The following is a 72,089-nucleotide window of genomic DNA, read 5'->3' on the forward strand; positions in this document are numbered from 1 at the left end:
TCCGCACACACCTCACATCTCCTGGACCGCTGGCTGCAGCACCTTGGAGTCTCCGCACACACCTCACATCTCCTGGACCGCTGGCTGCAGCACCCTGGAGTCTCCGCACACACCTCATATGTCCTGGACCACGGGCTGCAGCACCCTGGAGTCTCCACACACACCTCACATCTCCTGGACCGCTGGCTGCAGCACCCTGGAGTCTCCACACACACCTCACATCTCCTGGACCGCTGGCTGCAGCACCCTGGAGTCTCCGCACACACCTCATATGTCCTGGACCACAGGCTGCAGCACCCTGGAGTATCCACACACATATGTCCTGGACCGCCGGCTGCAGCACCCTGGAGTCTCCACACACACCTCATATGTCCTGGACCACGGGCTGCAGCACCCTGGAGTCTCCACACACACCTCATATGTCTTGGATCACAGGCTGCAGCACCCTGGAGTCTCCACACACATATGTCCTGGACCGCCGGCTGTAGCACCCTGGAGTCTCCACACACACCTCATGTCTTGGATCACAGGCTGCAGCACCCTGGAGTCTCCACACACATATGTCCTGGACCGCCGGCTGTAGCACCCTGGAGTCTCCACACACCTCATATGTCCTGGACCACGGGCTGCAGCGCCCTGGAGTCTCCACACACATATGTCCTGGACTGCGGGCTGCAGCACCCTGGAGTCTCCACACACACCTCATAGGTCTTGGATCACAGGCTGCAGCACCCTGGAGTCTCCACACACATATGTCCTGGACCGCCGGCTGTAGCACCCTGGAGTCTCCACACACACCTCATAGGTCTTGGATCACAGGCTGCAGCACCCTGGAGTCTCCACACACACCTCATATGTCTTGGATCACAGGCTGCAGCACCCTGGAGTCTCCACACACATATGTCCTGGACCGCCGGCTGTAGCACCCTGGAGTCTCCACACACACCTCATATGTCCTGGACCGCTGGCTGCAGCACCCTGGAGTCTCCGCACACACCTCACATCTCCTGGACCGCTGGCTGCAGCACCTTGGAGTCTCCGCACACACCTCACATCTCCTGGACCGCTGGCTGCAGCACCCTGGAGTCTCCGCACACACCTCATATGTCCTGGACCACGGGCTGCAGCACCCTGGAGTCTCCACACACACCTCACATCTCCTGGACCGCTGGCTGCAGCACCCTGGAGTCTCCACACACACCTCACATCTCCTGGACCGCTGGCTGCAGCACCTTGGAGTCTCCGCACACACCTCACATCTCCTGGACCGCTGGCTGCAGCACCCTGGAGTCTCCGCACACACCTCATATGTCCTGGACCACGGGCTGCAGCACCCTGGAGTCTCCACACACACCTCACATCTCCTGGACCGCTGGCTGCAGCACCCTGGAGTCTCCACACACACCTCACATCTCCTGGACCGCTGGCTGCAGCACCCTGGAGTCTCCGCACACACCTCATATGTCCTGGACCACAGGCTGCAGCACCCTGGAGTATCCACACACATATGTCCTGGACCGCCGGCTGCAGCACCCTGGAGTCTCCACACACACCTCATATGTCCTGGACCACGGGCTGCAGCACCCTGGAGTCTCCACACACACCTCATATGTCTTGGATCACAGGCTGCAGCACCCTGGAGTCTCCACACACATATGTCCTGGACCGCCGGCTGTAGCACCCTGGAGTCTCCACACACACCTCATGTCTTGGATCACAGGCTGCAGCACCCTGGAGTCTCCACACACATATGTCCTGGACCGCCGGCTGTAGCACCCTGGAGTCTCCACACACCTCATATGTCCTGGACCACGGGCTGCAGCGCCCTGGAGTCTCCACACACATATGTCCTGGACTGCGGGCTGCAGCACCCTGGAGTCTCCACACACACCTCATAGGTCTTGGATCACAGGCTGCAGCACCCTGGAGTCTCCACACACATATGTCCTGGACCGCCGGCTGTAGCACCCTGGAGTCTCCACACACACCTCATAGGTCTTGGATCACAGGCTGCAGCACCCTGGAGTCTCCACACACACCTCATATGTCTTGGATCACAGGCTGCAGCACCCTGGAGTCTCCACACACATATGTCCTGGACCGCCGGCTGTAGCACCCTGGAGTCTCCACACACACCTCATATGTCCTGGACCGCGGGCTGCAGCACCCTGGAGTCTCCACACACACCTCATATGTCCTGAAACGTGGGCTGCAGCACCCTGGAGTCTCCACACACACCTCATATATCTTGGACTACCGGCTGCAGCACCTTGGAGTCTCCACACACACCTCATTTGTCCTGGACCGCCGGCTGTAGCACCCTGGAGTCTCCACACACACCTCATATGTCCTGGACCACGGGCTGCAGCACCCTGGAGTCTCCACACTCATATGTCCTGGACCGCGGGCTGCAGCACCCTGGAGTCTCCACACACACCTCATAGGTCTTGGATCACAGGCTGCAGCACCCTGGAGTCTCCACACACATATGTCCTGGACCGCCGGCTGTAGCACCCTGGAGTCTCCACACACACCTCATAGGTCTTGGATCACAGGCTGCAGCACCCTGGAGTCTCCACACACACCTCATATGTCTTGGATCACAGGCTGCAGCACCCTGGAGTCTCCACACACATATGTCCTGGACCGCCGGCTGTAGCACCCTGGAGTCTCCACACACACCTCATATGTCCTGGACCGCGGGCTGCAGCACCCTGGAGTCTCCACACACACCTCATATGTCCTGAAACGTGGGCTGCAGCACCCTGGAGTCTCCACACACACCTCATATGTCTTGGACTACCGGCTGCAGCACCTTGGAGTCTCCACACACACCTCATATGTCCTGGACCGCCGGCTGTAGCACCCTGGAGTCTCCACACACACCTCATATGTCCTGGACCACGGGCTGCAGCACCCTGGAGTCTCCACACACATATGTCCTGGACCGCGGGCTGCAGCACCCTGGAGTCTCCACACACACCTCATAGGTCTTGGATCACAGGCTGCAGCACCCTGGAGTCTCCACACACATATGTCCTGGACCGCCGGCTGTAGCACCCTGGAGTCTCCACACACACCTCATAGGTCTTGGATCACAGGCTGCAGCACCCTGGAGTCTCCACACACACCTCATATGTCTTGGATCACAGGCTGCAGCACCCTGGAGTCTCCACACACATATGTCCTGGACCGCCGGCTTTAGCACCCTGGAGTCTCCACACACACCTCATATGTCCTGGACCGCGGGCTGCAGCACCCTGGAGTCTCCACACACACCTCATATGTCCTGAAACGTGGGCTGCAGCACCCTGGAGTCTCCACACACACCTCATATGTCTTGGACTACCGGCTGCAGCACCTTGGAGTCTCCACACACACCTCATATGTCCTGGACCGCCGGCTGTAGCACCCTGGAGTCTCCACACACACCTCATATGTCCTGGACCACGGGCTGCAGCACCCTGGAGTCTCCACACACATATGTCCTGGACCGCGGGCTGCAGCACCCTGGAGTCTCCACACACACCTCATAGGTCTTGGATCACAGGCTGCAGCACCCTGGAGTCTCCACACACATATGTCCTGGACCGCCGGCTGTAGCACCCTGGAGTCTCCACACACACCTCATAGGTCTTGGATCACAGGCTGCAGCACCCTGGAGTCTCCACACACACCTAATATGTCTTGGATCACAGGCTGCAGCACCCTGGAGTCTCCACACACATATGTCCTGGACCGCCGGCTGTAGCACCCTGGAGTCTCCACACACACCTCATATGTCCTGGACCGCGGGCTGCAGCACCCTGGAGTCTCCACACACACCTCATATGTCCTGAAACGTGGGCTGCAGCACCCTGGAGTCTCCACACACACCTCATATGTCTTGGACTACCGGCTGCAGCACCTTGGAGTCTCCACACACACCTCATATGTCCTGGACCGCGGGCTGCAACACCCTGGAGTCTCCACACACACCTCATATGTCCTGGACCGCGGGCTGCAGCACCCTGGAGTCTCCACACACACCTCATATGTCCTGAAACGTGGGCTGCAGCACCCTGGAGTCTCCACACACACCTCATATGTCTTGGACTACCGGCTGCAGCACCTTGGAGTCTCCACAGTCACACACCTCATATGTCCTGGACCGCGGGCTGCAACACCCTGGAGTCTCCACACACACCTCATATGTCCTGGACCGCGGGCTGCAGCACCCTGGAGTCTCCGTGCACACACCTCATATGTCCTGGATCTCGGACTGCAGCACCCTGAAGTCTCCGCACACACCTCATAGGTCTTGGATCACAGACTGCAGCACTCTGGAGTCTCCACACACACCTCATATGTCTTGGATCACAGGCTGCAGCACCCTGGAGTCTCCACACACACCTCATAGGTCTTGGATCACAGACTGCAGCACTCTGGAGTCTCCACACACACCTCATATGTCTTGGATCATAGGCTGCAGCACCCTGGAGTCTCCACACACATATGTCCTGGACCGCCGGCTGTAGCACCCTGGAGTCTCCACACACACCTCATATGTCCTGAAACGTGGGCTGCAGCACCCTGGAGTCTCCACACACACCTCATATGTCTTGGACTACCGGCTGCAGCACCTTGGAGTCTCCACACACACCTCATATGTCCTGGACCGCGGGCTGCAGCACCCTGGAGTCTCCGTGCACACACCTCATATGTCCTGGATCTCGGACTGCAGCACCCTGAAGTCTCCGCACACACCTCATAGGTCTTGGATCACAGACTGCAGCACTCTGGAGTCTCCACACACACCTCATATGTCTTGGATCACAGGCTGCAGCACCCTGGAGTCTCCACACACACCTCATAGGTCTTGGATCACAGACTGCAGCACTCTGGAGTCTCCACACACACCTCATATGTCTTGGATCATAGGCTGCAGCACCCTGGAGTCTCCACACACATATGTCCTGGACCGCCGGCTGTAGCACCCTGGAGTCTCCACACACACCTCATATGTCCTGAAACGTGGGCTGCAGCACCCTGGAGTCTCCACACACACCTCATATGTCTTGGACTACCGGCTGCAGCACCTTGGAGTCTCCACACACACCTCATATGTCCTGGACCGCGGGCTGCAGCACCCTGGAGTCTCCACACACACCTCATATGTCCTGAAACGTGGGCTGCAGCACCCTGGAGTCTCCACACACACCTCATATGTCTTGGACTACCGGCTGCAGCACCTTGGAGTCTCCACACACACCTCATATGTCCTGGACCGCGGGCTGCAGCACCCTGGAGTCTCCGTGCACACACCTCATATGTCCTGGATCTCGGACTGCAGCACCCTGAAGTCTCCGCACACACCTCATAGGTCTTGGATCACAGACTGCAGCACTCTGGAGTCTCCACACACACCTCATATGTCCTGGATCACAGACTGCAGCACCCTGGAGTCTCCACACGCACCTCAGATGTCCTGGATCTCGGACTGCAGCACCCTGGAGTCTCCACACGCACCTCAGATGTCCTGGACCGGGGGAGGCAGCACCTACAGATAGGCCACCATGTGACTAATATGAAGCTATAGGAGAACAGTGCTCGGTCATGACGGCATTATTACAATTCCAGACCTATTATATGGCCTCGCACAGGAGCCAAAGAGGAAAGAGGCCGAACATAGAGGGCAGCAATAGTCATATGGTGGGTGAGAGGAGGAGCTAAGCCTATAAAAGTCACCTGGGCGTGGCCTCACAGCAGTTGGGCAGACTGTTATCTTTGGTTCTTTTCAGGTGAGTGGCGCAGATGCAGGAGGTCACACGACGGGTTCTGCCATGACCGCTGTCGATACTGTTGGGGTCCGACTCCGGCGTGTCGGGTTCCTGCTGCTGTCGGGGCTCCGGCATGTCTGGTTCCTGCTACTGTTGGGGGGTCCGGCGTGTCTGGTTCCCGCTGCTGTCCGGGGTCCGGCGTGTCGGGTTCCTGCTGCTGTCGGGGGGTCCGGCGTGTCAGGTTCCTGCTGCTGTCGGGGGGTCCGGCGTGTCGGGTTCCCGCTGCTGTCCGGGGTCCGGCGTGTCGGGTTCCTGCTGCTGTCGGGGGGTCCGGCGTGTCAGGTTCCTGCTGCTGTCGGGGGGTCCGGCACGTCTGGTTCCTGCTACTGTTTGGGGGTCCGGCGTGTCGGGTTCCTGCTACTGTTGGGGGGGTCCGGCGTGTCGGGTTCCTGCTACTGTCGGGGGGTCCGGCGTGTCTGGTTCCTGCTGCTGTCGGGGGGTCCGGCATGTCTGGTTCCTGCTACTGTTGGGGGGTCCGGCGTGTCGGGTTCCTGCTACTGTTGGGGGGGTCCGGCGTGTCGGGTTCCTGCTACTGTTGGGGGTCCGGCGTGTCTGGTTCCTGCTGCTGTCGGGGGTCCGGCGTGTCGGGTTCCTGCTGCTGTCCGGGGTCCGGCGTGTCGGGTTCCTGCTGCTGTCGGGGGGTCCGGCGTGTCAGGTTCCTGCTGCTGTCGGGGGGTCCGGCACGTCTGGTTCCTGCTACTGTTTGGGGGTCCGGCGTGTCGGGTTCCTGCTACTGTTGGGGGGGTCCGGCGTGTCGGGTTCCTGCTACTGTTGGGGGGTCCGGCGTGTCTGGTTCCTGCTGCTGTCGGGGGGTCCGGCATGTCTGGTTCCTGCTACTGTTGGGGGGTCCGGCGTGTCGGGTTCCTGCTACTGTTGGGGGGGTCCGGCGTGTCGGGTTCCTGCTACTGTTGGGGGTCCGGCGTGTCTGGTTCCTGCTGCTGTCGGGGGGTCCGGCGTGTCGGGTTCCTGCTGCTGTCGGGGGGTCCGGCGTGTCGGGTTCCTGCTACTGTTGGGGGGTCCGGCGTGTCGGGTTCCTGCTACTGTTGGGGGGTCCGGCGTGTCGGGTTCCTGCTACTGTTGGGGGGTCCGGCGTGTCGGGTTCCTGCTACTGTTGGGGGGGTCTGGCTTGTCGGGTTCCTGCTGCTGTCGGGGGTCTGCCATGTCTGGTTCCTGCTGCTATCTGGGGTCCGCTGTGTCTGGTTCCCGCTGCTATCTGGTTCCCGCTGCTTTCTGGGGTCCGCCGTGTCTGGTTCCTGCTGCTGTCGGGGGTCCGCTGTGTGTGGTTCCCGCTGCTATCTGGGGTCCGGCGTGTCGGGTTCCCGCTGCTATCTGGGGTCCGGCGTGTCGGGTTCCCGCTGCTATCTGGGGTCCGGCGTGTCGGGTTCCCGCTGCTATCTGGGGTCCGGCGTGTCGGGTTCTCACTGCTATCTGGGGTCCGTTATGTCGGGTTCCCGCTGTTGTCGGGGGGTCCATCGTGTCGGGTTCCCGCTGCTATCTGGGGTCCGCTGTGTCTGGTTCCCGCTGCTATCTGGGGTCCGCCGTGTCGGGTTCCTGCTGCTGTCGGGGGTCCGCCGTGTGTGGTTCCCACTGCTATCTGGGGTCCGGCGTGTCGGGTTCTCGCTGCTATCTGGGGGCCGTTGTCAGGTTCCCGCTACTGTTGGGGTCCGACTCCGTCGTGTCGGGTTCCCGCTGCTATCTGGGGTCCGGCGTGTCGGGTTCCCGCTGCTATCTGGGGTCCGGCGTGTCGGTTCCCGCTGCTATCTGGGGTCCGGCGTGTCGGGTTCCCGCTGCTATCTGGGGTCCGGCGTGTCGGGTTCCCGCTGCTATCTGGGGTCCGGCGTGTCGGGTTCCCGCTGCTATCTGGGGTCCAGCGTGTCGGGTTCCTGCTGTTGTCGGGGGGTCCATCGTGTCGGGTTCCTGCTGCTATCTAGGGTCCGGCGTGTCTGGTTCCCGCTGCTATCTGGGGTCCGCTGTGTCTGGTTCCCGCTGCTATCTGGGGTCCGCCGTGTCGGGTTCCTGCTGCTGTCGGGGGTCCGCCGTGTGTGGTTCCCGCTGCTATCTGGGGTGTCCGGCGTGTCGGGTTCTCGCTGCTATTTGGGGGCTGTTGTCAGGTTCCCGCTACTGTTGGGGTCCGACTCCGTCGTGTCGGGTTCCCGCTGCTATCTGGGGTCCGGCGTGTCGGGTTCCCGCTGCTACCTGGGGTCCGGCGTGTCGGGTTCCCGCTGCTACCTGGGGTCCGGCGTGTCGGGTTCCCGCTGCTATCTGGGGTCCGTTGTTTTTTTTCAGTAAATATATTTATTGAAATTTTAAACAGGAAAAACAGTAAAAAGAATGATTACAATGTCCAGAGCTATACATTACGTCTCTGAGAACGCAGCACAAGTGTAGTTGAACAAGGACTCTGGCACATAAAGGGTACATGGTTCTCATCTTGAGAATTACTTCGGGACATAGACCTTATATACAAAATACAGAACCTGTAAGAAAAGCAATTGTAGAGATAAGAGAAAAGGAAAGAAAGAGAAAAGAAAAGGGGAGGGAGGGGGGAGGGGGGGGGGGTTAAGGGAGACCCAGCAATGTACAGGCCCACGTATTGAGAATTATAAGTATGTACGCAGCCAAGTCAGGAATCTTGTGCTCTCCTTGAAGGATTGCCAGAGGAACCAGGTGCGCCCCTGGTCATATGCAGCATCACCATCACCCGCCACCAGCGACTCCAGACGATGTAATCTATCCATTTCAGCTATCCATTCCTCCGTGGAGGGGACCTCAGTAGACCTCCAATGTCGGGGAATAACTGCCCTGGCAGCTATTAGGCAAAATCTCAGGATCCCCTTTTTAACGGAAGCTATCGAACTGGGTATCAGGGACAGTAGGGCCATTTGGGGGGAGGGCTCGTGGCGGACCCCAGTCATCAAGTGAAAGGCATCGAAGACTGAGTTCCGGAAGGGTTGCAGGGGACCACAGGACCCCCAAACATGGAGCATAGAGCCCGTGGCGGAGCCACATCTCCAGCAGGCGTCCGAGATCTCCGGGTTAATCCTGTGGAGAAAGGTGGGACACCTATACCAGCGTGTCAGTAATTTATAATTCCTCTCCTGCGCCTGACTGGACATCGTCATCTTATGTGCAAGAGTGAAGATTTTCAGACTATCCGCCTCAGAAAAGGTGATCCCCAGGTCCCTCTCCCAAGCCTCCATAAATCCAAGCGTAGTAGGGGGAAGTGAATTCAAGCCCAGGCCATAGAGCACCGAAACCACGTGAGAGGGACCCTCAGTAGGGAGCATCAGGGACTCAAATGGCGTCAGCGCCCCCATCAGCACACTGGAAAGAAAGCTCCGCAATTGCAGAAACTCTAGCCAGGACAGCGGTGTCGTAAGATCAGAACCTCGTAACCCCCGCACGCCGGATAGCCCCGCAAGCTTATCCTTCACCTGACCCAGTCCCACCCCGTCAAGTCGTGACCAACACAGATACGTAGATCTATTCATTGCTGGGGGGAAAAGCCGGGTTGTCAAAAAGGGGACTCAGTCTGCTCAATCGGGAGGTCAGGCGTAATTTCACATAGGATCTATCCCAAAACCTCAAAACAATCTGTGTGAGTGGAGCAAAGAGCAAAACTCGACACAGGTGGGCGTTCGGTATCTGGGGTCCGTTGTGTCGGGTTCCCGCTGCCGTCGGAGGGGGGGGGGGTGTCCGCCGTGTCGGGTTCCCACTGCAATCTGGGGTCCGGCGTTTCTGGTTCCCGCTGCTATCTGCGGTCCGGCGTATTGGGTTCCTGCTGCTGTCGGGGATCTGCCATGTCTGGTTCCCGCTGCTATCTGGGGTCCGGCGTGTCGGGTTCCCGCTGCTATCTGGGGTCCGGTGTGTCGGGTTCCCGCTGCTATCTGGGGTCCGGTGTGTCGGGTTCCCGCTGCTATCTGGGGTCCGGCGTGTCGGGTTCCTGCTGCTGTCGGGGGGGTCCGGCGTGTCTGGTTCCCGCTGCTATCTGGGGTACGGCGTGTCTGGTTCCCGCTGCTATCTGGGGTCCGGCGTGTCAGGTTCCCACTGCTATCTGGGGTCCGGCGTGTCGGGTTCCCGCTGCTATCTGGGGTCCGTTGTGTCGGGTTCCCGCTACTGTTGGGGTCCGACTCCGTCGTGTCGGGTTCCCACTGCTATCTGGGGTCCGGCGTGTCGGGTTCCCGCTGCTATCTGGGGTCCGGCGTGTCGGGTTCTCACTGCTATCTGGGGTCCGTTGTGTCGGGTTCCCGCTGTTGTCGGGGGGTCCGGCGTGTTGGTTCCCGCTGCTATCTGGGGTCCGGCGTGTCGGGTTCCCGCTGCTATCTGGGGTCCGGCGTGTCGGGTTCCTGCTGCTGTCGGGGGGTCCGCCGTGTCTGGTTCCCACTGCAATCTGGGGTCCGGCGTTTCTGGTTCCCGCTGCTATCTGGGGTCCGGCGTATTGGGTTCCTGCTGCTGTCAGGGATCTGCCATGTCTGGTTCCCGCTGCTATCTGGGGTCCGGCGTGTCGGGTTCCCGCTGCTATGTGGGGTCCGGCGTGTCGGGTTCCCGCTGCTATCTGGGGTCCGGTGTGTCGGGTTCCCGCTGCTATCTGGGGTCCGGCGTGTCGGGTTCCTGCTGCTGTTGGGGGGTCCGCTGTGTCTGGTTCCTACTGCTATCTGGGGTCCGGCGTGTCTGGTTCCTGCTGCTATCTGGGGTCCGGCGTGTCAGGTTCCCACTGCTATCTGGGGTCCGGCGTGTCGGGTTCCCACTGCTATCTGGGGTCCGGCGTGTCGGGTTCCCGCTGCTATCTGGGGTCCGGCATGTCGGGTTCCCGCTGTTGTCGGGGGGGGTCCGGCGTGTCGGTTCCCACTGCTATCTGGGGTCTGGCGTGTCTGGTTCCCGCTGCTATCTGGGGTCTGGCGTGTCTGGTTCCCGCTGCTATCTGGGGTCCGGCGTGTCGGGTTCTCACTGCTATCTGGGGTCCGTTGTGTCGGGTTCCCGCTGTTGTCGGGGGTTCCGGCGTGTCGGTTCCCGCTGCTATCTGGGGTCCGGCGTATTGGGTTCCTGCTGCTGTCGGGGATCTGCCATGTCTGGTTCCCGCTGCTATCTGGGGTCCGGCGTGTCGGGTTCCCGCTGCTATGTGGGGTCCGGCGTGTCGGGTTCCCGCTGCTATCTGGGGTCCGGTGTGTCGGGTTCCCGCTGCTATCTGGGGTCCGGCGTGTCGGGTTCCTGCTGCTGTTGGGGGGTCCGGCGTGTCTGGTTCCCGCTGCTATCTGGGGTCCGGCGTGTCGGGTTCCCGCTGCTATCTGGGGTCCAGCGTGTCAGGTTCCCACTGCTATCTGGGGTCCGGCGTGTCGGGTTCCCACTGCTATCTGGGGTCTGGCGTGTCAGGTTCCTGCTGCTGTTGGGGGGTCCGCCGTGTCGGGTTCCTGCTGCTATCTGGGGTCTGCCATGTTTGGTTCCTGCTGCTATCTGGGGTCCGGCGTGTCGGGTTCCCGCTGCTGTCGGGGGGGTCTGCCGTGTCGGGTTCCTGCTACTATCTGGGGTCCGGCGTGTCAGGTTTGTGCTGCTGTCGGGGGGTCTGCCGTGACGGGTTCTCGCTGCTGTCGGGGGTCTGCCGTGTCAGGTTCCTGCTGCTATCTGGGGTCTGGCGTCCATGCCTTCTCCTCTGATTAGCCAGCCTGGCCCGATGTCGCCCCAGGCCAGCTAATCGAGGGGAGGTGGGGTGCGTCAGGTAGAGGCGGCTCTCGGAGGTTCCAGAAGCCACAGATTACTCTCGTGCTCACCGGATGTAAGTCCTGCGAATTGATTGGTGCCATCTCTCGTTATTACTCATTGGTGAGTGTCTGACCACTGGGACTACCAATGATCAGCAGGATGGGGCCCTTTAATTTGCACTGGAATGGCTCAGCAGTGCGTGCTCGACCACCGCTCCACAGGACTGGCTCAGCAGTGCGTGCTCGACCACCGCTCCACAGGACTGGCTCAGCAGTGCGTGCTCGACCACAGCTCCACAGGAATGGCTCAGCAGTGCGTGCTCGACCACAGCTCCACAGGAATGGCTCAGCAGTGCGTGCTTGACCTCCGCTCCACAGGAATGGCTCAGCAGTGCATGCTAGATCACAGCTCCACAGGAATGGCTCAGCAGTGCGTGCTCGACCACCGCTCCACAGGAATGGCTCAGCAGTGTGCGTGCTCGACCACCGCTCCACAGCAATGGCTCAGCAGTGTGCGTGCTCGACCACCGCTCCACAGCAATGGCTCAGCAGTGTGCGTGCTCGACCACCGCTCCACAGCAATGCCTCAGCAGTGTGCGTGCTCGACCACCGCTCCACAGCAATGGCTCAGCAGTGTGCGTGCTCGACCACCGCTCCACAGCAATGGCTCAGCAGTGTGCGTGCTCGACCACCGCTCCACAGCAATGGCTCAGCAGTGTGCGTGCTCGACCACCGCTCCACAGCAATGGCTCAGCAGATGACACCTCACTGTTACGTCTCTTCAAAGTCAGAAGATATCCAGCAGTGGCATCAGCTCAGAACGGGCAGAAACCAGCGGGGTCGACTACACCATCTACTGTGGAAAAGTCTGACAAGAAGTCATCTTTTATAAAAGAATTACAGCCAACCCCCCTAAACTTTCTATAGGGAAATGAGAAAAGTGACTCCTCTGTGCACAAACACAGAAACTTGGATCAGGAAAATCGAAGCGGGTCTCCAGACTAATGATTAAAATGTGAAATATTTGGCTGTAACCAAAGCAGATTGTTCCCAATGGACAGGAGATCGGCACAATACTGAGGATCTGTAAGAGCAGTGAAGTACGGTGAAGGGGTTGGCAAGTTTGGGGCAGCATTTCATAGACTGGGCAGACACTTGCTCATCATATAATGCCATTACGGAGGCATCTGATTGGCTCCAAATTTATTGTGCAGGTGGACAGTGACCCACAACAACCAATGGTGTTAACCTCCAGGATCTCACATCATCCCATCTGTCTGGGATCACATGATGAGACACAAGGATCCTCAGATACCTCATACACAAAAGATCTGGGCTTAGTTCTCTAATATGTTTGGAGCAACCTCCTACAGAGTTCTTCCATCACCTGTGTACAAGTGACTGAGAAGTGATGGCATGGTCACCATATACTGGTGAGTGAGGAGACAGGTGATCACTGGATACTGATGATGGAGGCGGCAGGCGGCCACTGGATACTGATAACTGAGGAGACGGGCGGCCACTGGATACTGATGTCGGAGGCAGCGGGCGGCCACTGGATACTGATTGAATTTAAATTTCTTTCCTTCACTTTGCATTAATTGATAAATAATTGATACCTCTTAAGAGCTTCTGCAGCATTGTTTTCCACATCTGCCTAAAGCTTTTGCACAGCTTTGTTTAGTTAATTAGTATATTGTACTGTATGCACCCCCCCATCTGTAAACCTACTAAGTGGAGCGGTGTCGGTGATCTACGTCCTTACTGTTGGTTTAACGTGTCATAATTCACCTAGGGCAGTGATTAATCCATGGGTGTCTGCTGCCTCCATCTATGTCAAGAAAGCTCAAACTATGGTAAGTGCCGATGGTTCCCCACATCAGATACAACTGGGCAGGAGCTTTGAGTTTACACTCCCTATATCTATATCATGGACTGAAAATAAAAATTCAGGAAGATAAATCCGTCCTTATTCTTCTGAGTAAAGTTATGTTATCACTATTGTATATCGAAGTAGTGGAAATTCCTTTGGCCACATTCTAGGTTTACATACACGACACTGCTCCGAACACTCAATCTTTATGCTCTTGTGTTTGAACTTGATGATTCTGGACTTGAGTTGTCTTTTGCATTCTCTATAGACACGTCTCGGTTCTTTTTTGTGAATAGGGGAGAAAATGGCAACCATGGACGTGATGGAAGAAGACTCAACAGAGAGGTGATTGAATAACATGCTGTTGTGATGGAAGATGGTTGCATGACCTTGGGTGTTACTGTTGGGTTTGGTGATGTTTGTCTGGTGTTGCTCTCGTGTGTGGGATATTCTGATAATGATTTTTTTCTTCAGTTTTGTGGATCTATCGGAGTATGATGAAACCATACAAGATGAGCAGCAGCATCGTGAATGTCGAGAACTGTCTCATGTGAATTATGGCCAAAAACCTGATGCATCTCAGGGTGTCACATATGACCATGAGACACCAGTGGAAAAAGACCTGTTGTACAGAGAAGAAAAACAATCTGATGAAACTATGGAACTAGTCAAGATCACAGAACACCAGGAGACTCCAGAAGGCAACAAGGAAGAGGGACCTGAAAACTCTTTGGCAGTTGACTCCTCTAATAAATTCCTGCATACACCAAGTGACACCTTTGGTCCAGGAAGAGATGCTGCTCAAGACGTCCCAGCTGGACATGACACAGAGGTAGCTAATGAAGGCAATCCAAAAACCCAAACACATCCACAAGAAACCATAAGTGAGGGGTCCCAAGATGAAGATAAAGGAAGTCATAATAAAAAAATTGCCCCAGATAAACCAGGATTTCACAGCACGCAAGGAGACAAAGGGGCAACTAGGGTGACAGACTCTAAAGAGAAAAATGGTCAAAAAGCTATAAGCAGGGAACAAAGGAGACCTGTCAATACAGAAGAAACAATAGAAGATTCTCAGAAGTCTAGGGAAGCCAAGAAGGAAGAGCAACATGATCATGAAATGATTGGTGAAGAAGCTCAGGAAAGCAAAGATGGGACTCCGGAGGAGCAGAAGACAACACATGAGGACCAGAAACAATCAGAGGAAATCGGAGAGGACATGTCTACATGTGAGGAGCAGTCCCTGGTGATACCAAGGTTGGACAGTGCAGGTATGTGTGATGGAAAGAAGCTTGATTGAAACCTAATTAACTTTTGCCAGAACTGTACCCCATACTTGTCCTTTACTAGGCCGTGCATTGTCTGAGTCTATGTGGACCTCACGAGTTGATGGAGTTGTAACTTTGAGAATGGAGAAGTCTGGACCATCTGCTCTTTGCTCTCTCACAGCATCGCAGTTCTTCTCAGAAGCGGTAATGAGGCACGGACAGAAAGTGGCCTTGTGTGTGAAGGAAGCCGATAAGTGGAAGGGGATCACCTATTCTGAATATGGGCAGCAGAGCAGGGCGGTGGCCAAAGGTTTTCTGAAGGTGAGACCCAAACAGATGTGTTCTTCAATAGACTGACACCGAAATCTGCCATATTAAGAGATTTAGAGGGGCCTGTAAAGGAAATTGTACATGACAGCACTGAGCAGAAAGTGTCCTTGAGTCCATGTATGTACTCCAACTCCTGCAGACCGTAATCTGAAGCTCTTGGTAATTCAGTGAGTGCAGTGATTCTGAGCAATGTTGAGGGCCTTACACAAAAGCAGACTACGAATTCCTCAGATTTATAAGAGACTTCCTTTCAAACATGGGGACTTTACTGAACCTTATAAGGGTTATGTACAAATGACAGCGGGCACAGAGTCTTATGCATGCTTCCTTCACAGTAAGAAGCCTTCTTATTCCCTCTGTAGGCTTCTCAGGGCGCTGCAGCTTATCTGTTTCGTCCTACATCACCACAACCCAGCTTCTAGGCCACATGGATGCCCTGGATCTACACCCAGGACCCTAACTAGTCCCACGCTCTGTCCTGTTTAGGTCCTTTAACTTCGCCACTAGCAAGCTCTTGGGTATCCTGTAACTCTGCTTCTTGTCCACTAATGCCTTCCGGAAAGTTTCTCTCATCAGTAGCTCTTTTCATGATCTCGCTCTTCCTCGCTCCTGTCTCCTCTAGATGTAGATCACCCTTGGTAGCACTGCACACTTGTTACTGTCCAAAATCCAGCTCTACTTGCACGCACGCACAGTCAGGAAGCAGTGTCCATTCCCTGGGACTAGCTCCTCCTCTGTGGACTAGTCCCAAACATTAACTGTATCTGTCCTTGCAGATTGTTGCCAGGAAGATCTCCCTTACAAAACACCATACATCTTATAACATCATGCATTACGTCACTATATAGTACACAGGAAGACATTACATTTTACATGGCACATTATATGATGTTCACAATACACAACATTGATGCAATTGGTGTCTTCAGGGAAAGGGATGCAACAGAGCAGTTCACACCCCTTACAACATCACCCCAATATGTAGAGAAAATGGAGGTTTAGTAGCAGCTCCCTGCCTCCTCCACCAGTGGTTTCCTGTCCCTATGGGTACCTAACATGGCTCCGGTGATGGAGTATTAGCAAAAATGTGTTATACTCGGCTGGCAGCAGAGGACGGGTTCTACCTCACTCCTCATTAGGATTTTCCCATCTTCTTCAGACTAGTCATTGATCCAGCGCCGTACAGTAATGCTGAAATGGGTCCTGATCTTCTGGCTTCAGTCCTCACATGAGTTCCCAGTCAGTTTCTCCTCCTACTTGCGGTCTCCCTCCTCCTCCTCCTCCTCATAGGTGATGTTACAGCCTGGCATCCAGACTGTGCCATGAGCATTAGTCACATGTGTTGTTGTGAAGTGACTGCTTCCAGTTTGTGGTCCAGGACCTGGATTGTGGTGGGATTCACTTCTGGCTGTGGTGACATCATTGACAGCACCGAGAAGGATGGAGTATCCAGCATTTGGGCACTATTGTGACTCTGACCAGGCTCTAATATTTTTCTTCTGACTGGTTCACCTTGAGTTCTAGATTGGACAGAAGACTCACTATTTCTAATTAGATGATCGCTCTCTAGGTCCCATTGGCCGCCTATGAAGCTTCCCTTATGGAGGATCCTCTACAGGTAGATTGTTTTTTGTATATTATTATTATTATTATTATTATTTATTTATATAGCACCATTAATTCCATGGTGCTGTACATGAGAAGGGGTTACATACAGGGTTATAGATATCATTTACAGTAAACAGGTTTACAGTGACACACTGGTACAGAGGGGAGATGACCCTGTCCTTGCGGACTTACATTCTATGGGATAGTGGGGAAGAGACAGAAGGTAGGGGTGAGGCGGCTGCTCTGGCGGTGGTGAGGCGGCGGCTCGGTTATTTTAGGCTTTCCTGAAGAGATGGGTTTTCAGGTTCCGTCTGAAGGATCCGAGGGTGGTGGATAATCGGACGTGTTGAGGCATGGAATTCCAGAGGATGGGGGATATTCTGGAGAAATCTTGGAGGCGATTGTGTGAGGAACGAATAAGTGTGGAGGAGAGTAGGAGGTCTTGGGATGAACGAAGATTACGTGAGGGAAGATAGTGGGAGATTAGTTCAGAGATATAGGGAGGGGACAGGTTGTGGATGGCTTTGTAGATCAGTGTTAGTAGTTTGAACTGGATTCGATGGGGAATTGGGAGCCAGTGGAGGGATTTGCAGAGGGGAGAAGCAGGGGAGTAGCGAGGAGAGAGGTGGATTAGGCAGGCAGCAGAGTTGAGGACAGACTGGAGTGGTGCAAGAGAGTTAGCGGGGAGGCCACAGAGGAGGGTGTTGCAGTAATCGAGGCGGGAGATGATGAGAGCATGCACAAGAGTTTTGGTAGATTGTGGACTGAGGAAGGAACGGATTCTGGCAATATTTTTGAGTTGGAGGCGTCAGGAGGTGGCAAGAGCTTGGACGTGAGGTTTGAAGGACAGGGCAGAGTCAAGAGTTACCCCGAGGCAGCGGATTTCAGGAGCAGGAGAGAGCGTGATGCCGTTCACCATAATAGATAGATTGGGTAGGGGGGATACGTGAGGTGGGGGAAAGATGATGAATTCGGTTTTGTCTACATTGAGTTTTAGGAAGCGAGAGGTGAAGGAGGATATGGCTGACAGACACTTCGGGATTCTGGACAGCAGGGAGGTGACATCTGGGCCAGAGAGGTAGATCTGAGTGTCGTCTGCATACAGGTGGTACTGGAAGCCATGGTACTTTATGAGTTGTCCTAGGCCAAGGGTATAGATGGAAAAAAGTAGGGGTCCTAGGACAGAGCCTTGAGGGACTCGGACAGAGCCTTGAGGGACTCCGACAGAGAGAGGGCGGGATGAGGAGGTAGTGAGGGAGTGGGAAACGCTAAATGTGCGGTTGGATAGGTATGAGGCAATCCAGGACAGGGCGAGGTCTTTGATGCCAAGGGAAGAAAAAATCTGTAGCAGTAGGCAGTGATCGACTGTGTCAAAAGCAGAGGACAGGTCAAGAAGAAGGAGGAGGATGGAGAACTGTCTGTTAGCTTTGGCTGTGACTAGGTCATTAGTAATTTTTGTCAGGGCAGTTTCGGTGGAGTGGTGGGGGCGGAAGCCAGATTGGAGGTTGTCATGGAGAGAGTTAGATGAGAGGTGGGAGGAAAGTTGACCATGGACATGCTGCTCAAGGAGTTTTGAAGCAAACGGGAGCAGTGATATGGGGCGATAGCTGGGCATAGCAGTTGGGTCAAGGTTAGTTTTTTTGAGGATGGGTGTGATGGTGGCATGTTTGAAGTCAGAGGGGAAGGTGTTGTGAACTCTATTTTTAGGCTCCCTCTAGTGGTCACAAGCGGTACTGTGTAGTGTTGTCTTTCTGCAGGTTGGCTGCATCAGCTGGTTCGTTATCCTTGGTTGGTTTCCTATTTAACTCACCTGGATACTCAGTTCCTTGCCTGCTATCAATGTATTCAGTTCTCTTCAGATTCCTTGTGATTACCTTGCTCCCAGCCTCTCCAAGACAAGCTAAGTTTTTGTCCGTTCATTTTTTGATCATCAGCATTCATCATGTTTCTTGTCCAGCTTGCTAAGATGTGATCTCCTCGCTTGCTGGTTGCTCTAGGGGACTGAGTTTCTCCCCCCACACCGTTAGTTGGTGCGGGGGTTCTTGAAATCTGTGTGGATATTTTGTAAGGGTTTTTTACTGACCGCACAGACCCCTTTACTATTTTCTGCTATCTAGTATTAGTGGGCCTCATTTGCTGAATCTGTTTTCACCCCTGTGTATGTGCCTTCCTCTTACCTCACCGTTATTATTTGTTGGGGGCTTCTATATCTTTGGGGATTATTTCTCTGGAGGCAAGAGAGGTCTTTCTTTCTCTCTAGGGGTAGTTAGTTCCTCAGGCTGGCTCGAGACGTCTAGGATTTTTAGGCACGTTCACCGGCTACTTCTAGTGTGTTTGGATAGGTTCAGATTTGCGGTCAGTCCAGTTTGCCACCTCCCTAGAGCTTGTCCTATGTTTGTGACTTAGCTGGAGTAATTCGTGATCCTCAACCACTAAGGATCATAACAGTATAGCAGGCCAAAAAAGTGTTTAATGCATCGCAGAAGTGGGATAAAAAGAAGACCTGAGTACATTTTTTTTTTTCTCCTCCCGCTTTTCCTTTGCTGCAGTCTGTTTAGCTTCTTTCATCCCCTTGAACTCTGAGTGGTTTTGAGCTCAGCTGCAGACATGAATATTCAGACTCTGACTTCTAGTGTGGATCATCTTACTGCACGGGTGCAAAGTATTCAGGATTTTGTTATTCATAGCCCTATGTCAGAACCAAAGATACCCATTCCTGAGTTGTTTTCTGGAGATAGATCTAGTTTTCAGAATTTTAAGAATAATTGTAAGTTATTTCTGTCTCTGAGACCTCGTTCCTCTGGTGATTCCGCTCAGCAAGTTAAAATTGTTATCTCCTTGTTGCGTGGCGACCCTCAAGATTGGGCCTTCTCTCTGGCGCCAGGAGATCCTGCATTGCTTAATGTAGATGCATTTTTTCTGGCTCTTGGACTGCTTTGAGGAGCCTAATCTTGAGAATCAGGCAGAAAAAGCGTTGCTGGCTATCTCTCAGGGTCAGGATGAAGCAGAGGTGTATTGTCAAAAATTTCGGAAATGGTCGGTGCTTACTCAATGGAATGAGTGTGCCCTGGCTGCAAATTTCAGAGAAGGTCTTTCTGAGGCCGTTAAGAATGTTATGGTGGGGTTTCCCACCCCTACAAGTCTAAGTGATTCTATGGCTTTAGCCATTCAGGTTGATCGGCGATTGCGGGAGCGCAAATCTGCTCATCCTTTGGCGGTATTTTCTGAACAGAGACCTGAGTCTATGCAATGTGACCGAACTCTGACCAGAATTGAGCGACAAAGTCATAGACTTCAAAATGGGTTGTGCTTTTACTGTGGTGATTCTACTCATGTTATCTCAGCATGCTCTAAACGTTTAAAAAAAATCGCTAAACCTGTCACCATTGGTACGATACAGCCTAAATTTATTTTGTCTGTTACTTTGATTTGTTCTTTGTCGTCCTACCCGGTTATGGCTTTTGTGGATTCGGGTGCTGCCCTGAATCTGATGGATTTGTCATTTGCCAGGCGCTGTGGTTTTGTCCTGGAGCCTTTGGAATTTCCTATTCCTCTGAGGGGAATTGATGCTACGCCATTGGCTGAGAATAAGCCTCAGTATTGGACGCAAATGACCATGTGCATGACTCCCGTACATCAGGAGGTGATTCGCTTTCTTGTTCTGCATAATTTGCATGATGTTGTCGTTTTGGGTCTGCCATGGCTGCAGGCTCATAATCCAGTTTTAGATTGGAAAGCTATGTCTGAAGTTGGGGTTGTCAGGGAATTCATGGCGATACTCCGTTGGTGTCTATTGCTTCTTCCACTCCTTCTGAGGTCCCTGAGTTTTTGTCTGACTACCAGGATGTATTTGATGAGCCCAGGTCCAGTGCCCTGCCCCCTCATAGGGATTGTGACTGTGCTATAAATTTAATTCCTGGTAGTAAATTCCCTAAGGGACGACTTTTTAATTTGTCTATACCAGAGCATGCCGCGATGCGGAGTTATATAAAGGAGTCTTTGGAGAAGGGACATATTCGCCCATCCTCTTCCCCTCTTGGTGCAGGATTTTTTTTTTGTGGCCAAGAAGGACGGTTCTTTGAGACCTTGTATAGATTATCGTCTTCTGAATAAAATCACAGTCAAATTTCAGTATCCTTTACCACTATTGTCTGATTTGTTTGCTCGGATTAAGGGGGCCAGTTGGTTTACTAAGAGAGATCTCCGTGGTGCGTATAACCTTGTGCGCATTAAGCAGGGAGATGAATGGAAAACGGCATTTAATACGCCCGAAGGCCATTTTGAGTACTTAGTGATGCCTTTTGGACTCTCTAATGCTCCTTCTGTGTTTCAGTCCTTCATGCATGACATTTTCCGAGAATATCTGGATAAATTTATGATTGTTTATCTGGATGACATTTTGGTCTTTTACCCTTCGCCAGGACAGCACCCCACATGAGAGAGAGAGGGATCCGCCCATAGGAACAGGAAACCTACAGAATAAAAGGAGGCGGTCCCCCTCTCCTCCTCAGTTTAGGTTTCCTGTTTCTATGGGAACCCGAAGTACCTGCAGTTCAAGAGGATTCCTGGGCCATGCACCCGCCTGCGTCGGTCTCTGTGGGAACGCCAGGGGCTGCGGTACCAGAGGCAGCGTCGGGGGAGCCACTGTTTGCAGCCTCCCCCCTCGTCTGATCGTCGCCATGGTCCGGGTTCGGTGCCGCTGGTCTGCCCGGCTCCATGAGGACGCGCGCGCTCAGCGGCCGGCTTCTTATCCAGCAGCCGCCGCATGGTAAGGAGGAGCGGCGCGTCTAACCCGGAAGTCGCTGGAGCACTTCCGGGTTGGGTCCGGGGAGGCAGGAGATTCGGCGCCAGATTTAAAAGTACAGCACTAGCGTCGGCCGGTGTGTGTAAGTATGGCTTCACCGGCCGATGTAGCGCACTTGCCTGCAACAGAGCAGTCTCCCAGTAAGGAGACAAGCGCCAGGAGCAGCACCAAAAGTGGAGATCGATCCCAGGAAAAGCGATCTGCCACCAAACAGAAAGGTCTTTCAGCTAAGAATCCGCCTCCAGAACCGGTACCTGTCAGCTTCACTGGGTGAGTTTTAAGAGTCTCTTCCCATATGCTGATATATGTTCCTCCTATATCCCCTTCCTCTAGACTAAGAAAAGGACACATAAAACCAAACAGAGAATGTGCCTTATGTTTGCAACCCCTCCCGGACTCATATACTAAGAGATTGTGTGCAGACTGCATCATATTGACCTTACGACAAGAAAACGTAATGACTCCGTCTGACGTTAGAGCCATAATTCGCGAAGAGATGCAGGGTCTGGCGCATACAAGTAGCACCAGTACCCGTCAGCCTAGCAGGTCCCGATCTCCAGTAAGCTCGGAGTCAGAGGTAGTACAAAAATCCTCTGATGAAGAGGAGTCCCAGCCAAGTTCATCGGAATATGAAGGAGGCCTTTATCTACCAAATAGTAGTGTAGACAGTTTAATGAAAGCCGTCAGGAGCACGATGGGGTGCCCAGATGAGAAGGGAAAGAAGTCAGCGCAGGACATCATGTTTGCGGGGTTAGGACAAAGAAAACGAAGGTCCTTCCCCGCCATACCCACAATTAAGGAGCTGGTTAAAAAAGAGTGGGAGAAACAACATACAAGAGGATTCTTACCATCCTCTGCTAAAAGACGCTACCCCTTCAGTGATGAAGAACTTAATTCCTGGCAAAAGATACCAAAAGTTGATGCTGCAGTGGCTTCAACTTCTAAACAGTCGGTCTTGCCTGTGGAGGACTCAGGGACTCTAACTGATCCGTTAGACCGAAAAGCAGAAGCCTTACTTAAGAGGTCATGGGAGGCTAATACGGGGGCATTCAGACCAGCCATCTCTAGCACCTGTACTGCAAGGTCACTGCTAGTATGGACAGAGCAGCTGGAGGAACAAATTAGAAGTGGAGCTTCGAGAAATACAATTCTGTCGAAAATCCCTCTAATGAAAGATGCAGTAGCATTTCTAGCTGATGCGTCGGTGGATTCGCTACGCCTAACAGCCAGGTCAGCCGGCCTAGTAAACACAGCCCGGCGAGCACTCTGGTTGAAAAATTGGAAAGGGGACGCACAGGCCAAAGCAAAACTTTGTGCGATCCCCTGCCAGGGTGAGTTCCTATTTGGGAAAACTCTGGACGAGCTCTTAAATAAGGCAGGAGAGCGGAAGAAAGGCTTCCCTAACCAGTACCTTCCCTCTTACAGGAGAGCTTTCAGGAGATGCCCCTTTACCAGGAACAAACCTACTGAACAAAGGGAGCGCTGGGAGACAAAGGATCCAAAACAAAGAGGTGCTCTGTTTTCCGCATCCTATAACCAAAAACGTAATAAGTACCGTTAATTATGAAGTGGGCGGTAGATTGAAATATTTATTTTCTAAATGGAAGTTGATAACATCTAGTCTTTGGATTCTGGACATTATTGGAAACGGATTAAAATTAGAATTTGATAGGATCCCTTGGGATTCTTTTATTGTAACATCTCCGAGAGGTCAGCAACAACAAGAAGCTCTAGAATCAGAGATCCTGTCGCTTCTATCTAAAAAAGTATTGATAGAGGTTCCCCGAGATCAAGAAGGGAGGGGGTTCTATTCTCCTTTATTCTTAATCAATAAACCAGATGGTTCATTCAGAACCATCATAAACCTCAAAAAACTAAATTCCTTTTTACGTAACCACACTTTCAAAATGGAATCCATTAGTTCTACCATCAAGCTTTTGTTCCCTAGGTGTGTCATGGCCGGGATAGACCTAAAAGATGCTTACTATCACCTTCCCATACATGCCGAACACCAGCAGTATCTAAGAGTAGCGGTCATCCTGGAGGGACAGGTTCGTCACTTCCAATACGTAGCAATGCCATTTGGGCTTTCTATGGCCCCCCGCATTTTTACAAAAGTGATGTTAGAGGTAATGGCTCATCTACGCCAACGGGACACTTTAATAATACCCTACCTGGATGACTTTTTAGTGATAGGAAATTCTGTGGCTCAATGTAAATTGCGGTTGTCTAACACAATCTCATCCCTGCAGGACTTGGGTTGGATTATCAACTTCGAAAAGTCCAGACTGAATCCAGACACTACTCAAATGTTTCTAGGGATCCAGCTAGACTCCGTAAGTCAAAAAAGCTTCCTCCCGCATTCAAAGAAAATGACTATACAGTCAAAGGTGTCAGAAGCAATAAAAAACCCCTACATGACACTGAGAAAGGCTATGTCCTTACTAGGATCATTGTCCTCATGTATCCCGGCTGTACCGTGGGCGCAATTCCATACCCGCCAATTACAGTACGAAGTATTGTCAGCCCAGGGACGGAAAGGACACCTAGAGAGTAAACTAACTCTCTCTAGAGATGTCATAGAATCTCTATCCTGGTGGCTAGATATGGGACACCTTTCAGGAGGCGTACCTTGGATAGTAGATCCATCCAAAATAATTACTACCGACGCCAGCCCTACGGGATGGGGTGCACATATGGAGAATGATGTAGTCCAGGATACCTGGAATCAGGCAGAATCATCATGTTCTTCAAATTGGAAAGAATTAACAGCAGTAGGGAAAGCCTTAAATTATTTTCTTCCACAGATTCAAGGAGCAGATGTAAGTTTTCTCAGACAACTCCACCACAGTGGCCTATGTAAACCGTCAGGGCGGTACACGGTCAGGAAGTCTGACCATCGCAGGGGAGATCTTCCAGTTCGCAGAGACTCATCTTGCGTCCCTAACAGCCCTACACATCAGAGGAATAGAGAATACCAAAGCGGACTACCTCAGTCGAAACAGGCTGCGCCAGGGAGAATGGTCCTTAAACAGAACCGTGTTCAGACTAATAACAAGAGCATGGGGAGTGCCTCAGATAGATCTATTTGCCACAAGAGGCAACAGACAGGTAGAAAGATTCACTTCCCTGAACTCCATGGATCATCCAGACATGCTGGACTCCCTACATCATCCTTGGAACTTCAAACTGGCTTACGCCTTTCCTCCAATGTCTCTAATTCCGCTAGTGATCAGGAAGATCAGGAGGGAACGTGCAAAGGTGATCCTCATTGCACCCTTCTGGCCAAAGAGGCCGTGGTTCTCCTGCCTCCAGAGCATGTGTCTATGCGATCCATGGATTCTTCCATTGGACAGGGAACTACTGTTCCAGGGGCCGTTTTTCCACCCGCAAGTGAAAGGGCTTCACTTGACGGCGTGGAACTTGAGCGGCAGTTACTAAGCTCAAGGGGTTTTTCAGAACAGCTAGTAAAAACCCTGCTACTAAGTAGAAAAAGATCTACCACCCTGATATATAGCAGGGTATGGAAAAAATTCTTAGACTTTCATACAATACCATTCACTAAACAGGTTCCGATAACACCTATTCTAGAGTTCCTACAAAAAGGTAGAGAATTAGGATTATCAGTGAACACCTTAAGAGTCCAGATATCAGCGTTAGGAGCCCTATATGGATATAATATAGCCGCTGATAGATGGGTCTCCAGATTTATTAAGTCTTGTGAACGAAGTAACCCGGTACATATTCCCCGTCTACCTCCGTGGGATTTAAATCTAGTGCTAGAAGCCTTAACCAGCTCCCCATTTGAGCCTCTAGATTCTATACCTCTAAATGTCCTCACATATAAAGTAGCCCTCTTGGTAGCCCTGACCTCAGCCAGACGTGTTAGCGACATCCAGGCCCTATCAGTAGACCCACCATTCTTACTGATATTCCATGATCGAATAGTCCTAAAACCAGACCCCTCATACCTCCCTAAAGTAGCATCCACCTACCACAGGTCACAGGAAATATTTCTCCCTTCCTTTTTTGATTCTCCGGTAACCCCTGAACAACATAAGTTCCACACCTTAGATGTCAGAAGAGCCATCCTGACTTATATAGAAAGGTGTCAGACATGGAGGGAGAGTAGGGCTCTGTTTATCTCCTTTCAGGGCCACAAGAAAGGACATGGGGTCACGAGAGCTACCATATCTCGATGGATCAGAGATGCTATCTGCTTGGCCTATACATCGAAAGGCGAGATTCCTCCAGTGGGTATTAAAGCGCACTCAACACGAGCCATGGCTTCCTCCTGGGCGGAACAAGCGGATGTCCCGATCCATTTAATATGTAAGGCCGCAACTTGGTCTACACCTTCTACCTTTTACAACCATTATAGACTTGATCTATCTTCATCTTCTGATTTGACCTTTGGTAGAGCTGTTCTTAGTACAGTAATCCCACCCGAATAATGACTCTCTGAAAGTCTCTCATGTGGGGTGCTGTCGTGGCGAAGGGTAAAAAGCCGGATTACTCACCGGTAATGCTCTTTTAATGAGTCCACGACAGCACCCATTTGCAACCCTCCCTGATTATGCACAGCTCTTTCTTTAATTCACAAATAATGGTTGTATAGAGTTTTTAAGATATTTTGCTGAATAAGAATTAATACTAAAGCTTTTGCGGTTCCCTTTTTATACTCTGTAAACTAAACTGAGGAGGAGAGGGGACCGCCTCCTTTTATTCTGTAGGTTTCCTGTTCCTATGGGCGGATCCCTCTTTCTCATGTGGGGTGCTGTCGTGGACTCATTAAAAGAGCATTACCGGTGAGTAATCCGGCTTTTTCTGATGATTGGGAGTCCCATGTGAAGCAGGTCAGGATGGTGTTTCAGGTCCTGCGTGCTAATGCTTTATTTGTGAAGGGCTCAAAAAGCCTCTTCGGAGTACAGAAGGTCTCCTTTTTGGGTTTTATTTTTTCTCCTTCTACTGTGGAGATGGACCCAGTCAAGGTCCAGGCTATTCATGACTGGACTCAGCCTACGTCTGTTAAGAGTCTTCAGAAGTTCTTGGGTTTTGCTAATTTTTACCGTCGTTTCATCGCTAATTTTTCTAGCGTGGTTAAACCTTTGACGGATTTGACCAAGAAGGGTTCTGATGTGACTAATTGGTCTCCTGCGGCCGTGGAGGCCTTTCGGGAACTGAAGCACCGGTTTTCTTCAGCTCCAGTCTTATGTCAACCAGATGTCTCTCTCCCCTTCCAGGTCGAGGTTGATGCTTCTGAGATTGGAGCAGGGGCTGTTTTGTCGCAGAGAAGCTCTGATGGCTCTATGATGAAGCCATGTGCTTTCTTTTCAAGAAAGTTTTCGCCTGCCGAGCGGAATTATGATGTTGGTAATCGGGAGTTGTTGGCTATGAAGTGGGCATTTGAGGAGTGGCGACATTGGCTCGAAGGAGCTAAACATCGTGCGGTGGTCTTGACTGATCACAAAAACCTGATTTACCTCGAATCTGCCAAGCGCCTGAATCCTAGACAGGCTCGTTGGTCGCTGTTTTTCTCCCGTTTCAACTTCGTGGTCTCATACCTGCCTGGTTCGAAGAACGTGAAAGCTGATGCACTTTCTAGGAGTTTTGTGCCTGACTCTCCGGGAGTTTCTGAGCCGGCTGGTATTCTCAGAGAGGGAGTGATTTTGTCTGCCATTTCCCCAGATTTGCAACGAGTGCTGCAGAAATTTCAGGCGGATAGACCTGACCGTTGTCCACCAGAGAGACTGTTTGTCCCGGATAGATGGACCAGCAGAGTTATTTCTGAGGTTCATTCTTCGGTGTTGGCGGGTCATCCTGGGATTTTTGGTACCAGAGATTTGGTGGCTAGGTCCTTCTGGTGGCCTTCCTTGTCGCGGGATGTGCGTTCCTTTGTGCAGTCTTGTGGGATTTGTGCTCGGGCTAAGCCTTGCTGTTCTCGTGCCAGCGGTTTGCTTTTGCCTTTGCCTGTCCCGAAAAGGCTTTGGACGCACATTTCCATGGATTTTATTTCGGATCTTCCAGTATCTCAGAAAATGTCTGTCATCTGGGTGGTGTGTGATCGTTTTTCCAAGATGGTCCATTTGGTGCCCTTGCCTAAGTTGCCTTCCTCCTCCGATTTGGTTCCTCTATTTTTTCAGAATGTGGTTCGCTTGCACGGCATTCCTGAAAATATTGTGTCTGATAGAGGATCCCAGTTTGTGTCCAGGTTTTGGTGGACTTTTTGTGCTAAGATGGGCATTGATTTATCTTTTTCGTCGGCCTTCCATCCTCAGACTAATGGCCAAACTGAGCGAACTAATCAGACGTTGGAAACTTATTTGAGATGTTTTGTTTCTGCTGATCAGGATGATTGGGTGACTTTTTTGCCATTGGCCGAGTTTGCCCTTAATAATCGGGCTAGTTCTGTTACTTTGGTTTCGCCTTTTTTCTGCAATTCTGGTTTCCATCCTCGTTTTTCCTCGGGTCAGGTTGAGCCTTCTCACTGTCCTGGGGTGGATTCTGTGGTGGATAGGTTGCAGCAGATTTGGAACCATGTGGTGGACAATTTGAGGTTGTCACAGGAGAAGGCTCAGCGCTTTGCCAACCGCCGCCGCGGTGTGGGTCCCCGACTTCGTGTTGGGGATTTGGTGTGGCTGTCTTCTCGGTATGTTCCTATGAAGGTCTCCTCTCCTAAATTCAAGCCTCGCTTAATCGGTCCTTATAAGATCTTGGAAATCCTTAACCCGGTGTCTTTTCGTTTGGATCTCCCAGCATCGTTTGCCATTCATAATGTGTTCCATAGGTCTTTGTTGCAGAGGTATGTGGTACCTGTGGTTCCTTCTGTTGAGCCTCCTGCTCCGGTGCTGGTCGAGGGAGAATTGGAGTACGTGGTGGAGAAGATTTTGGATTCTCGTATTTCTAGACGGAGGCTTCAGTATTTGGTGAAGTGGAAGGGCTATGGTCAGGAGGATAATTTCTGGGTTGTCGCCTCTGATGTTCATGCGGCCGATTTGGTTCGTGCCTTCCACGCAGCTCATCCTGATCGCCCTGGGGGTCTTGATGAGGGTTCGGTGACCCCTCCTCAAGGGGGGGGGTACTGTTGTGAACTCTATTTTTAGGCTCCCTCTAGTGGTCACAAGCGGTACTGTGTAGTGTTGTCTTTCTGCAGGTTGGCTGCATCAGCTGGTTCGTTATCCTTGGTTGGTTTCCTATTTAACTCACCTGGATACTCAGTTCCTTGCCTGCTATCAATGTATTCAGTGCTCTTCAGATTCCTTGTGATTACCTTGCTCCCAGCCTCTCCAAGACAAGCTAAGTTTTTGTCCGTTCATTTTTTGATTATCAGCATTCATCATGTTTCTTGTCCAGCTTGCTAAGATGTGATCTCCTCGCTTGCTGGTTGCTCTAGGGGACTGAGTTTCTCCCCCCACACCGTTAGTTGGTGCAGGGGTTCTTGAAATCTCAGTGTGGATATTTTGTAAGGGTTTTTTACTGACCGCACAGACCCCTTTACTATTTTCTGCTATCTAGTATTAGTGGGCCTCATTTGCTGAATCTGCTTTCACCCCTGTGTATGTGCCTTCCTCTTACCTCACCGTTATTATTTGTTGGGGGCTTCTATATCTTTGGGGATTATTTCTCTGGAGGCAAGAGAGGTCTTTCTTTCTCTCTAGGGGTAGTTAGTTCCTCAGGCTGGCTTGAGACGTCTAGGATTTTTAGGCACGTTCACCGGCTACTTCTAGTGTGTTTAAATAGGTTCAGATTTGCGGTCAGTCCAGTTTGCCATCTCCCTAGAGCTTGTCCTATGTTTGTTACTTAGCTGGAGTAATTTGTGATCCTCAACCACTAAGGATCATAACAGGAAGGTACCAGAAGAGAGCGATAGGTTGAAGAGATGGGTTAGGGCTGGAATAAGCGTGTTAGTGAGGTTGGGGAGCAGGTGGGAAGGCATGGGGTCAAGTGCACAGGTGGTGAGGTGTGATTTGGAAAAGAGGCGAGTAAGCTCTCCTTCAGTGATGTTGGAGAGGGAGGTTATTAGGGAAGGGCAGGGGTCTGGTATATGGAGTGGTTGGGGTGGTGGACAAGTAAAGGTTTGCCTTGTTTGGTCGATCTTGTTTTTGAAGTAGGTGGCAAAGTCCTCGGAAGAGATGAAGGGAGTTGGAGGTGGCAGTGGTGGGCAGAGGAGAGAGGTAAATGTGCTGAACAGTTGTTTTGGGTTGTAGGATAGTGAAGATACAAGGTTAGTGAAATAGGTCTGTTTAGCAGAGGTGAGAGCTGATTTGAAGTCAAATGTAGCTTGTTTGAAGGCAATGAAGTCGTCTGGCAGCCGTGTTTTCTTCCAACGCCGCTCCGCAACCCTGGATGCTTGTCGAAGTTTTTTTGTGACATTGTTATGCCAAGGTTGCCTATTGGTTTGTCGGACTGTGCCATGCGTGAGAGGGGCGACTGAGTCTATGGCTGATGTGAGGGTCGAGTTATAGAAAGCGGTGGCGCTGTCCGTGTCATGCAGTGAAGATATGGAGGACAGAGGTAGGAGAGAGTCTGAGAGTCTGTGAGTGTCTAGATGTGTGAGGTTTCTGCGAGGATGTGGTACTACTTCTGTGAACCTGAGGCTACGTTGTCCCATTCTGGATCTACAGAGGTCAGTGTGAACCCTAGCCCAGTAACTAGATGGTAGGGGAATTTCACTTTCCTTTACACACCTGTCCTGGATATCCCAAGTTCTTCCTCCATCCTTTGAGTCTGCTGCCCTCTGCTTTGCTCCACATCATGTTTGGAAAGTTGCCTGGAGGGGATCTGTGATAAATCGTCTTGGGATTGAGACCTAGTCTAGATTTAGTTGTATGTTTGGTGTGCTCCACCATCTGTGCTTTTGTGTTTTAAACGTGCATTTGTTTCTGCTTGGTTCCACTTCTTTCATCCTGCTGCTTCAGCGATTCCTGTGTGTTCCAAGTCCTCGCTGCCCATGTGCCTTCCTGCTCACAGCATATGGGATCTGCGTGCCCAGGTAGACTAGGGGTTTTGGAGAATCCACCTCACCTTTGCTCCTGATAGTATCCCAGGACCATTGATGCCACAACACTGTTGCCGTTGGACAGCCTAATGCTCACCAGGGACATTCTGCCTTGTGAAGATATTTCTATTTGTCCTTTCTTGCCGTAGACATTAAAGCCTGCCGGGGCTATGTGGACCAATGCACATACATTGAGTTATGTCATCAGCAATTTTTTTGCTGACAGTTTCAAAGTGGCTCATGTTTTTTCTTGACTGAGCGCCGGCCCTAAAGTGAAAGTGAAAGCAGAGCGGTGACGTCACTGCTGTGCTGTTAGGGCCGGAGCTCAGTCAGTGTCAGGAAGCAGACGCTGGGGGACGCGCAGGTGAGTATGTACTGTTTGTTTTTTTTACTTTTACGCTGGTAACCAGGGTAAACATCGGGTTACTAAGCGCGGCCCTGCGCTTAGCAACCCGATGTTTACCCTGGTTACCCGGGGACCTCGGCATCGTTGGTCGCTGGAGAGCGGTCCGTGTGACAGCTCTCCAGCGATCAAACAGCGACGCTGCAGCGATCGGCATCTTTGTCGCTATCGCTGCAGCGTCGCTTCGTGTGAAGGTACCTTTAGTCTATAAGAATTCCCTCTATCAAGGTCCCATTTTCCATCCAGATTTAGGGACATTGTGGCAGCGTGGCTTCTGTAAGCACAATTCTAAAAGCTAGAGGTTTGTCACAGTCATTTTAACACTCCTAAAAAAAGCAGGAAGAAAGTTACCTATTCCATTTAAAATTAGCTTTGGAATATCTTTTCTAACTGGAGTGGACCTGCCCCTCCAAATCCCGTACATCTTAATATTTGAAATCCTGGCTTTTCTTCAGAATGGCCTTAAACCCCGCCTAAAGCCTTGTACGCTGGAGGCTCAGTTCGTATTGTGAATGGGATCTAGTAAATAATTGCGCAGCTAGGTTTTTTATTAACTTGTACATGTCCTGAAAAGCCAATTAAACATAGAATTAGGAAGTCTCTCCTTACTCCTCTTGGGAACCTCTCTCCTCAATCGACATTTCTGCATAATGTGTTCTCAGATTTTCCACTTCAAAGTAAATGGTCTCGCCTTCAAAGTAAAAAGTGACTTATTAAAATGCAAACCATTAATCTGAGACTTTGCCTTGATCGATGTGTGCCTCGAGCCATGTAGGTATGACTTTAGCAGGATGATCTCCAGACCCTGGGACTAATGACCTATCGCATTTCTCTTTTCCTTGCAGTTGGGCTTGCAGCGGTTTCATGCGGTTCTGATTCTTGGGTTTAATTCTCCGGAGTGGTTTATGGCAGAGATGGGAGCGATTCTGGCAGGGTATAGAGATATTGTGCTTCTCTTCCAACCATCTGGGGCACATGTTCTAATATTGTGATCTGCACTCCGACAGGGGCTTGGCCGTTGGCATTGATCCATCATCAACTGCATCCACTTGTCTTAAGTTGGCGTTAGATTCTCGGGCTCAGATTGTCCTTGTGGATGACCGCAACCAGCGGGAGAAGATCCTGCAGGTGCATTTTTTTCCCTTCTCATACAAATGTCACTGGTGCTAGGATCCATTTTTCTTTGTGCTTTGCGACATTTACCCAGGCACCTTTTGTGGTGTCTGCCCTTTACTGCAGTGGTGTCGCCATATATCGGCACAACCAGTGATAAATGATGACTGCTTTATTCCGTTCAGACTTTTAGCCAATATATAAAATTCCACACGTTGGTGATTTCTTCCACCCAGAGTTGAATGGCTGTGGCTTGGTTCTCTTTCGCAGCTGATGGTGTTGGCTAAGTCTTGCACTTTGTTTTTCACTCAGGACCATTATTTTACAGATACAAGACAAGCTGGCTAACCTAAAAGCAGTCGTACAATGGCGGGAGCCAGTGGTGGAGCCATGCTCTGGAGCGTACACGGTAAATCTGCCTCCTCCATACCTTCTCAGGTTTTCAGTCTGACTCCACTTATGTATACACAGGAATCCAGATATCATTTCATCTGTTTCAGTGGAACCAATTATTGGCTTTGGGCTCCGAATTGGAAGAATTGCATCTCTGTGACGTCACAGCAAGCCAGAAGCCGCACCAGAGCTGTGCAATAATGTATGGAATGGATGATGCTGGAGAGGCGCAAGGAGCCCTGATAAGTCATGACAATGTGAGGACGACCTTTCCGGATTCAGGTTCTCAGAGTATATTCTACATGTGTCCATGATCAGGACCGGCTGTACCTTGGCTGCTGGTCGTTATGGTGCCTTGTGTTACTGTGTCCAAATAACCGTACCAATTAGTGCCCAGATAAAGGGATACAGCAGGCGCCAAAAACGCCCGTGTTACTAGCAATGCTGCACCGAGCAGTGTACGCGGGTGGCAGCAAAAATGTGACATAAGGTACGGCTCACAATCTACATTCCCACATCAGTATGTGGAGTGTGGGAGGACGACTGAGAACCCAGAGTCGATGCCAACTATCCAGAAATTCCTGGACAGTCCATTAAAGTAAAGCACTTTTTTGCTCTGTCAGTAAAAAAAAAAGTCTGAATTTTTTGAAGCTGAAGGAACTTGTACAGATTATTAGTATTGCAGTTGTCTGCTCACCATGAATATGCTGCATATAGAATTCAGTGCGGTTTCTCACTGCTCACCCTTGTTTCTTAATAGGTGACTTGGACGTCCCGGACCATGCAGAAGATGCTGGGTTTGGGGTCAGAGGAGGTTGTGGTCAGTTACTTGACCCTTAATCGCATGTCTGTGCAGATGTTGGACCTCTGGCTTCCTCTGTCCTGTGGAGGTACTACATATTTTGCAGAATCTGATGCTTGGAAGGTGAGAACCTTAAACTCAAAGACCAGATTTACGAAGCTGAAGAATTGCGTCCTCTCAGGATGAATAGTAGCATGGCTGTATAGCACTGTCTCTCAACCAGTGTCTCGGGAGCCATGTGTGGGCCCACAAAGCGTTCATGTATCTCCACAGCTACAGATACTATGACACTAGTAAGGTTGGGCTATGACACTATTTCACAAAGACTTAGCACAAGGATAAATCCATTTTACTCGAGTCTTTTATGTAGTTGTTTCATTTTAAAAAGCACAGTGTGTAAAAAGGTGGGTCATTTGTGATAGCAGGACATACAAATGTGAGACGTGGGCAAGTGCGTACACAGATGGTACTGGGGCCCTGGAGGTAGAATACCACCGTATAGATCCCTCATATGTGCACGGTTCACAGGGCTCTCTCCTGTCTACACTGCGCGATGTTCACCCCACCCTCTTCATGGGATTCCCTGGACTCTGGAAGAAGGTGAACAAGCAGTGGATATTGAATGAGAAGGAGGCAACACCATTACAGAAGATGACCATTAGGTGGGCCAAGAAGAAAGGTCGCCTTTCCTACTTAAGGTTAGTGAATGTGACCTATTGGGTTAGGGTCGTCTCCAGCCTCCAGATAGCGGTGCCCCATCCACACACTGACCTCATTATCTGCTGGCTATGACCATGTGTGCTCATACAGTGACATGTGAAAGTTTGGGCACCGCTGGTCAAAATTACTGTTGTTAACCGTTGACCAAAATGAAAATGAAATGATCTCTAAGGCTATGTGCACACGTTGCAGATTTCCTGCGAATCCGCAGAGTTTTTTACCGTGCAGAAACGCTGCAGATCCGCAAGTGATTTACAGTACAATGTAAATCAATGAAAAAAAAAAATGCTGTGCTAATTTTGCGGAGCTGCAGATTAAAATAAGTAGCATGTCACTTCTTTTGTGCGGATCTGCAGCGTTTTTGTACCCATTCCATTATAGAAATCCGCAGGGGTAAAAAACGCAAGAAATCCGCACAAAATCGGCATAAAAAAACGCATCAAATCCGCATCTGCGTTTTCTGCCAAGAGCTGCAGAATCCGCACAAAAAAATCCAGAGGTAAATCCACAACGTGGGCACATAGCCTAAAAGGCCTAAAGTTAGAGATGACACAATTCCTTTTGTATTTTAGGCAAAAAAAATATGTACTACTAAAAGGGCTGATGCAAAAGGTTGTGTGCTCAGATAATATTGACCAAGGTTTCAGACCTTGATTAGCCTGTTAGGGTTATGGCTTGTTCACCATAATTGTTGAGAAACACCAGGTGATGTAACTTTCCCAGCTTTATAAAAACCCAGCCTCCTCTAGCCTTGTGCCAAAAAACAGCAGCCATGGGTTCTTCTAAGCAGCTGCCTAGGTCTCTGAAAATGGTGGAGGCCCACAAAGCAGAAGAAGGCTATAAGAAGACAGCAAAGTGTTTTCAGGTTGTGCTTTCCTGAGTTTGAAATGTAGTTAAGAAATGGCAGGTACCAGTAACAGTGGAGGTCAAGATAGACTGGAAGACCAAGCAAAATTTCAGGATTGCTAGAGAGGCAAATCAGAACCCCTGCTTGACTGCAAAAGACCTTCAAAAAGTTTTTCCAGACTCTGGAGTTGTGGTACATTGTTGTACTGTTTAGAGACACCTGCACAAATATGGCTTTCATGGAAGAGTCGTCAGAAGAAAACCTCTCCTGCATCTTCATCATAAAACTCCGTATCAGAAGAATGCAAAAGAAGATCTAAACAGGCCTAGTACATTGTGGAAACAAGTCCTGTGGACCGATGAGTGTAAAATAGAAATCTTTGGCCACAATGATCAGAGGTGTGTGTGTGGAGAAAAAAGGACCCAGAATTTCAGGAAAAGAACATCTCACCAACCATTAAGCATTGGGCGGATCAATCTTGATTTGGGGTTGTGTTGCAGTCAATGGCACGGGGAACATTTCCACAGGTAGAGGGAAGAATGGATTCAATGACATTTCAACAAACTCTAGATGCAAACATAACATAATCTGTGAAAAAGCTGAAGGTGAAAAGAGGAAGCAGATGGCTTCTACAAATGGATAATGATTATAAACACATGTCACAATCCACAATAGATGACCTCAAAAGGCACAAGCTGAAGGTTTTACAATGGCCCTCACAGTCCCCCAATCTGAACATCATTGAAAATCTGTGGCGAGACCTTAAAATAGCAGATGAATGCGAGACTCCCCCAGGAATCTCACAGAACTTGAAGAATTCTCCAAGGAAGCATAGAGGAAAATCCCTCAGAAGAAAGGGAAGACTCTTGTCTGGCTACAAAAAGCGTTTACAAGCTGAAATACGTGCAAAAAGAGGCGCTACTAGGTACTATCGATGAAGGGTGCACAAACCTTTGCATCAGCCCATTTTCCTTTTAGTAATTTTTAAAATGTAAGATGAATATGAATATATCAAGGATCACATGCCGATCTCATGGGTGCCTCTCTCCTCTACAGGTCTGGTTCGCTGTCCTGGGGACATAGTATTGCTGATCGTCTTGTCTTCAGGCCTGCCCGCATGGCTCTGGGGTTGGATCGGTGCACTCACTGTTTTGTGGGCACAGAGCCCATCTGCCACAATGTGCTGGAGTATTTTGGAAGCTTGGGGATTGATCTGCTGGAGTTATCTGGGAAGAACGAGACCAGTGGGCTTCAGAGCGTTATTCTGCCTTCATCGTGGAGGACAGGAAGGTAAGATTTCAGCATCATTGAGCTCAATGTATCTTGCTCTCCGAATAGAATACCAGAAATGTCTTAAACCTGCCCTGCTGGAAATCTGAGAATATCCATAATTTCTGCAGCAGCAGAAATTGGTGTTTACACCTGTTGGTATATAGGATCAGAATGTGAGATGTTTGTACAGTAACAGTACCACTGTGGTGATCACCCCCACTGACCAGTAACTGCTGCAGGGATGATGGTTGGCCTCCCCATAATGTCCGCTGCAGGGTTAATACTGGCATTCACAAAGACCAGCCAGTGGTTTCTGCCCCACAGTGTCTGCTGCAGGAATGATGGTTGGTGTGGGAAAACGGGGGTCAGCAGGCGCCCAGGATCCGCTAGCCGGGACCACATGGACCAGGTATTGACCCTCCTAACGCCCGCTCTCCTGTTAATGTATACATAACACTACTCAGACAACACAGGGTGTGGGTAAAACAGGGTGTCATTGCTTTATTGAACCACAAAACAGGCAAATAACACGTAGAACAGTCCCAGCAAAATTCCCCAAGATGGTGCACATTAGAGTCTCACCCTTCCGCTGACCTGCCGGGATAATGGCAGATGTTACATCAGAGCTCCCAGGTTTGCTACTCCACCTGTGATACACACACACACACACACACACACACACACACACACACACACACACACACACACACACACACACACACACACACGACAAGCGTAGGGAGATGACAGTCCATACAAGGTCCAAAACCAGTTGATACAAGATTCACCACCTGGCTTATCCGAACATCTCCATGGAGCCAGGCGACCAGCGGGTCCCAATCCTGGCATTCTCCAAGCATATCCATGGTTCAGCGATGGTCAATTGAGCAGATCTGTGTCCTTTCACCTGGAGCCAAAAACCTAAGTTGTTTCCTATAGAATGACAGATCCGTGTCCCTCGTGATGGTGCCATGATTAATTGGCTGCAGTCTTGTCTCTGTCTGAGTGTTTTGCAGAATGCCCGGCTGTGTTGCTCTCTGCTCATCTGAGAGATTGAACAAGTGTCCTTCAGTCCAGCATCAAGATAAGGGAAAATAAAGGTGATGAGATCAAGTAGCATTACTTGACCATTCAATCTATTTGCACAGTCTTTCTCTCTCTCTGCTTTTGAAATCAACAAACTGGCTCCATAATACAATGCACAATTAGCATATCAGCAGACATCACTAGTCATCAAAGATAAACACACACTGTGTTATATGAAATATCAGCTTACAAGGGGTACTGTCACAAGGAGTGCAATATTTGGGAAGATGCTGAGAGTACCTTGCTGACCGTACCAACGTCCTCCGTGATTCCTCTGTGCCTTTTAATTATTGGGTATCTAAGCTGGACACGTGGCATGAACTGGCTCTCTACGCCTTGGAGGTCCTGGCCTGCCCTGCTGCTAGCGTTTTGTCAGAGCGGGTTTTTAGTGCCACTGGTGGAATTATAACTGATAAGCGCATCTGCCTGTCAACTGAAAATGCTGACAGGCCGACTCTTATAAAAATGAACAAGGGCTGGATTGGGCCAGACTTCTGTACACCACCAAATGACAGTGAAACATAACCTCTAATCCAGTGTCTTTTTTTTGGGGAGGTGTATTGCCTTGCACCTCTTCACACCCACACATGGGTATACGCGATCTGATTTTGGCTATTTGGTGTTTTCCTCCTTCTCCTCATCATCCACCACCACTAGAACACCAGGGTGAGCATGTTCCGTGATGCTACAGCCACTCTAGTTTTTTGTAAGGGTGTTTATGATGCCCGTACATTTTTTTTTTTTTTAAATATGTATCCCCCAGGGGAAAATATTTGCCAGCCCATACACTTAGTGTATGGGCATTCCAAATATAGGAGACCCGCTCCTTTATAATGAGAACATTGTTTTCAGGAGGCCCACCTCTACGTCTCTTCCAAGGCTTATTGGGCCTTGCATTCAATGCATAGGCAAACAGTATGGCAGTACCAAATGAATACTAGGAACTAGGTTTTCCTGTGGCCATCCAGTACGTGGGCTCAAAGGCTTATTGGGGTGTGTGTAACTTTGGGGCAAGGCCGGCCTTACATTCAATGCATAGGCAAACACTATGGGAGACACACTTTCTTATAATGGGAACATTTTTTCAGGAAGCCTTCCTGTACATCTCGTGAAAGAGGTATTGTGGCGCGTTCTAATTGTTGGCAGCCCAGACACTCACTGCATAGGCAATAACAGCATAGGAGACCCACTGTGTAATAATGACCCTTTAAGAAGATTAATGCCGCCTGATGCACCAGTAACAATAGGCTCTGTGACTTTAAGAGTCCCTCCTTCGTACATGAAACAAGATGGGTCTGCGTATGTGTCACACACCACATGGCCAGCTAGGGGGGTTACATGTTACAATGACATTTCCCAGTGAATGCATTTCTATTGGTTGAAAGCAATGTTACAGTTGAAAAACGCATTAAAAACGCTGTGTGTGTGAACATAGCCCAAGTAGTGGAGGTACTTTTTTTTTTTTTTGTGGGGGTCTTTATTTTGCCTTACCTACAAATCATTACCCTGGAAAGAATGTTCCTTAACATATTTCCCAGGAAAATCCATTTTGGTTTTGTATTTGTAAGTTTTTTGGTGCACCTGTAAAATGGCGTGAAACTGACAACATTGCCTACAGCTGTGACCTAGGAGTCAGGAATGCTTCCAGGGGCGATCCCCATGAGGTCCCTCTGTCATTTCAGCACTGTTCCCATCATTTTCAGACGTTTTTAAACCCTAAAAGAACTCCTGGTGGGGGGATCACTGCAAAAATGCTCAGGTCTCCCATAGACTTACATTGGGCTCATTGCTGGGGTCGAGTACCAGAGCGTTCCAATTTGCTCGACCTGAGCAACGAGCACCCGAGCATTTTAGTGCTCGCCCATCACTAGAATGGGGTGTTGCTGGAGTTTTCAGGAAGCCTCCCTTATATCAAGTGACCATCACTAGATCATAGAGCGCTTCTTCTTACACTGCCATCTTCTGGCTGTGGTGTTATTGTGGGCTGTATTGGTGACTGAAGCTCTGAAGGGAATCTCCAGTGAACTGAGCCCATCCTGGCACAAGTCGGGAAAAGTTTGGGGTGATATCGGGCCGGTGTCCTCAGAGAATGTCTCTTACCTTGCAGAACTGAACATGCTGGATTTAAAAGCCGTGAGAACCAGGATGGATTCGGGCTTTGCCTGTGGGGGCGTCATGTCTTTCTGGGTTACCTGGGAATGGAGCAGGCGACGAGTGAAACCTTCACAGATGATGGCTGGCTCATCACAGGTAATGAGATAGGAAGGGTGAGATGATGGCAATGCTAGAAATGCTGAATTCTTGGAATACTACAGACGGCTGGTGAAAAATAACAATGGGGCGTCCATTGGTAATGGGTAATTCAGAATTAATTTCCTCTTCTCAGGCCATCAACAACCTTTGAAGATGAGACGAGATCTGTACATGGAGCTCTGACGAAGTGGGTGATGGCCGCCTCCTCTGTGGCCGATGCATTCTGTACTTTATAATAAACTCTTCATTGCCACTCCTGGTTTCATCTGTTCTAGCATCGTCCGTTGTTAGCGATGGTGGCGGCCACTGTGAAGTGATAGTAATAGACAAGTAACTCACGAGCTGTAGAGAATTACACCCAGATATCACTATTGACCCAGAGCTCCACGAGACTTGTCCTCAGTCACCTCCAGAGCTGCAGGCACAACTGATTCTGGACACATGGAAGCTTCCCCAGTGCGTGGCAGTATGGAGGAGCACAGCGCCGGATGTGACTGTAATGTGACACATGCTTTATATTAAGTCCATGTCATGATCCAGACTGGGTTTTGGCTCCTGTTTTCCCTTTTTCCCAGTATGGTGATGTCAAGATTCAACCTTTCTCAGCCTCTGGGTTCAGGTTTGCTATTTATCGCCTCTGCTTCTTGCATGCGATGTCCGTTCTAGTTTTTGCCTAGAGTTGCTGTAGCTGACTGATTGCTCTGATTTTGTCCTGCTGTGTTGCTGTCTGAACCTGTGTCTCTGTTTTCCCCTATTCCCGTCTTGACTCCGTGTTCCCCTTTAGGGTATGTGTCCATGTTCAGGATTGCGTCAGGATTTTACATCAGTATGTGTCAGGCCGTGTGCACACGTTAAGTATTTTTCGCGTTTTTTTCGCGTTTTTTCGCTATAAAAACGTGATAAAAACGCGAAAAAAACGCTTACATATGCCTCCCATTATTTTAAGTGTATTCCGCATTTTTTGTGCAAATGTAGCCTTTTTTTTCGCGAAAAAATCGCATCGCGGAAAAAAAAGCAACATGTTCATTAAAATGCGGAATTGCAGGGGATTCCGCACACCTAGGGGTCCATTGATCTGCTTACTTCCCGCACGGGGCTGTGCAGACCATGCGGGAAGTAAGCAGATTATGTGCGGTTGGTACCCAGGGTGGAGGAGAGGAGACTCTCCTCCACGCACTGGGCACCATATAAGTGGTCAAAAAATAAGAATTAAAATAAAAAATAGCGATATACTCACCCTCGATGTCTTCCCGCCTCCACTGCACGCTGTCGCTTCGGTTCCTGTAGCTGATGTGCGGTGAAGGACCTTGCCGATGACGTCACTGTCCTGTGATTGGTCGTGAGCGGTCATGTGACTGCTCACGTGACCGTGACGTCACGGAAGGTCCTGTGCGCACAGACCAGCTATAGGAAGACGAACGGACGCCGGTGAGGAGATGTCTGGGTGAGTATAAGCATTTTTTTATTTTTTTTAATTATTATTCTATCTTTTACTATAGATGCTGCATAAGCTGCATCTATAGTAAAAAGTTGGTCACACTTGTCAAATGCTATGTTTGACAAGTGTGACCAACTTGTCAGTCAGTTTTCCAAGCGATGCTACAGATCGCTTGGAAAACTTTAGCATTCTGCAAGCTAATTACGCTTGCAGAATGCTAAAAAAACGCAAAAAAAAAATGCGGATTTCTTGCAGAAAATTTCCGGTTTTCTTCAGGAAATTTCTGCAAGAAATCCGCAACGTGTGCACATACCCTCAGCCAAAACCAGGAGTGGGTGATAAATGCAGAAGTGGAGCATATGTTTCTATTATACTTTTCCTCTAATTGTTCCACTCCTGGTTTTGGCTACAAATACTGATGAAAAATCCTGACCAAATCCTGATGCAATCCTGAACGTGGACACAGACCTTTAGTGTGCAGACTCCCTGGTTTTGACTTGGCTTGTAATCTGACCTGCTTTTGTCTTATCCTCTCCTGACCGTTAGTGACTCCCTGGCTTGTCTCTGACCGTGAGTTTGCTTATTCCTTTGGTACTCCGCTACAGTCTAGGATTTGACGGCTTATTTGACTATTGTTGCCACCTGTGGTAGCCTCACTGCTGCAGTGCAGGGCAGCTCTGTTTAGGTGCAGTCCTGCTTCCACTCTACTGCCATATAGTGGAGCCTGCACCTACCTGCAATGCAGTAGCGTGACATTATAACTGACCAGAAACAGACTGGTTTTTTTTTTTCTCTGCTCTGCTTTTTATGGATCCGCTCCATACCTTGGCGGATCAAATGATTAGTTTGACACAAATGATGCAGGATCTGCCTGTGGAACATAGGGCCTTGGCCACGTCTCATAACCACCTGCAAAGAGAGATTTCTGACACGGAAAGATCTTTGCAGGGATCTTCTTCCCAGTCTGGCTGTAAGCACTCTGACACTGTTGATGTCTCATTGCACTCTCCTGAACCTATGGCTAGACTCCCAGATACCTTCTCTTGGGAAAAGGAGAGGTTCAGTATGTTTAAGGAGAATTGCAAGCTATTCTTTTCTCTTAGACCCTGATCTTCTGGAGATGAGTCAGCGAGTGGGGATAATCATTTCCTTACTTCGGGAGGGACCTCAATCGTGGGCTTTCTCTTTACCTGCTTCTGCTCCTGAACTTGTGCGTGTGGATAGTTTCTTTGAGGCCCTAGGACTTATTTTTGATGAGCCTGAACTGGGTCAGAGTGGCAGCGGTTCCGGGACCGGTTACCATGGGCGACTGCACCGCTGTGTACGCTGAGGGGTGCCATGCCTTTTGGCTCTGTTGCGTCACACAGGCTGAAGCTATTGCAGAGCAGATATTGCAGAGCCTTCTGCTCTGCAGGTTTGCAAAACAAGACTGACACCCCCAACCCTCTGCTGCAGGGGTTTTTACCAAAGAACCTGTGGCCATAGGCCCCATGGAAAACCCGGTCGGGAAGGAAACTGACTGCCCTACTACCATCCTGTAGATCCTGTAGTACATTTAAAAAAATAAAAGCCCATGGCAGGTTTTCCTAAATCTGCCTTGGACAAATAGCTTGCCCAAGACCAACACTTACTTTTATTTCACATTGCAATCACAGCTACAACCCCTCAACCCCCCAGAATTCTGTTTGGTTCCCCTAAAGTATTAAGAAGTAGTTCAGGCACAAAGAACAATGAGCTTCACATGTTTGGATTAATTATCTTTTTCCAGCCTTTTCTGACTATTTAAGACCCTCCCCAAACTCATACATGGTCAACATGGGAAAGACAAAGGAGCATTCCAAGGCCATCAGAGACAAGATCGTGGAGGGTCACAAGGCTGGCAAGGGGTACAAAACCCTTTCCAAGGAGTTGGGCCTACCTGTCTCCACTGTTGGGAGCATCATCCGGAAGTGGAAGGCTTATGGAACTACTGTTAGCCTTCCATGGCCTGGACAGCCTTTGAAAGTTTCCTCCCGTGCCGAGGCCAGGCTTGTCCGAAGAGTCAAGGCTAACCCAAGGACAACAAGGAAGGAGCTCCGGGAAGATCTCATGGCAGTGGGGACATTGGTTTCAGTCAATACCATAAGTAACATACTCCACCGCAATGTCCCCGTTCCAGACGAGCCCGTAAGGTACCTTTACTTTCAAAGCGTCATGTCAAGGCTCGTCTACAGTTTGCTCATGATCACTTGGAGGACTCTGAGACTGCCTGGTTCAAGGTTCTCTGGTCTGATGAGACCAAGATCGAAATCTTTGGTGCCAACCACACACGTGATGTTTGGAGACTGGATGGCACTGCATACGACCCCAAGAATACCATCCCTACAGTCAAGCATGGTGGTGGCAGCATCATGCTGTGGGGCTGTTTCTCAGCCAAGGGGCCTGGCCATCTGGTCCGCATCCATGGGAAGATGGATAGCACGGCCTACCTGGAGATTTTGGCCAAGAACCTCCGCTCCTCCATCAAGGATCTTAAGATGGGTCGTCATTTCATCTTCCAACAAGACAACGACCCAAAGCACACAGCCAAGAAAACCAAGGCCTGGTTCAAGAGGCAAAAAATCAAGGTGTTGCAGTGGCCTAGTCAGTCTCCTGACCTTAACCCAATTGAAAACTTGTGGAAGGAGCTCAAGATTAAAGTCCACATGACACCCAAAGAACCTAGATAACTTGGAGAAGATCTGCATGGAGGAGTGGGCCAAGATAACTCCAGAGACCTGTGCCGGCCTGATCAGGTCTTACAAAAGACGATTATTAGCTGTAATTGCAAACAAAGGTTATTTCACAAAATATTAAACCTAGGGGTTGAATAATAATTGACCCACACTTTTATGTTTAAAATTTATAAAAATTTAACTGAGCAACAAAACTTTTTGGTTTGTAAGATTTATGCATCTGTTAATAAATCCTGCTCTTGTTTGAAGCTTGAAGGCTCTAACTTATTTGCATCTTATTAAACCTGCTAAATCTGCAGGGGGTTGAATACTACTTGTAGGCATTGTATACCTGTGACTGCAGTGCACTCCTGCGGCCCCAATATGTTGCTGTGCGCATCCTGTGGGACACATAGAGAGTCTCACATGTATCACCGGTCAATGCCTCACAACAAGTACACAGTATAATACACACACACACACACACACACACACACACACTCTCTCTCTCTCACTCACTCACTCACTCACTCACTCACTCACTCACTCACTCACACACACACACACACACACACACACACACACACACACACACACACACACACACACACACACACACACGTTGTGGGTGTTAAAAAAAAAAAAATCACCCAGGCAGGGTCAACAATGCTGCTATTTTTATTCCATACATCCGTAGTTGTACAACAAATCCATGTAGATGGCAAACATACAATGTCCTCAGTCCACAAGTTCCCAATCTGGTAGTTCCACTGGCCCCGTACCATGCGATACCCACTGTCTCCCAACTTTTGGTTGGCCCACAGCTTTTGGTATCTCCATCCAGTATAGTGTGCAGTCACTGCCTATGTTCCTCCAGACAATTGATATCCCAACCGTAGCTCATGGATACCCCTCCAGCCAACAATAAACCTCTAAAACTCCATAGATCATCCATCCCAGCTTTGATCCTCTCCCTTCGAAGTCCCTCCACCAACTGCGTGATTCTACCCATGTGTCTTTCTCCCTCCCCCTTAAACATTTTACTTTAGCTCCCAGAACAAAGCATATTCCATCAGATGGGACTGCATGTAAGACCCCCTGTGGTGACGGCTCCCCTGGGTCTTCTATCTTTATCCACAACCAACAAGACTCAAACGAATGGATTTATATATGGAACAAATGATATACATAAATAAATGAGACTAGATGTATAGAAATTGCCTTTATTTAATAATGTTGGCAGACAGTAATACCATACCTCCCAAGTTTCGAGGAAGGGAAAGAGGGATAAAGTTAGCGGTGCGCTGCGGCAAATTTTAGGCCACACCTCTGACCACACCCATTTCACAACTAGTCACACCCCAACCACACCCATTTAGCACTTCTGATCACAATGTTTCGTAAACAATAATTTAACAAAAAATATGGCCACACAGTGCTCCATGCTGTATAATGGCCACACATGACAGTCCATGCTGTATAATGGCCACACATGACGCTCCATACTGTATAATGGCCACACATGACGCTCCATGCTGTATAATGGCCACACATGACGCTCCATGCTGTATAATGGCCACACATGACGCTCCATGCTGTATAATGGCCACACATGACGCTCCGTACTGTATAATGGCCACATGATGCTGCGTACTGTGTAATGGCCACATGATGCTGCGTACTGTATAATGGCCACACATGACAGTCCATGCTGTATAATGGCCACACATGACACTCCATGCTGTATAATGGCCACACATGACGCTCCATGCTGTATAATGGCCACACATGACGCTCCATACTGTATAATGGCCACACATGACGCTCCGTACTGTATAATGGCCACATGATGCTGCGTACTGTGTAATGGCCACATGATGCTGCGTACTGTATAATGGCCACATGATGCTCCGTACTGTATAGTGGCCACACAGTGCCCCATACTGTATAATGGCCACATGATGCTGCGTACTGTATAGTGGCCACACATGACGCTCCGTACTGTATAATGGCCACATGATGCTGCGTACTGTGTAATGGCCACATGATGCTGCGTACTGTATAATGGCCACATGATGCTCCGTACTGTATAGTGGCCACACAGTGCCCCATACTGTATAATGGCCACATGATGCTGCGTACTGTATAGTGGCCACACATGATGCTCCGTACTGTATAGTGGCCACACAGTGCCCCATACTGTATAATGGCCACACATGACGCTCCGTACTGTATAATGGCCACATGATGCTGCGTACTGTATAATGGCCACACATAATGCTCCGTACTGTATAATGGCCACATTATGCTCCATACTGTATAATGGCCCCACATGATGCTGCGTACAGTATACTTGCCCCACATGATGGTCTATACAGTATAATGGCCCCACATGATGCTTTGTACAGTATAATGGCCCCACACGATGCTGGGTACAGTATAATGGCCCCTCACCATGCTTTATACAGTATAATGGCCCCACACAATGCTGGGTGCAGTATAATGGCCACACATGGTTACCCCACCCCCATCATTGCTTTCTCCATCACTACACACACACCTTTCACCGCGCTCCCTCGCAGCAGCCGGCAGCTTCCACTCCCACGGCGCTGAATGGTGTCATCCAGCTGCGCCGCTGACTGCTCACGTCGCTGCAGCTGTGATACGCCACTGATAAAGGCCTCCGTGTCTCCTGTGCCAGTCAGTGTCAGAGCGAGGAGCAATATCTGCTCCGATCCGACACAGCCAGCGTCCGCTCCGTACACCTCGTACACATGCGACTCCGCTCCATACACCTTGTACACACACGACTCTGCTCCATACACCTTGCACATGCGGCTCCGCTCCATACACCTCGTACACACACGGCTCCGCTCCGTACACCTCATACACACACGGCTCCTCTCCATACATCTCGTACACACGGCTCTGCTCCATACACATTGCTCCGCTCCGTATACCTTGCGCACACACACGGCTCCGCTCCGTACACCTCATACACACGGCTCCTCTCCAAACATCTCGTACACACGGCTCTGCTCCATACACATTGCTCTGCTCCGTATACCTTGCGCACACACACGGCTCCGCTCCGTACACCTCATACACACGGCTCCTCTCCAAACATCTCGTACACACACGGCTCTGCTCCATACACATTGCTCAGGCTGCTCCGCTCTGTATACCTTGCACACATACGGCTCCGCTCCGTACACCTCATACACATGGCTCCGCTCCTTACATCTCGTACACACACGGCACCACTCCGTACACCTTGTACACTCACGGCTCTGATCCATACACATTGCACACGCTGCTCCGCTCCGTATACCTTGCACACACACGGCTCCGCTCTGTACACCTCATACACACAACGGCTCCTCTACATACATCTCGTACACATTCAGCTCCGCTCCATACACCTCATACACACGGCTCCGCTCCATACACCTCATACACACACGGCTCCGCTGCGTATACCTTGCACACACGGCTCTGCTCCGCACATCTCGTACACACACGGCTCCGCTCCATACACATTGCACACGCTGCTCTGCTCCGTACACCTCATACACATGGCTCCGCTCCTTACATCTCGTACACACACGGCACCACTCCGTACACCTTGTACACTCACGGCTCTGATCCATACACATTGCACACGCTGCTCCGCTCCGTATACCTTGCACACACACGGCTCCGCTCTGTACACCTCATACACACAACGGCTCCTCTACATACATCTCGTACACATTCAGCTCCGCTCCATACACCTCATACACACGGCTCCGCTCCATACACCTCATACACACACGGCTCCGCTGCGTATACCTTGCACACACGGCTCTGCTCCGCACATCTCGTACACACACGGCTCCGCTCCATACACATTGCACACGCTGCTCTGCTCCGTACACCTCATACACACACGGCTCCGCTCCGTACACCTCATACACGGCTCCTCTCCATACATCTCGTACACACACAGCTCCGCTCCATACACATTGCACACGCTGCTCCGCTCCATACACCTCATACACACACGGCTCCACTCCGTATACCTTGTACACACACGGCTCCACTCCGTATACCTTGCACACACGGCTCTGCTCCGCACACCTCGTACACACACGGCTCCGCTCCGTACACCTCATACACACCTGGCTCCGCTGCGTATACCTTGCACACACGGCTCCTCTCCATACATCTCGTACACACACGGCTCCGCTCCATACACATTGCACACGCTGCTCCGCTTCATACACACACGGCTCTGCTCCGCACACCTCGTACACACACGGCTCTGCTCCATACACATTGCACACGCTGCTCTTCTCCGTACACCTCATACACACACGGCTCCGCTCCGTACACCTCATACACACACGGCTCCTCTCCATACATCTCGTACACACACACTGCTCCGCTCCATACACATTGCACACGCTGCTCCGCTCCATACACCTCATACACACACGGCTCCACTCCGTATACCTTGTACACACACGGCTCTGCTCCACACACCTCGTACACACACGGCTCCGCTCCATACACATTGCACACGATGCTCCACTCCGTACACCTCATACACACGCGGCTGTGCTCCGTACACCTCGTACATATGGCTCCGTACACGTCTTACACACACGACTCTGCTCCATACACCTTTCACACGCTGCTCCGCTCCATACACTTCATACACACGGCTCTGCTACATCCACACTGTAAACACCTCCTGACCTCACACATACGCTTACCCTCCTCCAGCGCCATGACAACCAGCAGAGTCCTGTAGACGGAGGTCCTCCCGATCATGTGACCCCCTGACTCCTCCCATCCTGTGACTTCATCACAGGTCCTGTGCGCACAGAGCAACCAATATGTAGTGTGCCGCTCTGCGGGTGCAGGGACTCAGGGAGCTGACCGGGTCATATACACACCTCCCAACCAGTGCGGGACAACTAATGTCCCGCCCGGGATCGCGGGGCTGACTGTGAAAATGGGGACAGTCCCGCTGGATCCGGGACGGTTGGGAGGTATGAGTTAATACTAAAAAAGAGACATGCACATGTCTGAACAAATACTCCAAAAAATAAAAATATATATATGTATAAAAAAGCAAATCATGAAAAAAATAATTTAAAAATACATATAAAACCGGACCCAAGGATTTATATAGATTGTATAAATATTGTTCCTAATCAGAGTCCCACAGGGTAAAAGAAGGGAAATATATGGGAAATTTTTGTGGAAACATGAAAAAATATTATTGTGAGTTGGTGAAAAAGAAAATCAATTATAAATAAACTAATCACAAAAAAAAAAAAATTTAATAAAGTGCGACAAGAACTTATTAACTGAACACTTCATTCATTATGAGTGGCAAAAATATAAGAAAATAACGCCATTACTCTAGACCCATAATAGATCGTGACAGTGCTGAAGTGCAAATAAGGAAAGATACCACAATTTTATAAGGACAATTTAAGGAGCAATACACGTGAAGGTCCGGACTGGTGGAGACAGACACGCGCACACCCCGATGCGCGTTTCGGATTGGAATCCTTCGTCAGGGGGTGGCGTCCTGTAAAACCGGTGGGTTTATATATGGTATGACCGATAAAGCTGGCCATAGCATCAGCGGCGCATGCGTCGCTTGCGAAACCCGGAAGTCCCACAACCCGCATCATTCCGGACGCACGGGGTCCGAGTACCCAGCGTTGCCTAGGCCACATAACTCCATCCACACAATGGGTCCAGGCTGGAACAACAAGATTATTAATTTTTATAGCGCCATTTGTTCCATGGCGCTTTACATGTGAAAAAGGAACATACATAGACAAGTACAATAAACATAAGCAATACAAGGCATACAGGTACATGAGGGAGGACCCTACCCATGAGGGCTCAGTCTACAGGGGATGGGTGAAGATACACTAGGAGAGGGTAGAGCTGGTCGTGCAGCTGTTCAGTAGACTGGGGATCTCAGGTTTACATAAGATCCAGCCTGCTCGTCCTCTGCTTACTGTCAGTGAAAGGAAACATTGATTCCTGAGGATCAACTGATGAGCAAGAAAATATCTAATAAAACACAAAAATATCAACGCAACCAGTGCTCCGTGCTGGAAAAAGTCTCTAACTCTTAGGGCTGTGGACTGCGCTCTACGTCCATTTGTCCTATAGTCTTTAGTAAGCGGCCATATCCTCACACTCCTCCCCCACTTTTTTCAGTACGGACACTAATGTAAGACGTTTCACCTTCATGAGAACGAAACTTTGTATCGTCCAGTTTACTCATATTCCATGTTGTTCTTGCAAATAAACTCCACAGTCCCCATTCCATCCTGGTGTACATCGGCATAGTAGACATCTCCAGCTTCATATGATTTTTCAGATCCTGCCAACTCCCCAATGGGGGAAGCCCTGAAACGAGGACTTTGTATTTAGTTAGCTGGGACAGGGGTCTGTTTCTCCAGCGGGGTCCTCCATATCCTCCCCCTGAGCAATGGTTGGACCTGGGAAACTCCACACGTACCCAATGAAACCGAACTTGTATCCATTGCGTTCAATCCCGGAGTGCTGACCCCCAGCTATGGGGATGGTCAATTGGCCTGGTAAATAATGTTGTGGGGGAACAGTATTTGGGTTGACCAGTGTGACGGTAGACCCAGTGTCCCGAAGTCCCTGGGCCCCCTCCCTGATGGCATTTACCTTCCCCAGGTCACATTTCGTCATGGTAAGTCATTACATTTTGTGCATTATTCACCACTGGCAGGGGAGTAGTCTGCATGTTGAGATTGCTCTGTTCCCTTTCGGCTGATGCAGTGTGAACCGGTCCTTGGCTTTGGGTTACGACATTGGCCTAGTGGCACACCAACCCTGCTCCTAGGTTGTTTCCTAGCAACACATCTACTGGTAGGTGCCGCACTACTCCTACATCCACCATTCCACGACTGTGACCCCAGTCTAAATGTAGTCGAGCCCTCCGAATGTTAAGAGATTCTCCTCCAGCTACATTGACTAACATCCGGCTGCCGGGAACAATACACTAGTCCGGTACTAGATGTTCTTTGATCAATGTAACAGAGGCTCCTGAGTCACTAAGCCCCGCAGCCTCTGTGCCCTCTACCCAGACCGGCTGCAGATGCTGGTTCATGGTCGCTGAGGTGTCCCATCTTGTCCGGGAGACTTGTCCTTGTACCACATATGCCTCTTCCTCTTCTGATCGGGGTAGTGGGATCCTCTCTCCTTCAGCATTCCCGCCCCATTGTAGCACATTGTTCAATGGTTGGGGACATGGATGATGTGGGCTAGAATGTTCCCAGCATTCGCTGGCAAAGTGTCCCATACGTCCACAGTTCAGGCAGCTAAACTGTCCTCGCCCCGACGTAGGCTGCACTGGGGGGACTTGGGAAACCTCCTCCTCTTTGTGAAGTCCGACATTCCTTCTGTTCCTCCTCTTGCCAATCCATGGGTCTCACTGGCCTCCATGTAAACTCCTTTTTGTGACTCGCTGGGGCTGCACTTCCATGTAGCCCAGGTTGATTAGCAGACCAACTATCAGCCAATCTTGCAGCCTCATCCAGGCCAAGTGGTTTTCTATCCACCACCCATTCTTTTAAGTAATCTGGGAACTATGAAATAAGTTGTTCCAGCATGAAGATATCCAAGACATGTTCTTCTTCCCAAGCCCCCAGTCCTTCTATCCACCGAGTGCATGCCGTATGTAGTGTATTAGCAAATTTCCAATGTGTGTGCACATCGGGCTTGTCAGTCTCCCGGAACTTTCTGTGGTAGGTTTCAGGCATGACTGCATACCTCTCTAGTAATGAGCTGCGAAAAGTAGAGTAACCTCTCTGATCCCCAGAAGACCAGTTATTAAAAGCTTCTCTTGCATTTCCAGTCAGGCCATCGCACAAAAACTCACTGACACCTCATGCAGCAGGCAGAGGTTCTCAAAAACCGAAGATGTTCATCAATATCCTAGGTTTCCTTACTGAACTGTGGCATATCCCAGTACCTTAAAGATGGGGGCCCATGTCTCCTGTAATCCACTGTCCTCTGCACTGGGGCATGCACACCCAGATATTCGCTTAATACTGCAGCCCGCTCTATCTCCGTGGCCCGCTCTCCTAGTGCATCCAGCATCCGCCTCAACTCAGTCGATCGATCCTCCGCCATCTGGATGACAGCCCTGGGCTGTGGTCCCTCCTCATGTGGTTGTTCACGGTCCCAGTCACCCAAGCATTGTATTAGGGTTGTCCTCCGGCAACCACTCTAGCTCTCTCAGAGCAAAGGACTCTCGGCTTCTCCTTCTTGAACCTCTTGTAGATGGAGATTTAGTGAATCCTGCTTTGAGTAGGGGGTTGGACCAGATGACCCAAGAGGTCCCTTCCAACTCTACCATACTATGATTCTGAGAGTCCGCCATCTCCTCTGCCAAGTCACCACTCAGTAACTTTCCCTGGTATGCTGTCCAGAGATAGGTGATCCAACCAGCTGCCACCACTTGTGAAGATCTGAGGTTGTGGGTTATAAAAATCACCTAGGCAGGTTAACGAGGCAACTATTTTTATTTCATACATCCATGGTTGTACAACCAATCCAGGTAATGACCAACATACAATGTCCCCAGTCTACAAGTTCCCAATCTGAAATCGGTAGGTCCACTGGCCCCATACCAGGCGATACCCACTGTTTCCCAACTTTAGGTTGAACCACAACTTTTGGTATCGCCAGACGGTATAGTGTGCAGGCACAGCCTATGTTCCTCCAGACAATGGATATCATGACCATAGCTGACGGATACCCCTCCAGCCAACAATGAATCCCCATAGATCATCCATCCATCCTTCCCAGCTTGGATCCTTTCCCATGGAAGTCACTCCAATAACTGCCTGATTCAACCCATGTGTCTTTTTCTCCCTCCCCTTAAACATTTTTCTTTAGCTCCCCTGGGTCTACTATCTCAATCCACACAATGGACCTCGGCTGGTAGAACAATGGATTGAGTGGATGATTGTTTTTATATTAACTTTTAGGGTACCGTCACACAGTACCATTTTAATCGCTACGACGGCACGATCCGTGACGTCGCAGCGATCGTATGCTTATCGCTCCAGCGTCGTAGACTGCGGTCACACTTTGCAATCACGGCGCTGGAGCGATGCCGAAGTCCCCGGGTAACCAGGGTAAACATCGGGTAACTAAGCGCAGGGCCGCACTTAGTAACCCGATGTTTACCCTGGTTACCAGCGTAAACGTAAAAAAAACAAACAGTACATACTTACATACCGGTGTCTGTCCTCCGGCGTTCTGCTTCTCTCCACTGTGTAAGCACAGCGGCCGGAAAGTAGAGCGGTGACGTCAGACGTCACCGCTGCCGCTGTGCTCGCTTTCTGGCTGGCCGGTGCTCACACTGCAGAGAAGCTGAGACACCGGAGGACAGACACCGGAATGTAAGTATGTACGGTTTGTTTTTTTTACGTTTACGCTGGTAACCAGGGTAAACATCGGGTTACTAAGCGCGGCCCTGCGCTTAGTTACCCGATGTTTACCCTGGTTACAAGCGAACACATCGCTGGATCGCTGTCACACACAACGATCCAGCGATGTCAGCGGGTGATCAAGCGACGAAAGAAAGTTCCAAACGATCTGCTACGACGTACGATTCTCAGCAGGATCCCTGATCGCTGCTGCGTGTCAGACACAGCGATATCGTAACGATATCGCTAAAACGTCACGGATCGTACCGTCGTAGCGATCAAAATGGTACTGTGTGACGGTACCCTTAGCCATCTACTGTCTGGCCTTAGGTTTACATAAGATCCAGCCTGCTCGTCTTCCTCTGCTTACTGTCACTGAATGGAAACATTGATTCCTGAGGATTATTATTACTTATTATTATAGCGCCATTTATTCCATGGCGCTTTACATGTGAGGAGGGGTATACATAATAAAAACAGGTACAATAATCTTGAACAATACAAGTCACAACTGGTACAGGAGGAAAGAGGACCCTGCCCGCGAGGGCTCACAATCTACAAGGGATGGGTGAGGATACTGTAGGTGAGGGTATGTTATGACCCCAATGGCGAGGGTCTCAGAGGAACGTGGAAGTCTGCAGAATACAAAAATCCAGCTCATAGGGCAGTGGTAACTGGGTTGACCATATATCTACTCCTAACGCCAACACTAGAAGTAGCCGGGGATCATTCCTACGTTGATTCTAGATGACACGCGCCAGCCGGAGAATCTAGATACCCCTAGTAGAGGAAAACAAAGACCTTTCTTGCCTCCAGAGAAGGGGACCCCAAAGCTGGATAGAAGCCCCCCACAAATAATGACGGTGAGGTAAGCGGAAATGACAAACACAGAAATGAACCAGGTTTAGCACAGAGAGGCCCGCTTACTGATAGCAGAATAAAGAAAGGTAACTTATATGGTCAACAAAAACCCTATCAAAATCCACACTGGAAATTCAAGAACCCCCGAACCGTCTAACGGTCCGGGGGGAGAACACCAGCCCCCTAGAGCTTCCAGCAAAGGTCAGGATATAGATTTGGAACAAGCTGGACAAAAATACAAAACCAAAACAAATAGCAAAAAGCAAAAGGCAGACTTAGCTGATATAACTGGAACCAGGATCAGTAGACAAGAGCACAGCAGACTAGCTCTGATAACTACGTTGCCAGGCATAGAACTGAAGGTCCAGGGAGCTTATATAGCAACACCCCTAACTAACGACCCAGGTGCGGATAAAAGGAATGACAGAAAAACCAGAGTCAAAAAACTAGTAACCACTAGAGAGAGCAAAAAGCAAATTCACAACAGTACCCCCCCCTTAGTGAGGGGTCACCGAACCCTCACCACGACCACCAGGGCGATCAGGATGAGCGGCATGAAAGGCACGAACTAAATCGGCCGCATGAACATCAGAGGCGACCACCCAGGAATTATCCTCCTGACCATAGCCCTTCCACTTGACCAGGTACTGAAGCCTCCGCCTGGAGAGGCGAGAATCCAAGATCTTCTCCACCACGTACTCCAACTCGCCCTCAACCAACACCGGAGCAGGAGGCTCAGCAGAAGGAACTACAGGCACAATGTACCGCCGCAACAAGGACCTATGAAATACATTGTGAATAGCAAACGACACAGGAAGATCCAGACGAAAAGATACAGGATTAAGGATTTCCAATATCTTGTAAGGCCCAATAAAACGAGGTTTAAATTTGGGAGAGGAGACCTTCATAGGAACAAAGCGGGAAGAAAGCCACATCAAATCCCCAACGCGTAGTTGGGGACCCACACCGCGGCGGCGGTTGGCAAAGCGCTGAGCCTTCTCCTGTGACAACTTCAAGTTGTCCACCACATGATTCCAGATCTGCTGCAACCTATCCACCACAGAATCCACCCCAGGACAGTCAGAAGGCTCCACATGACCCGAAGAAAAGCGAGGATGGAAACCAGAGTTGCAGAAAAAAGGCGAAACCAAGGTGGCGGAACTAGCCCGATTATTAAGGGCAAACTCAGCCAACGGCAAGAATGTCACCCAATCGTCCTGATCAGCAGAGACAAAACACCTCAAATAAGCCTCCAAAGTCTGATTGGTTCGCTCCGTCTGTCCATTAGTCTGAGGATGGAAAGCAGACGAAAACGACAAATCAATGCCCATCCTACTACAAAAGGATCGCCAGAACCTGGAAACGAACTGGGATCCTCTGTCTGACACAATATTCTTCAGGGATGCCGTGCAAACGAACCACGTTCTGGAAAAACACAGGAACCAGATCGGAAGAGGAAGGCAGCTTAGGCAAAGGAACCAAATGGACCATCTTGGAGAAGCGATCACATATCACCCAGATAACGGACATGCCCTGAGATAGCGGAAGATCAGAAATGAAATCCATGGAGATATGTGTCCAAGGTCTCTTCGGGACAGGCAAGGGCAAGAGCAAACCGCTGGCACGAGAACAGCAAGGCTTAGCTCGAGCACAAGTCCCACAGGACTGCACAAATGACCGCACATCCCTTGACAAGGAAGGCCACCAAAAGGACCTGGCCACCAGATCTCTGGTGCCAAAAATTCCCGGGTGACCTGCCAACACCGAGGAATGAACCTCGGAAATGACTCTGCTGGTCCACTTATCCGGGACAAACAGTCTGTCAGGTGGACAAGACTCAGGCCTATCAGCCTGAAATCTCTGCAACACACGTCGCAGATCCGGAGAAATAGCTGACAAGATAACTCCATCTTTAAGAAAACCAACAGGATCAGCGACTCCAGGAGCATCAGGCACAAAGCTCCTAGAAAGAGCATCGGCCTTCACATTCTTTGAACCTGGTAAATACGAGACAACAAAATCAAAGCGGGAGAAAAACAATGACCAGCGGGCCTGTCTCGGATTAAGGCGTTTAGCAGACTCGAGATACATCAGATTTTTGTGATCAGTCAAGACCACCACACGATGCTTAGCACCCTCGAGCCAATGACGCCACTCCTCAAATGCCCATTTCATGGCCAACAACTCCCGATTGCCCACATCATAATTTCGCTCGGCAGGCGAAAACTTCCTAGAGAAAAAGGCACAAGGTTTCATAACAGAGCAACCAGGGCCTCTCTGCGACAAAACGGCCCCTGCCCCAATCTCCGAAGCATCCACCTCAACCTGAAAGGGAAGTGAGACGTCAGGCTGGCACAAAACAGGCGCCGAAGTAAACCGGCGTTTCAACTCCTGGAAAGCCTCCACGGCAGCAGGAGCCCAGTTAGCTACATCGGAGCCCTTCTTGGTCATATCCGTCAAAGGTTTCACAATGCTAGAAAAATTAGCGATAAAACGACGGTAGAAGTTAGCGAAGCCCAAGAACTTCTGAAGACTCTTAACTGACGAGGGCTGAGTCCAATCAAGAATAGCTCGGACCTTGACTGGGTCCATCTCCACAGCAGAAGGGGAAAAAATGAACCCCAAAAAGGGAACCTTCTGTACACCAAAGAGACACTTTGAGCCCTTGACAAACAAAGAATTTTCACGCAAAATTTTAAAGACCAACCTGACCTGCTCCACATGCGAATCCCAATTATCAGAAAAAACCAAAATATCATCCAGATAAACAATCAAAAATTTATCCAGATACTTCCGGAAAATGTCATGCATAAAGGACTGAAAAACTGAAGGCGCATTGGAGAGCCCAAAAGGCATCACCAAGTACTCAAAATGACCTTCGGGCGTATTGAATGCGGTTTTCCATTCATCACCTTGCTTAATGCGCACAAGGTTGTACGCACCACGAAGGTCTATCTTGGTGAACCACTTGGCACCCTTAATCCGGGCAAACAAGTCAGACAACAGCGGTAAAGGATACTGAAATTTGACAGTGATCTTATTTAAAAGCCGATAATCAATACAAGGTCTCAAAGATCCGTCCTTTTTTGCCACAAAAAAGAATCCCGCACCAAGAGGGGAAGAAGACGGACGAATATGTCCTTTTTCCAGAGACTCCTTGATATATGAACGCATAGCGGTATGTTCAGGTACCGACAGATTAAACAGTCTTCCCTTAGGAAATTTACTGCCTGGGATCAAATCTATAGCACAGTCACAGTCCCTATGAGGAGGCAGTGCACTGGACTCAGACTCACTGAAGACATCCTGATAATCAGACAAATACTCCGGAACTTCCGAAGGCGTAGAAGAAGCAATAGACACAGGCAGGGAATCCTCATGAATACCACGACAGCCCCAACTTGAGACTGACATAGCCTTCCAGTCCAGGACTGGATTATGGGTCTGTAACCATGGCAGCCCTAAAACGACCAAATCATGCATTTTATGTAAAACCAGGAAACGTATCACCTCGCGGTGTTCAGGAGTCATGCACATGGTAACCTGAGTCCAATACTGCGGTTTATTTGCTGCCAATGGTGTAGCATCAATACCCCTAAGAGGAATAGGATTTTCTAATGGTTCAAGAGTAAAACCACAGCGCTTAGCAAATGAGAGATCCATGAGACTCAGGGCAGCACCTGAATCTACAAACGCCATGACAGGATAAGATGACAGTGAGCAAATCAAAGTTACAGACAGAATAAATTTAGGTTGCAAATTACCAACGGTGACAGGACTAACAACCTTAGCTATACGTTTAGAGCATGCTGAGATAACGTGTAGAATCACCACAGTAGTAGCACAAGCCATTCCGGCGTCTATGAATTTTCCGCTCATTTCTAGTCAGGATTCTATCACATTGCATTAAATCAGGTGTCTGTTCAGACAACACCATGAGGGAATTTGCGGTTTTTCTATCACATTGCACCGAATTAGGTGTCTGTTCAGACAACACCATGAGGGAATTTGCGGTTTTGCGCTCCCGCAACCGCCGGTCAATTTGAATAGCCAGTGCCATAGTATCATTCAGACCTGTGGGAATGGGAAAACCCACCATAACATTCTTAATGGCTTCAGAAAGGCCATTTCTAAAATTAGCGGCCAGTGCACACTCGTTCCAATGTGTCAGCACGGACCATTTCCGAAATTTTTGGCAATACACTTCAGCCTCGTCCTGCCCCTGAGACATAGACAGCAAGGCCTTTTCTGCCTGAATCTCAAGATTGGGTTCCTCATAAAGTAAACCGAGCGCCAGAAAAAACGCATCAAGATCAGCCAATGCCGGATCTCCTGGCGCCAGCGAAAAAGCCCAATCCTGAGGGTCGCCCCGTAAGAACGAAATAACAATTTTTACTTGCTGAGCAGAATCTCCTGATGAACAGGGTCTCAGGGACAAAAACAATTTACAATTATTCACGAAATTCCTAAACTTAAACCTGTCTCCGGAAAACAGTTCAGGAATCGGTATTTTAGGTTCTGACCTAGGATTTCTGATAACATAGTCTTGTATGCCCTGCACACGAGTAGCCAGCTGGTCCACACTTGTAATCAAGGTCTGGACATTCATGTCTGCAGCAAGCATAGCCACTCTGAGGTAAAGGGGAAGAAGAAAAAAAAAAAAACTCAGAATCTTCTTTCTTATAATCCCTCTTCTGCAATGCATTAAACATTTAATACTGGCCTGGCAAACTGTTATGACCCCAATGGCGAGGGTCTCAGAGGAACGTGGAAGTCTGCAGAATACAAAAATCCAGCTCATAGGGCAGTGGTAACTGGGTTGACCATATATCTACTCCTAACGCCAACACTAGAAGTAGCCGGGGATCATTCCTACGTTGATTCTAGATGACACGCGCCAGCCGGAGAATCTAGCTACCCCTAGTAGAGGAAAACAAAGACCTTTCTTGCCTCCAGAGAAGGGGACCCCAAAGCTGGATAGAAGCCCCCCACAAATAATGACGGTGAGGTAAGAGGAAATGACAAACACAGAAATGAACCAGGTTTAGCACAGAGAGGCCCGCTTACTGATAGCAGAATAAAGAAAGGTAACTTATATGGTCAACAAAAACCCTATCAAAATCCACACTGGAAATTCAAGAACCCCCGAACCGTCTAACGGTCCGGGGGGAGAACACCAGCCCCCTAGAGCTTCCAGCAAAGGTCAGGATATAGATTTGGAACAAGCTGGACAAAAATACAAAACCAAAACAAATAGCAAAAAGCAAAAGGCAGACTTAGCTGATATAACTGGAACCAGGATCAGTAGACAAGAGCACAGCAGACTAGCTCTGATAACTACGTTGCCAGGCATAGAACTGAAGGTCCAGGGAGCTTATATAGCAACACCCCTAACTAACGACCCAGGTGCGGATAAAAGGAATGACAGAAAAACCAGAGTCAAAAAACTAGTAACCACTAGAGGGAGCAAAAAGCAAATTCACAACAGGGTAGAACTGGTCGTGCAGTGGTTTGGTGGATCGGTGGTTACTGCAGGTTGTAGGCTTGTCGGAAGAGGTGGGTCTTCAGGTTCTTTTTGAAGGTTTTGATGGTAGGTGAGAGTCTAATATGTTGTGGTAGAGAGTTCCAGAGTAGGGGTGATGAGCGAGAGAAATCTTGTATACGATTGTGGGAAGAGGAGATAAGAGGGGAGTAGAGAAGGAGATCTTGTGAGGATCGGAGGCTGCATGCAGGAAAGTACCGGGAGACTAGGTCACAGATGTATGGAGGAGACAGGTTGTGGATAGCTTTGTATGTCATGGTTAGGCTTTTGTCCTGGAATCTGTGGGTAATGGGGAGCCAGTGAAGGGATTGACAGAGGGGAGAGGCCGGGGAATAGTGGGGGGACAGGTGGATTAGTCGGGCCGCTGAGTTTAGAATAGATTGGAGGGGTGCGAGAGTGTTAGAGGGGAGGCCACAGAGCAGGAGGTTACAGTAGTCAAGGCGGGAGATGATGAGGGCATGGACTAGGGTTTTTGCAGATTCTTGGTTTAGGAATGTATGGATCCGTGAAATATTTTTGAGTTGAAGGCGTCAGGAAGTGGAAAGGGCTTGGATATGCGGTTTGAAGGAGAGATCAGTGTTGAGGATTACCCCGAGATAGCGAGCTTGTGGGACTGGGGAGAGTGGGCAGTCGTTTACTGTAATGGATAGGTTCGTTGGGGGGTCGCATGAGATGGGGGAAAGATAATGAATTCTGTTTTGTCCATGTTAAGTTTTAGAAATCTAGTGGAGAAGAAGGATGAAATAGCAGATAGACATTGAGGGATTCTGGTTAGTAGGGTGGTGATATCTGGTCCAGAGATGTAGATCTGTGTATCAGCATAGAATTCCATGGTTTTCAGTATCATCTCTATGAGCTGTCGTAGGCCAAAAGTGTAAATGGAGAAGAGCAGGGGCCCTAGAACTGAACCTTGCGGGACTCTGACAGATAGGGGACGAGGTGGTGTGTGAATGGGAGACGCCGAATGTTCGGTCAGTTAGGTACGACGAGATCCAGGATAGGGCCAAGTCTGTGATGCCAAGGGATGAGAGGGTCCGCAGCAACAGGGAATGGTCCACTGTGTCAAAGGCAGAGGACAGATCCAGGAAGAGGAGGATAGAGTAGTGCCGCTTGCCCTTGGCGGTTAATAGGTCATTGGTGACCTTAGTTAGGGCAGATTCAGTGGAGTGGTGTGACCGGAAGCCTGATTGTAAGCGGTCGAAGAGGGAGCAGGAAGATAGATGGGAGGACAGTTCAAGATGGACGTGTTGTTCCAGTAGTTTTGAGGCATAGGGAAGAAGTGATGTAGGGTGATAGCTAGATACAGAGGATGGGTCAAAAGAGGGCTTTTTGAGGATAGGTGTGATTGAGGCATGTTTAAAGCTTGAGGGGAAAACATAAGTTAGTGATAGGTTGAAGAGATGGGTTGGGATGAAGATTGTGGTGAGGTTTGGGATGAGGTGGGAAGGGATTGGGTCAATTGCACAGGTGGTGAGATGCGATCTTGAGAGTATAGTGGAGAGTCGATCTTCTGTAATGGTGAAGAAGTTGGTTTTGGAGGTGGAGGGCTGGGTAGTTGGGAGGAAGGGCTCTGGAGGTTGCCGACTAAACCTGTCTCTAATGTTCTTAATCTTCTGCTTGAAAAATGAGGCAAAGTCTTCAGCTGAGATGAGTGGGGAGGGAGGACGTGCTGGGGGACGGAGGAGAGAGTTGAAGGTGTTGAATAACGGTTTAGGGTTGTGAGACAGGGAGGATATGAGAGATGAGAAGTAGGTTTGTTTAGCTCTGGCGAGTGTGGTCTTGAAAGTAGTGAGGGACTGTTTGAATGCGATGAAGTGCTCGTTGGAGTGGGATCTTTTCCATCTCCCCTCTGCAGCCCTGGAAGCTCGCCTCAGTTCTTTGGTCAGGCTGGTGTTCCAGGGCTGTCTGTTGATTTTGTGAGCTTTGGTATGTGTGAGAGGGGCAAGAGATTCCAAAGCTGCAGCTATTGTTGTGTTCTATAGAGCGGCAGCGTCATCCGCATTGTGTAGGGAACTTATGTCTGTGAGAGGGAGGAGGGATTCAAAGAGTGAATGTAGATCAAGGTGTTTAAGATTTCTGCGAGGGTGTGCAAGTTTGTGGGGTGGGGATTGTAGACAAGGAGTGGAGAGGGAAGAGAATGTGAGTAGATTGTGGTCAGGAAGAGGTGAGTTAGGTTGTTGAGGGAGGATCTAAATTGATCCTTCACGGTTAACTCAGTGATTTCCAAATTAATCTACAGGGCGTTGCCGGCAACTGAAAATGACCAGACGGAGACGTATGTCTCTGTTTGGGGGGATCGAGCAGATCTCTGGCCCCCGTTATATTGTGTATCGCTTTTCATAATCAAAGAAATTATACTTCAACCAATCAGCATAATAACACGCTCACAGTTCTTAACCTATAAGAATACAGGAAAAACTTAACCCATGAGGATACAGAGAAACCGGAAACTACATATATGGTCGTGTCTTTTTGGTATAAAAAAGACATACTAACAGGTGCCTCAGTCTTATGTAGCGATACACCCCCGAATCTATTATCTGGCTCGAGTTAGAACACTCAAGGTCTTTATACCAATTATGAACCATAGCCTAGTTGAATAACAGGTTTGTGAACAACAAGATAGTTACTTCACGGCAACCTATAACCTTTTACCTAAATAAATAACAAAATTTATCTTTAAGCAACAATAAAATGGAGTCGAAAAGCACAAAATGGAGAATCTTTCTTAATTTCTTCCTTCAGAAGGTTAGATAGGGAGCAGAGGTGGGTGAAGATGAGGTCCAATGTGTGACCATCTTTGTGAGTGGCTGCAGAAGACCATTGAGTGAGGCCGAAGGAGGAAGTGAGAGATAGAAGTTTAGTGGCAGCTGAGAGGGAAGTGTGTTATGATCTGGTGGCCAAGGAGCAGCATGGACGAGCTCTGGAGAAGGTGGCCTCTATAATGACCGCAGACCCTGAACTTAACACCGCAACTAGAAGTAGCCGTGGGATGTTCCTGTCACTCCCTAGACACCTCATCACAGCCGGAGGACTAATTACCCCTAAAGAAAGAAACAGGAAAACTATCTTGCCTCAGAGAAAATCCCCAAAGGAAAGACAGCCCCCCACAAATATTGACTGTGAGAGGAGAGGGAAATTACACACGCAGACTCAAAACAGAATTTAGCAAAGGAGGCCGCTCTAGCTAGAAAGAAAAGACAGGACAGAGTACTATGTGGTCAGTATTAAAATACTACAAAAATCCACCACAGAGAATACAAAAATCTCCACACCTAACTAAAGGCATGGAGGGTAACTCTGCAACTCCAGAGCTTCCAGCTTGGCTGAATAAATCCTTACACAGACAAAGCTGGACAAGAAAAGACATAGCAATGCACTGAGCTATAAAGTCCACAGCATGTGGAATGCAAAAACAAAGCCAGGACTTATCTTTGATGATTTGGACAATCCAACAGGAGAAACCAAGCAGAGATGTGAATCCTCCAGAAAACAATGGACAACTGGCACTGACTAAAGGATCTAGCCAGAATAAGTAGCCCAGTCAAAATTGGTAGTAAGTGAAAGCACCTGATGACTGCTAAGATCAGCAGCAGTACCACTTACAACCACCGGAGGGAGCCCAAGAGCAGAATTCACAACAGAAGTGTCAATGGGGATGTTGAAGTCGCCCATGATGATAGTGGGGATGTCTGCAGAAAGGAAATGAAGTAGCCAGGTGGTGAAGTGGTCAAAGAAGGTGGTGGCTGGCCCTGGTGGGAGGTAAATGACAGCCAGTTGGAGGTTGGTGGGGGCATAGATGCGCACAGAGTGCACCTCAAAGGAAGGAAGGGTAACAGAGGTTGGCAGTGGGATTGGGGTGAAGGAGCAGTTATCTGACAGGAGAAAACCAACTCCTCCGCCATGCTTCCTGTTGGGGCGGGGTGTGTAAGAAAGGTGGAAGCCGCCATATGAAAGTGCAGTAGGAGAGGCTGTGTCAGAAGGGGTGAGCCAGGTTTCGGTAGTAAACGGAAAGTTTGGTAGTAACAAAAAGATCGTGGATGTAGGAAAGCTTGTTGCATACAGAGCGAGCGTTTCACAGAGCTCCTGTTAGTGAGACTGGGGAAGTGGGGGCTGGGCAAATGGATATAAGGTTAGAGAGGTTACGGAAGTTTGTGATGGAGCGTGGATGGGAGGTAGAAATGACTGGGAATGTGGTGAGGAGGACCAGGATTTGGAGAGATATCACCAGCAGTGAGAAGGAGCAGAGAAAGTGTTAGCAGGTGGGAGCAGGAGACGGCATGAGTGACTGTCTGTGCTTGGAGACAGAGGATTGTATGTTGAGGAAGAGATCTGAGGAGGAGGTGAGATGGATGGGGAGGATTGAGGAAAAGAGATGACCAGTTCCTTACTAGGCGTAAGGATTAGGGGAGTTTGCAGAAAGTGAAGGATTCTAGGGGTGAGAGTGAAAACAAACAAACATTGATTTACAGTTCCCTTCAGGTTCAATTCAGGTTTTAATTCTACTGTAATCTTCACACTTCTAGGACACACTTATAGGGATCACACTGCAGACTGAAGTCATTGCAGACTTGTGCTATGCAATATAAGTACAACTAAGTGCAGTCAGGTGTGAAGCAGAGAGGAGTGGTCTGTGCTCATCATGGTCAGAGAATTAAGAGTGGACCAGATGCATACAATCAAGGCAGAGTGAACAAGGTCATAAATAACACTGGGGTAAGCTGGGGTTAGCTGAGAGGCATACCATGTGAATGCTAGGAGCAGAGGAAAGTCTGTGTGGAAAGTTGGGTGATGTATTATGTGCACTTCATAGACAGACAAGGCAGGAGAGCTGGGTGCATGAACATACCATGTGAATGCTAGGTGCAGAGGATGAACTGATGAGCAAGAAAACCACTAATAAAACTCAGCAAGAAAATATGTAATAAAATGACAATATCGACGCAACCGGCGCTCCGTGATGGAAAAAGTCTCTATCTCATACAGCTTTGGACTCCGCTCTACGTCCATTCGTCCTATAGTCTTTAGTAAGTGGCCATATCTTCACACCGTATAATGAGACTTATAGCTGTCTACAAATATCTGAAGGGCTGTCACATTGTAGAAGGATCATCTTTATTCACATTTGCACAAGGAAAGACTAGAAGCAATGGGATGAAACTTAATGGGAGGAGGCACAGATTAGATATTCGAAACCGCTTTGACAGGGTGATCGATGAGTGGAACAGGCGGCCACGAGAGGTGGTGAGTTATCCTTCAATGGAAGACTTCAAACAGTCTGGACAGACATCTGTCTGGGATGATTTAGTGAATCCTGCTTTGAGCAGAGGGTTGGACCAGATGACCCAGGAGGTCCCTTCCAAGTCTACCATTCTATGATTCTAATGCATACACACACAGTATAATGCATACACACAGTAATGCATATGTATACACAGTATAATGCATACGCATACACATACACACAGTATAATGCATACACATACATACAGTATAATGCATACACACAGTATAATGCATACACACAGTATAATGCATACTCATACACAGTATAATGCATACACCGTATAATGCATACACACAGTATAATGCATGTACACACAGTAATACATACGCACAGTATAATGCAACCACATACACGCACAGTATAATGCATACACATACACACAGTAATGCATATGTACACACAGTATAATGCATATACACACAGTAATGCATACGCACAGTATAATGCATACACATACATACAGTATAATGCATATAAACAGTATAATGCATACTCATACACAGTATAATGCATACACACAGTATAATGCATGTACACACAGTAATACATACGCACAGTATAATGCAACCACATACACGCACAGTATAATGCAACCACATGCACACACAGTATAATGCATACACACGCACACACAGTATAATGCATACACACGCGCACACACGGTATAATGCATACATATACACACAGTATATTGCATACACTGTATAATGCTTTCACACAGTATAATGCATTTACACACAGTAATGCGCACACACACAGTATAATGAAAAGATTCTCACACACACACACAGTATAATGCATGCATACACACACACAGTATAATGGATACATATACACACAGTATATTGCATACACTGTATAATGCTTTCACACAGTATAATGCATTTACACACAGTAATGCACACACACAGTATAATGAAAAGATTCTCACACACACACAGTATAATGCATACACATTAGGGTGTTTCATTTTTACGAAGTTATGATTTTCATATGACTTTGCTTGAATCCTTGGTCTAAGTCAACTAAAAGATCCATGTAAAAAAATTTAGCGAAATCGATTAATATTTAGAGGTTGCACACTTTGATCACTTTTATCTCAAAGTACTGAAATTCATGAAAATGTATCATCGACATCACACTAATGTGTATGTTGTGTTTCTATTACGGTATACTTTACAGGTAGTTTAACTGAAAAAGAGTACTAGAAAGGGAATTTAGTTACTTGAACAGGTGCCTGGTGGTGAATTTTTGGGATCTTGACTCCCTTCCAAGGAACAAGTGCTTTTAGTTTTTATTTACCATCACAAGGAAATGAAAGAAACACTCTCGTGTGCTGCTAAATCCACAAGTATTAAACTACAGGACGTGTGGAAGAAAGTAAGTATCGCTGTTATGACAGAGGAGAATATCCGAACTCGTATACAGAAGTTATACAAGGAATATCATCATCTGGGTAAAGAGAAATCAAGAAACCCTGACAAAGCAAATATGAAGCGGCAGATTTGGAAAGGTGATCTTGTTGAGCTATTTGATATTGCCAGGCAAAATGTGATGTCCATGAATAGCGTACTAGAAGACGATAAAGCATTCCTTATGTCACAAAGAGAGGATCGTAGGAGTTCATCAATGAGTGGTGTAGATAAGGTTCTTGCCTCACAAATTAAAAAGAAGAAAATAAATGCAGAAAAAAAGGAGGCATACAAGATGAAACATTATAAAGAAATCACCAGAATGAACAAGACTGTTATAGTGGAACAGTCCAAAAATAGATGAACAGCGCTCCAACCGGGTGTTAGTGTATGTGTCCACGGTCAGGTTTGCTTCAGGCTTTGGTCAGGATTTTTCATCAGTATTTGTAGCCAAAACCAGAAGTGGGTGATAAATGCAAAAATGGAGCATATGTTTCTGTTATACTTTTCCTCTAATTGTTCCACTCCTGGTTTTGGCTACAAATACTGATGAGAAATCCTGACCAAATCCTGATGCAATCCTGAACGTGGACACATACCCTTATAGTGGAACAGTCCAAAAATAGATGAACAGCGCTCCAACCGGGTGTAATAGTATCAAAATAGCAATTTATTTCGCCATGAAGCAGCAACGTTTCGACCAGAATCTGGTCTTTTTCAAGCATATACAAAGGTACAAAATGCCAGCTTAAATAGTGTGGATACCACGCAGGGCACCAATCACTATCCAGCTGCTAACTTTTATAAAAATACAATACATAACACACATCAGATACATATAGAATCAATAGTGATTAATAAAAAAGCACCCGCAATACAGATAATTGTGAAACCATTTCAAAATACAAAGTTAATACTATGTTTATCTTCTGTTGAGCGAATCAGAATCCGGCGTCATCATATCCATGGTAACACTCCACCAACACTAGAGCTCATGTACTAGTCTTCCAAACCAATCCGATGTGTCCAAGAGAACGGCGCCAGAAATAGAGACAGCCAATCCCATCTCCACATACATTAAGAGATGAAATAGATAGCCAATCGGAGAAAAATTAACATAGTACATCCGTACCTACATCATAACTCCGCGTCATCCACCTGTTGCCCTGCTGGGTCGCAGATCTCCCAAGAACCGCCCGATAAGAGCGCACGCGCGTCACACTAGTCACACCCACATCACATGACCGCGACACGGGTACGCCCAACGATGACGCGTCCACAACTCCCCCCACGACATTGGCCGCAGCAAAGGAGCGCAGGCGCACCAACGCAAGGACCCACACCACATGACCGTGACATAGGTACGCCCAGCAATGACACGCCCCCGACTCCCCCCACAGCATTAGTCGCAGTATAGGAGCGCAGGTGCGTCATATCGCCGACCCACCCATATCGCAGACTGTGACACTGGTGCATCCAGCCCTGACGCATGCGCAACCCATCTGACAGCGGACCCGCAAGACCGCGACCCCAGCCGGTTACCAAGGTGACGCTATCCGATATAGTCATCCATCGAGTTACCAGGACGCCTATAAACCTAATAATAATAGGTCCATCATAACTTATTGCTCTAAACAGATAATTTACAAAAGGAAGAACTAAAGAAAGACCACATAAATACTAAACTTAAATAATGGGGCAGTTGGGAGACAATGGATCAACGGCATATATAACATATCCCTATATTACTCATTTCCAAAACAGCCAAGAAAGGACATAATGGTATTTTCCAAGAATCTCCACCAACTGCCACATCAATCACCTATATCTGGGAAAAATAAAAATAAAAACATGTAAAACACACATAATAAAACCTAGTACAAAATCAAATACATTAAAACCAAAACACTGATGACTATGCAAAATCCAAGAGGGGAATAAGATTATTTGGGGATGCATACCTGCAGGTTAAAGTCCACATTTAGACCCCTGGGTTGTAATGACCCCAATGTATATATCCATCTCATCTCCATCATCATCATCATCAGTTCACGAAGAGGATGAATTTTCTGCACCACCAGTGAAAAAATCTTATTCAGGTCGTAGATTAAAACCTCCTGATCACACACTCATGGCTACATGGGATCGAGAACAACTCTCCATTCGACAAGCAAGTACTTCATTTATTGCAGCTGCAAAAAGCCTTGGTCACAATGTTTCATGCATTTCCATATCTCCATCTACCGTTTTCCGAGCTCGGGTGATTAACAGAAGACAAATGGCTGAGAACATGGAAAAGTCACTGTTTGAAAATACTCCTCATTTAATCTTACATTGGGATAGTGAATTGCTGCCTGAGGGAGTGTCTGTTCTTGAAACTGGAAAAGATTTTGAGCTTGGCGTACCTGTTGCCCAGAAAGGTACTGGTGAGCTAATGGCTGAAGTTGGTTTTCAGGAGGTGGACCAATTCGCGTTACGTGACCGTATCATTGGTATATCTTTCGATACAACTGCATCTAATACAGGAATGATCCAAGGAGCATGTATAAGAATTGAAACTGAATTTGGGAGACCATTGTTGTGGTTGGCTTGCCGCCACCACACCCACGAATTAATCTTGAAAGGAGTGTTTGGTAACTGTTGTAACATACCATCAAGTTGTCCTGATATCCAGATTTTCCGAAAGTTCCAAAATCAGTCGAATTCAGTTGATAAGAAGTCCTATTCCACGATGTTAGATGAAGAAAAATCCCATTCAAGGTTTTCTAGAAGAACGTGTGAAAATGGTGGATTACCTCAACAATGTCTGTGAGTCAGGCTGAGAAGGATAAGATGTTTGAAAATTTAAGAATGAAACCTGCAAAGAAAAAGGAACTGAAATGGTTGGAAGGGAAAAACCTAGTTTTTGATGGAAAAGAGCTCAGCGATTTTGTTTCAAGTAAAACAAAGACATTCTTTGAATTGTTTGGGATCCACGACAGAAGAATATTGCAGTGATACACTAAGAAGCTCCGTCAATGCTCTTAAGGTAATCTTTTTTTTCTTTTTATATAGCGCTAACATATTCCGCAGCGCTTTACAGATTTGCACACATCATCATCACTGTCCCCGATGGGGCTCACAATCTAAATTCCCTATCAGTATGTCTTTGGAATGTGGGAGGAAACCGGAGAACCCGGAAGAAACCCACGCAAACACGGGGAGAACATACAAACTCCTTGCAGATGTTGTCCAAGGTGGGATTAGAACCCAGGACTGCAAGGCTGCAGTGCTATCCACTGAGCCACCGTGCTGCCCAGGTAGTGAATGACACCACGGAAAGGGGCATTGCTCTGATAAAGAAGTTTAATAATTCAATCAGAGATGATCAATAGAAACAGTTCTTGTTAAGAGTTGTCGAGTATCATAGAAAAGCCATCACCAAGCGAACGAAAGAAGGAGTTGCATCTTTCACAGCACATTAGTGTAAATCATTTAATACGTATGATACTGCCTATCAATGTTACGGTTTATTGTCACTATTATTCTAAGTTTTTAATTGTTTGAATTTCTAATAAAAAAATACTTAACATTGAAAATCTGTTTTTGCGTACTTTTATTAAACTGATAAGTGTGCAACCTCTAAATATTGAAATTTGGCATATATATACTTTTTACATTAGTGAGACTCTGGGCGTAAGCAAAGTGCAATAATTTGACATTTTAATTTTTACCATACAAAATGAAACACCCTAATACACATACTGTGAAGAAATCAGATTATATCTTAATTACCCAGACAAGTGTTTTGCAAACCAAGAAGAATTTACTTTTTATCTGTAGGTTGGCTTGTGGATTTAAGTGCTTATGTCTGGTGGGTCAAGAAGACAGACTTACATAGTATGTTAAATAGTATAACAGTTTGCAAGTCTGTAATAGTGACTTGTACATAGTGTGTGTTTATCTTTGTCTATTGAGGTGTGCTGATATTCTAATTGTGCATTGTATTCTGGAACCAGCTTGTTGACTTTGAAAGTAGATAGGGAAAGGATTGAGGGTGGACTGAAGGACACTGGGTAATTAAAAAAATAGCTTACATGCCTTGGGTATAAAGACTCAGATCTTATCACTAGTACTGAAGTAAGGGTACTGTCACACAGTGGCACTTTGGTCGCTACGACGGCACGATCCGTGACGTTCCAGCGATATCCATACGATATTGCAGTGTCTGACACACTACTGCGATCAGGGACCCCGCTGAGAATCGTACGTCGTAGCAGATCGTTTGAAACTTTCTTTCGTCGTCAAGTGTCCCGCTGTGGCGGCATGATTGCATCGTGTGACAAAGGTTGTATACGATGTGCGCACAGTAACCAATGGCTTCTACATCGCAAATACGTCATGAAATTATCGCTCCAGCGCCGTGTATTGCAACGTGTGACCGCAGTATACGACGCTGGAGCGATAATCAAGCGACGCTGCAACGTCACAGATCGTGCCGTCGTAGCGACCAAAGTGCCACTGTGTGACAGTACCCTAACAGAGCTACCAGCTGGACATTCTGCAAAACACCCAAGAGACAGGACTGCAGCCAATTCATCATGGCACCATCACGAAGGACATGGATCTATGATTCTATAGGAAACAACCAAGGGGTTTTTGGCTCCAGTTGGAAGGACACAGATCTGATCCAGTGACCAACTCTTAACCATGGAGATGTTTGAAGAAAGCCAGGTTTGGGACCTGCTGAGTGCCTGTTTCCATGGAGATGGTCGGATAACCAGGTGGTGACTCTCGTGTCAACTGGCTTTGAACCTTGTGCGGACTCTATGGATTGTTCTGTCATCTCCCTATGCTTGTCGTTACCTCTTCTGTGTCTGTTTCACAGGTGAAACAGTGACCCTGGGAGCTCTGACGTAACATCTACCATTATCCCGGTGAGTCACTGGAAGGGTGAGACCCTGTAATGTGCACCATCTTGGGGGTAATTGCTGGGATTGTTCTGTTTGCTATTGGATGTTGTGGTTCAATAAAGTATTACCACACTGTTTTACCCTAACCCTGTGTTGTCTGTGTAGCATTATGCCCACTGTAGTGAAATATGTATAAATATATGTGTGCAGTGAACTATGTATAGGTTTATTGTGACTAGTAATAATTTAACATCTGTCCTGAAGGCTGCAGGTCTCACCCAGGTGTTAATATGTATTTTCCTGAGACAGCAGACTTCTGTCTCCAATTTCACCAGAGGATCGTGCTGGGAACCAAGAAGAAAGGGGACATTTAATACCTCCTAGCTCTCTGGAAGAGAGATGTCAATTACAGCCTGACACTATCTATCTGTGGGAAGCTTTACACAAAGAATCTCAGAGAAAATAGTTTTATTCATTGGGGGCGCGGCCGTGGTCCAATCAAAAACAAGCAACTAGAATATCAACTTGAGGGGCTGGTCTACAAATCTGACCTCCAGGGTGACTCTATAAATTTGGCTTGTATACGTTCAAAATTGTTCACATGTTAGGTCAGCCTGGGAAGCTGATGTGATCCAATCCATATTCACCCCCCTCAGGGAGCAGAAGCAGACTACAAGTTAGCTATTTCTGTAAGTTTTCTCTTGTTTATTTTATACTGTTTTGCATACCTGTATGTCTTTTTATGACCATATTTTTATACCTTTTTCTTTACTGTAAGCACTGAATCTTTTTGTATTAAAGCATAAAACTTTAACAAGTTGAACCTTGAATGTTCTAAAGAATCCATAGCCTAAGGTGTGTGAGCCTTATGAGTGGTAGACAGTATTAGTAATATTTCCGGAACTCATAGCCCGTGTATTCGGTGAGTGGTGGCAGCATGTATGAGCGGGTGTGTGGTCTGGGTCGGTGTGTGATTTATGCTCCCATTACAGCATAGGACAGAGGTTGAATGCTGGACTGAGTGGGGAGATAGATTAACCCTTGCAGGCACAACCCAAAGTCACGTGCTGAGAGCGGGCACGTGACTAATTAGCGGCAGCACAGAGAGGGATCTGTGACACCCATGTTTAATGGGAGAGCAGGCGTTAGGCAGGATGATCAGTTTTGGCTAGCAAATTTGGGTGCCCGTCGATA

General features: G+C 48.7%; 1 protein-coding gene across 3 annotated transcripts; it reads left to right on the forward strand.

Annotated features, from left to right (window-relative positions):
- The first annotated feature begins 5,744 nt into the window (after window positions 1–5,744).
- LOC143793640 (long-chain-fatty-acid--CoA ligase ACSBG2-like) lies at window positions 5,745–39,538 on the forward strand. 3 transcript variants are annotated; one of them, XM_077280701.1, is made up of 14 exons: window positions 5,745–5,780; window positions 13,311–13,371; window positions 13,657–13,733; window positions 13,863–14,659; window positions 14,739–14,977; window positions 31,645–31,733; window positions 31,807–31,927; window positions 32,241–32,321; window positions 32,413–32,562; window positions 33,066–33,230; window positions 33,636–33,805; window positions 35,731–35,964; window positions 39,140–39,282; window positions 39,419–39,538. In XM_077280701.1, exons 3-14 carry the CDS (start codon window positions 13,693–13,695, stop codon window positions 39,466–39,468), a joined length of 2,280 nt encoding a protein of 759 aa, XP_077136816.1. In that variant the 5' UTR covers window positions 5,745–5,780; window positions 13,311–13,371; window positions 13,657–13,692; the 3' UTR covers window positions 39,469–39,538. The 3 variants fall into 3 exon arrangements, with proteins under 3 accessions (XP_077136816.1, XP_077136814.1, XP_077136815.1); XM_077280699.1 differs by having other exon boundaries at window positions 5,747–5,780; window positions 13,685–13,733; XM_077280700.1 differs by having other exon boundaries at window positions 5,753–5,780; window positions 13,316–13,371; window positions 13,685–13,733.
- Window positions 39,539–72,089: the final 32,551 nt, after the last annotated feature.

This window comes from Ranitomeya variabilis, chromosome 1, assembly GCF_051348905.1.
Source record: "Ranitomeya variabilis isolate aRanVar5 chromosome 1, aRanVar5.hap1, whole genome shotgun sequence".
NCBI classification, from domain to species: domain Eukaryota; kingdom Metazoa; phylum Chordata; class Amphibia; order Anura; family Dendrobatidae; genus Ranitomeya; species Ranitomeya variabilis.

Bases quoted from the DNA above. Each gene is read 5' to 3' on its own strand.
- LOC143793640 (XM_077280699.1), top strand. From the start codon at position 13,326: ATGGGTGTCTGCTGCCTCCATCTATGTCAAGAAAGCTCAAACTATG. The intron at 31,734-31,806 runs GTATAGAGATAT...GCACTCCGACAG, and splicing joins ATGGGAGCGATTCTGGCAGG to GGGCTTGGCCGTTGGCATTG. The intron at 31,928-32,240 runs GTGCATTTTTTT...ATTATTTTACAG, and splicing joins AGCGGGAGAAGATCCTGCAG to ATACAAGACAAGCTGGCTAA.